The sequence below is a fragment of the Capra hircus genome, chromosome 27 (genome assembly GCF_001704415.2).
Source record: "Capra hircus breed San Clemente chromosome 27, ASM170441v1, whole genome shotgun sequence".
Taxonomy (NCBI): domain Eukaryota; kingdom Metazoa; phylum Chordata; class Mammalia; order Artiodactyla; family Bovidae; genus Capra; species Capra hircus.
Genome location: NC_030834.1, coordinates 19750687 through 19822775, shown reverse-complemented (window position 1 = coordinate 19822775; position 72089 = coordinate 19750687).

The window sequence follows — 72089 nt, the reverse complement described above, 5'->3', positions numbered from 1 at the left end:
GGGGGGCAAACGCTGGGCTTTAGAACCATTCCTTCCAGCAGCAGCACAGCTGGAGAACGTTCAGGTGGCTGTGATGGCAAACTCATGATCCCCAGCCCCAGCAGGGCCTTCTACAGGGCTGCAGGTGAGCTTGGCTGGCTTCCCCTCTCGCTTGCTTCAGCACTTGCTCTGACCCTTCATTGCAGTGAGTGTTAGTGACACTACCATCACTGGTATTAGCATGACTCTACTCATCAACTTAAACTCCTACAACAACTCTCACTCTTTAAACTGGACTCAACCTTTCTTCTTAATTTTCATCTCAAGGGATTTGCTGCCCATCTTCTTCATTGCAGGCTTATTTCTTAAATTGCTCTAATTCTTAGCCCTCGTGAGCAACTCAGGTTTCCTGTGTCATCAATTACCCCTTCATCTAGATATGAAAAAAGTAAAATCTATACTGATTGATGCCAGCCTATTACAATGTGGTTAAATGTATCTCACCTTCAAAACAATAAGTAGAACTTCCCTGGCAGTCCAGTGGTTAAGACTCTGTGTCTCCACTGTAGGAGGCACTGGTCGGAGAGCTAAGATCCTGTAAGACTTGTGGTGCAGCCAGGAAGAAAGAAAGAAAGAAAGAAAAATTAAATAAACAAAAAGTCTCCCCTGATGTGGAAGCCCTGTTAGCTATTACCGACCTTAGCCATCCATCACGGAGGCATACCATGGAGTAGTTTTGCTCCCACCCCTCACCCCCGTCTTAACTGTTGCAATCAGGCCTCCGCTCCCATTGCTTCACTGAAACCAGGCAATGAAGGTCATTCGTGAGTGTTCATTGCCAAATCCAGTGGCGCATGCTTGGGTAATTGCTTGGCTTTTCTGCAACATTCACCACCTCCTCTCTTTGGAAACCCCACACGTCTTTGGCTTCCATGACCCTCTCTCCTCTTGTTCCATTTTTCCTCCTTGTGGCTGGACTGTCTTCACCCTCCCCTGGCTCCAGCCTTGAGCTTTCCTCACACTGCTCCCTCCCTCTGGCTTTCTCATTCGGTCAGTGTGACTCCATCTGTATTTGCCTGCAGGTGAAACCTCTATTGGATTGAATGATGTGTCCCCCCATTTGTGCCCACCCAGAACTTAAGAATGGGACAATACATGGAAATAAGGGTTTGGAAAGTGTCATTAGTTGAGACAAAGGCATACTGGACTGGGGTGAGAGAATAAGATTTTGTTGTTTAAAGCCACCCTGTTGGTGGCACTTTGTTACAGCAGCCACAGGAATCTAATACATTGGTTCCCTCTGGACTTGCAGTAGACCTCCCTGGGGTCAGGGGCTGGACTCAGGCAGGGCAACCCAGTCCTCCCTTATAGCTCATCCATTCACTTTGTTGTCTCTAGATATTTCCAGTTTTAGATGAAAGATCTCCCATTTGACTGGGACAGTAGCTTTGTCCAGAAGAGAAAGTGAAAGTCACTCAGTCATGTCCAACTCTTTGAGATCCCATGGACTATTCAGTCAATGGAATTCTCCAGGTCAAAATACTGGAGTAGGTAGCCTTTCCCTTCTCCAGGGGATCTTCCCAACCCAGGAATTGAACCCAGGTCTCCCGCTTTGCAGGGGGACTCTTTACCAGCTGAACCACAAGGGAAGCCCAAGAATACTGAAGTGGGTAGCTTATCCCTTCTCCGGCAGACCTTCCCGACCCAGGAATTGAGCCAGTGTCCTGCATTACAGGCAGATTCTTTACCAACTGAGCTATCAGGGGAGGCCCCGCAGAAGAGAAAGATAGCTCTTAAATCTTGACTTACCACTTAACTGCTGTGTGTCCCCAGGCAAGAACTCCTTTTGTCAGCTCGGTTTTTCCATCTGTTCAGTGGAAGATGTTAGTTTCTTCCTGGGTTTTAAGATTCAGTGAACTGATGGGACAAGTTTTTAGTGGAAAGTCAAACTTGTAAGTTTTCCTTTCTTTGGAAGACAGAAACAAACAAGAAATGGTTGGACTTCTTTTCCTTCTATTCCTTAACTTGACATCATCAGCCTCAAGCGTCAGTTGGTTCTTTTCACTCAAGCAACTTTAGAAAAACCCTTTCTGAGTCTGGCACCTTTAAGTGAGTCCTTCCTCTGGGCTAACACTTCAAAGCATCTTCCTGGTCCATGACCTTGAGGTTTATTCTAGATCAGCTGCCCTGCCATTGTCATTTTCTCCTATCTCCCAGCAATTACTCCATTTTCATAAGAATTCTGAGGTTGTCAGAGAGCCTTTGTTTTTATAGCAACACTTTTCTTTAGACGCTTGCTAGTCCCTTCCAGCTTTCCACGCCTGGTGATTTACTACCCTTAGAGCCTCCTGTGTTACTACCCTTAGAGCCTCCTGTAGTAGAGCCTCCTACTACCCTTAGTTGCTCAGTGTTTTCTGACTGTTTGTGACCCCATGGACTGTAGCCTGTCAGGCTCCTCTGTCCATGGGATTTCCCAGGCAAAAACACTGGAGTGGGTTGCCATGCCCTCCTCCAGGGGATCTTCCCAACCCAGGAATCGAACTCTCATATTCTGTGTCTCCTGCATTTTTACCTGCTGAGCTATCAGTAAATCCTCCTCAGTTCAGTTGCTCAGTTGTGTCTGACTCTGCGACCCCATGAATTGCAGCACGCCAGGCCTCCCTGTCCATCACCAACTCCTGGAATCTACTCAAACTCATGTCCATCAGGTCAGTGATGCCATCCAGCCATCTCATCCTCTGTCATCCCCTTCTCCTCCTGCCCCTAATCCCTCCCAGCATCAGGGTCTTTTCCAATGAGTCAACTCTTCACATGAGGTGGCCAAAGTACTGGAGTTTCAGCTTTAGCATCAGTCCTTCCAAAGAACACCCAGGACTGATCTCCTTCAGAATGGACTGGTTGGATCTCCTTGCAGTCCAAAGGACTCTCAAGAGTCTTCTCCAACACCACAGTTCAAAAGCATCAATTCTTCAGCACTCAGCTTTCTTCACAGTCCAACTCTCACATCCATACATGGCCACTGGAAAAACCATAGCCTTGACTAGACGGACCTTTGTCAGCAAAGTAATGTCTCTGCTTTTTAACAGGCTATCTAGGTTGGCCATAACTTTCCTTCCAAGGAGTAAGCGTCTTTTAATTTCATGGCTGCAGTCACCATCTGCAGTGATTTTGGAGCCCCCAAAATAAAGTCTGTCATTGTTTCCACTGTTTCCCCATCTATTTCCCATGGAGTGATGGGACCAGAGGCCATGATCTTAGTTCTCTGAATGTTGAGCTTTAAGCCAACTTTTTCACTCTCCTCTTTCACTTTCATCAAGAGGCTTTTTAGTTCCTCCTCACTTTCTGCTGTAAAGGTGGTGTCATCTGCATATCTGAGGATATTGATATTTCTCCTGGCAATCTTGATTCCAGCTTGTGCTTCTTCCAGCCCAGCGTTTTTAGCTCTTTATTCTCCCAGAGCTGAATGACAGCAGCCATAACAAAGACGATGATGATGACCCTTGTGTAGCATGTCCCATCTGCCAGCATGTTTAAGAGCTTTACATACGTGAACTCACTTCATAGTTAATCTTTTGTACTTCTTTTATTGTCTTGTTTCATGTTAAACATTTTTTAGTGCACCATTTTGGTTCTTCAGTCAATTTTGCAGACATTTTTAAAGGATTATTTTCCCAGTGATTGCTCGTACATCTTAACTCAGTACTAACTACTTCAGGCTATTTTTGACATAATTTTGGTAAAATAGAGTAACTTTGTTTAGTATCTCCCTTCCGCACATCGTGCTATTATTGTTGCATGTTGTATGTTTACAATAAATCCATCAATAGAGTGTTATAGTTATCACTCTATGCAATCTTGTTTTTTAAATAAAAAAAAACCCTTTTTTAACATTCATTATATTTATGTTTACCTACATATTTACTATTTCTGGGGTTCTTCATATCTTCTTGTGGATTCATGTTACTGCTTTGGGTCATTTTGTTTTAATTGGAAGGACAGCTAGCAAACCATTCTTTCAGTTTTTGTTTTTTGAGAAACATTTTTGTTTTGCCTTCATTTTTCTAATTGCTGTGTATAAAATTCGTGGTTGGCAGTTTTTTATTCCAGCTCGTTATGTATGTTGCCCCACTCCTTTTGTCTTCCCTGGTTTGTGGTGAGACATCAGCCATTAGTTGCATTGTTGTTTCCTTCGTATATGGTGAATCATTTTATTCTTGTTTCTGTTATGATTTTCTTGTTTTCTTTGGTTTTTAGCAGTTTGACTGTGATGTATGTGGGTGTGGATCTCTTCATGTTCAACCTACTTGGGATACATTAGGCTCTTTGGATCTATAGATTCATTTTAAAAAATCAAATTTGGTAAAATTTCAACCACTGTTTTTTAAAATTCTCATTTATTTGTTTGTTTACGTTTGTCTGTGCTGGATCTGTTGCTGCTCAGGCTTTTCTCTAGTTGCGGGACAGGGGCATCTCATCACAGTGGCTTCTCTTGTGGCAGGAGAGAACTTCTTTTGGGCATCTCTTCTTTGCGGGTCTAGAGCCCAGGCTCACGGTTGTAGCACACAGCCTTAGTGGCATGTGGGATTTTCCTGGATCAAGGACTGAATCCATGTCTTCTGCACTGGTAGGTGAATTCTTTACCACTGAGCCACTGGGAAGCCCCATTATTTCTTAACTATTCTTTCTGGATCATTATGTTTATGTTGGTTTGCTTGGCATTTTCCTGCAGGTCTCTGAGACTGTTTTTCTTCAATCTTTTTTCCCTCTGTTCTTCAGATTGGAAAACTTCTGCCAAATTCTCTTCAAATTGACTGATACTTCTGAAACTCGTATCTTCATTTAAGTCCAACCTACTGAGCACAAAAGGGCTTAGGTAATTGTCTAAGGCAAACCCTCACTTAAAGGGCAAAACAGCAAATATTTTAGGCTTGCAGGTCATATGGTATCTGTCGTAGCTACTCTGCTCTGCCATTTCGGCTCAAAGCTGTACAGACTATGTAAATCATTGGCTGCCAATGTGTGCCAATCAAACCACTATTTACAAGAACAGTAAATAATGTAACAGTAAATAACAGACCATGGCTGGTCTGCGGACTGTAGTCTGCTGATCTATGATCTCTGGTCTAAGTTTTGCAGTTATTAATAGCAACAGGCCTACCTGGGATTCAGATGTATGTCTTCTTTCTTCAAAGTCTGTGCTTTTTCCAGTATCTCACATTGCCTCCCAGTAATGGACTGTTTTGGTCTTTTTAGTGATGAGGTCGTCCTAGAAGCACCACAAATACTAGTCAGAACACACCATGTGTTTTTGCATCACTTGCTTCATTCCAGCATTTAAAATGCCTATTGTAATAGGAAAGTCTTCCCCCCGCCTCTTTTTCTTACTCTTCTTTCTTTCCTTCCATCCTTTTAGTTCTTATTCCATCCTTTGCTTCTTCCTGCCACTCTTTCTTTCCTTCCTCCCTTCTCTCTCTCTCTTCCTATTATTCACCTTTGTAGACTGACCGTACCTTTTTCTAATTCCGTTTCATTCTCCACTGTACTGTTTTCATTTTGCCGACGAAAATTGCTGATAACGTAATGTGTTACAACAGTCACATAGAAAAATAGTAACTAGGAAAGAAAATAGGAATGTAAGTGCTGTTTCTAGCAGGATTACCACCCATAAGTTATGAATAGAGTAGAGGTCATCTGTTTTTCTCCGGCGATGTTTGGTTTTTTTTTTTAATTGCTTTGAAAAGTCTTCTGGGGAGCAGGAAGCAGGGAAGCATGCAGATTTCAATTTCTTCTTCCTTTTCTATGGATGATTTCTTTCTAAAACTATTTCCTCCCTCAACCTGGTGTTTGCATTCACAACCTGAAATGGGCTGCTCCAGTCAGTCTTGGGTTGTAGCAGTTGTTCCCAAGGCTTCTTGGGAAAAACTTCCACCTCTAGAATTAAAGACCTATGTGCATGCTGCTGCGTGCTCAGTCACTTCATTTGTGTCTGACTCTTGCGACCCCATGGACTGTAGCCCATCATGCTCCTCTGTCCAAGGGATTCTCTAGGTGAGAATACTGGAGTGGGTTGCCATGCCCTCCTCCAGGGGATCTTCCTGACCCAAGGATCGAACCCTCGTCTCTTGCATCTTCTGCGTTGTAGGTGGATTCTTTACCCATTGAGCCGCCTGGTAAGCCCAAAGACCTATGTACGTGCCCCAAAAGGTGAGTTGGTTCCTGGAATCATGCCTGTCATAGGCCTTCTGCAGCCATGGAACTTGTATACATGCTGCAGAATGTTTTTGATAAAATGTGATGAAATAATCAACTAAAAGTAGCGCAAATAGAGCCTGTGCTCTAGAGGAACTCCACCTGCTGAGCCCACGTGCCACAACTGCTGAAGTCCATGTGCCATTAAAACCGATGCCCTGCAATAAGAGAAGCCACTGCAATGAGAAGCCCATGCACCCAACTAGAGAGGAGCCCCCGCTCGCCGCAACTAGAGAAAGCTCTCAAGGAAGACCCAGTGCAGCCCAAAATAAAAATTTTTTTAAAAAAAGAACATCTCCACTCTTCTTCCCATCCTCGACTCCCCAGTGGTCCCTGGTGAGACACCTTTCATTTTAAGATTCATTTTTATCACTCCAAAGAGTTGGCAACATGTTCATCTATTTGCAGAGGGTTTTCTTTTGTTTATACCCAGTTATAGCAACTTAAAATAAGTTCTGTGGTCAGACTCTTAGTATTTGTTTACTCATTCAGTTCTGACTCAGTGTCCAATATATGCCAGGCACTGTCAGCCACTGGGATTACAGGATGAATCAGAAAAATGCCTACTCTCAGGGACCACAGGCTTGGGGTTTGGGCATGCTAGATTTTCTTTCTGGCGCCATCTCTCTGCAATTTAAAAACTTTATTTATTTTTTCCTATGCTCTGGGTGATTATAGTCCTCAGTTAACACTCCAGGAAGTTGCCATTATTCGGTTAGAATTAGCTCTTAAGATGGAGAATGTTTGCTATCCTTGTCCAACCTCTTTATTTTTCAGTTGGAGAAACTGAGGCTCTTGCTGAACAAGTCTACCCTCTTCCGAATCTTCAGCAGTGGGTATTGGAAATGACTTGTCAAATTGCAAATGGCTTGCCAAACTGCAAATGACTTGCCATGACTTGGCTCGCAATGTTCACTATAGTGGGTGTGAGCAGCCCTAAAACACGTGTGGTCTGAAATCACATTCAGATTCACTGGTGGGAAATCACATTTCACATTAGAAAGTTTGCTAACAGTTTCTGCTTTGCCCAGCAGCCCAATCCTGGAATCTGAGGTTCTTTCACCAGACAAGGAACTAAGCTGAGCTTGGACTTGGGTGAGAAGAGCAAGTGACATTGATGAGAAAGGAATGTCCTTTCCCTGCTTCTTCCCTGGAAAAAAAGCACTTTCTCTTATCTTGGTGTTCAGAGAAGAACATAAAATGGTACCATCAAGGTCCCTTATGCATCTTTGCACAGGAACTTCTAGGACTACCCTCATAGCTCAGTCGGTAAAGAATCTGCCTACAATGAAGGAGACCTGGGTTCGATCCCTGGGTCAGGAAGATCCTCTGGAGAAGGAAATGGCAACCCACTCCAGTATTCTCACCTGGAGAATCCCATGGACAGAGGAGCCTGACAGGCTACAGTCCATTGGGATTGCAAGAGTCGGACACGACTTAGCAACTAAACCACCACCACCACAGGAAGTTCTAGCCGTTGAAGAAGGATGGGCTTTGCCTCAGACAAAAGGGAAAATAACAAGGCAGCTTGAACTCATAGGTTGTTGACTGTCAGTGGATGTAATATACTATTGTGAAAAAAAAAAAAAAATGTTCAACCCAGTGTGGGTCATGCTGGGAACTATGTGCACAGATTTCATTAGAAAAAGAGATTTGTTGCTTAGGTTTGGATGTGGGCCATCTGTTCTATTTTTCTTGAATTTAAAGTCACTTTCCCTGTGGAATTGTATTTTGAACTTTTTTGGGGAAAGCAGGGCACTTTATTTATATGTTAGTCCCTTTGGCTAAGCATGGGACTGATAAGATCAACTCTAAAATGCCCTTTGATTGATAACTTTTATCTTACCCACACGGGATGACTTTTTCATGTAAGATGTGACTGAGATAAAATTTAAATTGATCATCTGATACCTGCCATCATAGACTGGCAGCTCTGACCTGAGGCTTGTGATCTGTGAAGGAAGCTGAGTCAAACGACCTACACAGAGCTGATAAGATGACCCCAGACTGTTGACTATCACTTTCCTGTCTGATTTCTTTCATTAGTGAAGGTAGATTGCATTTTCCCACAGACCGATTCTCACTGAGATTCATGTCCAAGAGATATTTATCATAGTACTATTTATAATTCCAAATAGTTTGAAAATGACGTAAATGTGCGTTGTTTGGAAATAGGTCAATAAATTATGGTTTAAACATACTATTAAAAACATTATTCTAGGAGGATATTTACAGACATGGGAAAATATTTACATTATGATAGTAAGTGAAAAAAAAACCTAAGTGTATAATGGTATGGCTTCAGTTTTTTAATTACATAAACATAATTACATGCACAGGTATATAAATATGTATATTTATGTTGTCATTTATTCAGTAAGCATGGATCAAGTGCACTTTATGTATCAGACACGGTGCTAAGGGCTGAAGGTACAGAGTTGAATGAGATTAATTCAGTTCCTGCCACAGACTTTATAGTTTAGTATGTATAGGGAAAAGCATCAATAACAAACATATCAAATATTCATAATTTTTTTCTGGGTGGTGGGTAAGTTAAACTTTCTTTTTTCTGAGTTTCTGTATCTTCTAGATTTTCCACTACAAGAAAATGCCTCATATAGATAGAAAAAGGCAGCAACTAATATTTTAAAAGGTGAGTGGAGCTGAAAACCTGTTCCCTGGCAGGAGGCTTTCTCCCTGAAACTGGAGATTCAGCTCCACAAACTGCAGGAGCCTTGGCCCAGGGACCAGGAGACTGTCACTAACCTGCTACATGGATTAGTGACTTTCCTCTCCTGTTCTAAGTTTCTTTTCCTATATGATGATAGTCGGATCCAGGTAATGGCTAAGATCTTGCCAGGTCTTAGAGTGTGGAACAGTATTTTCAGAGACGTTATATGGGGAGGCAAATTTCCATAGATGCAAATCTACTGTTCTTATAATTGTCCTAATTCATAATTTGCTTGTGCCTTCTTATCTCATGCACAAGTGTCATCTTCAGTTTACGGGCAAATCATCTTTTGGGCATTCTAGACCTTCCTTCTCCATCCTTTTGCCTTTTTTAGACCTGTAAGAAATGCGAGAGAAAAAGATATCACAGTCTCTCTTGGTCAGCTTCTCTCTCTGCTCTAAAAGCAAATGATTTCCCATCAGTTATTGACTATTTAGCCTAGTCCTATGGCAGATGTCGGAGAAGGCAATGGCAACCCACTCCAATATTCTTGCCTGGAGAATCCCCATGGACAGAGGAGCCTGGCAGGCTACAGTCCACGGGGTCGCAAAGAGTCGGACACGACTGGAGCGACTGAGTACATGCTAGATGTAACAGGATACAAAGTGGGAGTGAGGCATGATTTGCTCAAAACAACTTGATGCCTTGATGCAGAGAGGCAGTGAAAGCTTATGAAAATGTTTGCGAATGGGACAGCGGCATACCCCAGGCTGGCTCCCGTTGTTCCATCTGAATACACTGTAGGTATTCACAGGAGGGAGATGGGAAAATGGCTTGAGTGGGACTAGTCAGGAGAAGATTCAGAGTAGACAAGGTGTGACCTTATGGGATGGGCATGATTTAAATAAGGACAATGACAAGGGATAGCATTTCTAGCAGGAAGAACACACTGAACAGGGAAGAAGAGGCCCTGGATGTTAGGGTGGTAAACTTTAGCAGATAAAAATACAAGATGCCCAGGTAAACTTGAATTTCAGGCAATGAAGGCATTTTTAATATAATTTTGTCTCATATTTGGCACATATAACATCGGGCAGATACTTATACTAGAAATTATTGATTATTTATCCGAAATCCAAATGTATCAAGGTGTCCTGTTTTTAATCTGGCAACTCTGATTGGTGTTTGCTCATGTGAGTGGACACCAACATCCTGGTGAACTCACTTGATCCAAGCAGATGATTTGAATTTCTATCCCACTGTCTAGGATATTTAGAGAGTCCTGTTTTGAACTGTGGTGTTGGAGAAGACTCTTGAGAGTCCCTTGGACTGCAAGGAGATCCAACCAGTCCATTCTAGAGGAGATCACCCTGGGTGTTCTTTGGAAGAAATGACACTAAAGCAGAAACTCTAGTACTTGGCCACCTCATGTGGAGAGTTGACTCATTGGAAAAGACCCTGATGCTGGGAGGGATTGGGGGCAGGAGGAAAAGGGGACAACAGAGGATGAGATGGCTGGATGGCATCACCGACTCGATGGACATGAGTTTGAGTGAACTCTGGGAGTTGGTGATGGACAGGGAGGCCTGGCGTGCTGCAATTCATGGAGTCACAAAGAGTCAGACACGACTGAGCGACTGAACTGAACTGAACTGTACTAGCTCTGGGATTACAGCTCTACTGAGTTACACTGAGTGAGTAATTCATGGACTCTGTATCTTTATTGTATCACTTGTAAAATAAAGATTTCTGTATTAATGTGTTAATGTGTATTCTAGGGCATTATAGTGTGAGAACATTTGATGTTAAATAAAAAAGGGAGCCAGACCCCTCCTGTCATGTCTCATACAGGAAAAACCAATCCTGCTCTTTCTGATTCCCGGCCCGTGGGACTCACTGCTGCTTGCTGATATTTCGTCTCCTCTCCCTTGTCTGGGTACCGCTTTCTCCTGTGTCTCAGAACAATGTCTGCATCCTCCCTGTGTGATGGGACTGCCTTTCCTTCACATTGTCATCCTGCTTTCCTCAAATCCCTTCCCAAATATAACAGACCCTCTAATTCCTCGTGAGTAGTTGCCAGAGGGGAAGAGAAAATATTGAATCCTCAATTCTGTTTCCCTCCCCCGCAAAGAGTATGACCATCACAAAACTCAGAACCAGGGAAGGCGGCTCCATCAGCTCCTTCTTAACAGGAGGGGGTCAGGCTGGTTTTCATGAGTGGGGAATCATTGCTTCTCCAAATGGGAGAGCCATATATGCTTATCTCAGAAAACTACAGGTAATAGCACTTGTGTTTGGTTTTGTTTAATTTGTGGACAAAGACTTAACAAACAAGTGCGAAAGTAAACCCTCTTTTGCAACCCACAACTCATTGTTCAGTATGAGTTTTGATACAGATAAGAAGGAACATGATCCATAAAATGGGTGTGTATTGATGAGCATAAAGACTGCTTCCAGGGCTGTAAAGCTTCTGAATTACCAGCTGTATTGATCCTAGTACTCAGTTTTCATGTTGACATAAAACAAAGATGGGCTTCTTTTTTTAGGCTTTTATCTTCGGAATACAGTGTCTGGATTTTGCAAAGATACATCTAATGCTTTAGGTATTGGCACATCCCAATGATCTCTGTCAAGTTTTAGGGTGTGATAACTTGGGAATTAATATGATTTGAACTTGGTAAGTTTTTAGAGAAACTAGACAGATCCCATCTCCTGACCCTAAACAGGATCCTATAGTAAACTGCTTGAGGAAATTGGATCTGGAAGATTACAGGTGGCATACTTTGAAGTGAACTCCAGTGAAGATCTAAGAGGCCCAACTAAAACAACTGTGGCATCACAGGTGTGGATTGAGCAGAACTTTTTGAAAGGGCTATCTTGAAGATGGCAACTATGGAGGAGCTATGGTGACTGGCAGTGCAAAGAATCAGGAAGTGTGAAAATTTTAAAAATTTATTGACTTAAATAACTTGGCCTATGTTATGAATAAAAAGAAACCTTTGTGCAGAAAGTCAGCAAACAAAAAAAGAAAAAGAAAAAGAAAACTACAGGTAAAAACCATGGCTTTTTCCAGATTCTGAAGCACCTGTGTGGTGTTGACACATGATTGTTCTTATACAATTATGAAGGATTCCCTTGTTGCTCAATCGGTAAAGAAACTGCTGGCAGTGCAGGAGAACCAGGTTCGATACCTGGGTCAGGAAGATCCCCCAGGAGAAGGAAATGGCAACCCACTCCAGTATCCTTGTCTGGAAAATACCAAGGACAGAGGAGGCTGGTGGGCTGCAGTCCATGGGGCTGCAAAGAGTTGGGCATGACTGAGTGACTAACTAGCTAGTGGAGGTAATGGAATTCCAGTTGAGCTATTTCAAATCCTAAAAGATGATGCTGTGAGAGTGCTGCACTCAAAATGTCAGCAAATTTGGAAAACTCAGCAGTGGCCACAGGACTGGAAAAGGTCAGTTTTCATTCCAATCCCAAAGAAAAGGAAATACTAAAGAATGCTCAAACTACCGCACAATTGCACTCATCTCACACGCTAGTAAAGTAATGCTCAAAATTCTCCAAGCCAGGCTTCAGCAATATGTGAACCATGAACTTCCAGATGTTCAAGCTGGTTTTAGAAAAGGCAGAGGAACCAGAGATCAAATTGCCAACATCCGCTGGATCATCGAAAAAGCAAAAGAGTTCCAGAAAAACATCTATTTTTGCTTTATCAGTTCAGTTCAGTTCAGTCGCTCAGTTGTGTCTGACTCTTTGCGACCCCATGAATCACAGCACACCAGGCCTCCCTGTCCATCACCAACTTTCGGAGTTCACTCAAACTCACGTCCATTGAGTCGGTGATGCCATCCAGCCATCTCATCCTCTGTCATCCCCTTCTCCTCCTGCCTTCAATCTTTCCCAGCATCAGGGTCTTTTCCAATGAGTCAACTCTCCGCATGAGGTAGCCAAAGTACTAGTTTCAGCTTCAGCATCATTCCTTCCAAAGAAATCCCAGGGATGATCTCCTCTAGAATGGACTGGTTGGATCTCCTTGCAGTCCAAGGGATTCTCAAGACTCTTCTCCAATACCACAGTTCAAAAGCATCAATTCTTCAGCACTCAGCTTTCTTTATAGTCCAACTTTCACATCCATACATGGCCACTAGAAAAACCATAGCCTTGACTAGACGGACCTTGGTTGGCAAAGTAATGTCTCTGCTTTTGAATACGCTATCTAGGTTGGTCATAACTTTTCTTCCAAGGAGTAAGCATCTTTTAATTTCATGGCTGCAGTCACCATCTGCAGTGATTTTGGAGCCAAAAAAAATAAAGTCTGACACTGTTTCCACTGTTTCCCTATCTATTTGCCATGAAGTGATGGGACCAGATGCCATGATCTTAGTTTTCTGAATGTTGAGCTTTAAGCCAACTTTTTCACTCTCCTCTTTCACTTTCATCAAGATTTGACTATGCCAAAGCCTTTGACTGTGTGGATCACAATAAACTGTGGAAAATTCTGAAAGAGATGGGATTACCAGACCACCTGACCTGCCTCTTGAGAAACCTATATGCAGGTCAGGAAGCAACAGTTAGAACTGGACATGGAACAGCCGACTGGTTCAAATAGAAAAAGGAGTACGTCAAGGCTGTATATTGTCACCCTGCTTATTTAACTTCTATGCAGAGTGCATCATGAGAAATGGTGGGCTGGAAGAAGCACAAGCTGGACTCAAGATTGCCGGGAGAAATATCAATAACCTCGGATATGCAGATGACACCACTCTTATGGCAGAAAGTGAAGAGGAACTAAAAAGCCTCTTGGTGAAGGTGAAAGTGAACGAGGAGAGTGAAAAAGTTGGCTTAAAGCTCAACATTCAGAAAACTAAGATCATGGCATCTGGTCCCATCACTTCATGGCAAATAGATGGGGAAATGGTGGAAACAGTGACAGACTTTAATTTTTGGGGCTCCAAAATCACTGCAGATGGTGACTGCAGCCATGAAATTAATAGACGCTTACTCCTTGGAAGGAAAGTTATGACCAACATAGATAGCATATTCAAAAGCAGAGACATTACTTTGCTGACTAAGGTCCGTCTAGTCAAGGCTATGGTTTTTCCAGTGGCCACGTATGGATGTGAGAGTTGGACTATAAAGAAAGCTTAGTGCCGAAGAATTGATACTTTTGAACTGTGGTGTTGGAGAAGACTCTTGAGAGTCCTTTGGGCTGCAAGGAGATCCAACCAGTCCATTCTAGAGGAGATCAGTCCTGGGCGTTCATTGGATGGTCTGATGTTGAAGCTGAAACTCCAATACTTTGGCCACGTGATGCGAAGGACTGGCTCATTTGAAAAGACCCTGATGCTGGGAAAGTTGAAGGCAGGAGGAGAAGGGGACGACAGAGGATGAGATGGTAGGATGGCATCACCAACTCAATGGACATGGGTTTGGGTGGACTCCAGGAGTTGGTGTTGGACAGGGAGGCCTGGCGTGCTGGAGCTCATGGGGTCGCAAAGAGTCGGACACAACTGAGAGACTGAACTGAGCTGAGTGACTAACACTTTCACTTTCACAGTGAAGGATTTAGAAAAGTGTTCCCTGGGATTCCTGGGTGGCTGGGTGGTAAAGAATCTGCCTGCCAATGCAGGAGTCATGAGTTCAATCCTTAGACCAGGAAGATTCCACAGGCCATGGTGCAACTAAGCCTGTGTGTCACAACTGTTGTGCTCCAGGGCCCACGAACCGCAGCTACTGAAGCCTGCTCGGCAACAAGAGAAACTATCGCGATGAGAAGCCCGCACACCATGATTAGAGAGTAGCCCCCGCTCGCCGCAACTAGAGAAAAGTCCATGCGATAAGGAAGACTCAGCTCAACTGAGAAAGAAAAGTGTTCCAATTTGTGCTCATTTATTAAGTGCTCATCTTACTAAGTGAATTCCTGTTATTGCAGAAGACTGGACCTTCAGAAGAGATAATTTGCTCCTATTTATTTCCTCACCCACTAGAACTCTGGAGTTTTTCCCCAAGCACTTCTGGTCTCAGGTGCCTTGAGTGGCCCAGAGGGATCACCAAAGCCATAAGGAGCAGACGCAGCAGACACAGAATGGTTACTTTGATGTGAGTTGTTGAAAATCAGCTCTGGATCCAAGCAGATCATGTGTTTATTGCCTGCTTCTGGCCTGGGTTACTTTATACCCCATCACAACCTGCAGCCTTTTCAGGTCACAAGCTCTTTTAAGTGGGCTCATGAGGGTCTAACTTGCTTAATTCTGTGCCCATTCTTGGAGAGACTTTAGGGCTGATGCTGGAGTTCAGTTTGGTCCCCAGAAGTGAGCATATCCTTCTCGCTTTGCTTTGACACGAGCTTGTATCCAGCCTGAAAAGTACCTTCCCGTAGCCATGGTACAGCGTATTCTGGGGAGCATCGGATAGTCTGTGTGTTTTGATTCTAGGAAAGACATTAGAGTCAATCTCTGGGATCCAGGTGACTCCCAAGAAGAGAACTCACCCCACCCCCACCCCCCCGACCCTCAGAAGCCCCACCTTCCTAGACAGCCTCACTTTTCACCTACCTGGTCTCTGGATCCCACATGCCTACGTATGTAATAGGGTAGCTGCCTGAAGGAATATAGGCTTTCAGGCTTTTGAGTCAGGCCCCAGACTTGGCAGGGCAGCGGGAGCTGATCTGGCAAAGGTCACGCTACTTCCTTTGTCTGTACTGAGGCCACGTAGAAGAATTAGGAACATAAATTCTGAAAGATTAGACTGGATCAGAACAAGGCAGCTGTTGTTTTGCTAGGGTTTAGAGAACATTACAAAGGTCATTGGATCCACTTCTGTTTTATTTAGAGGCTTCCCTCTGTCTTGGTCAGCGTGGGCTGCTTATAACAAAATGACATAGACTAGGGGTACCGAGTGCCAGAAACCTAAACAGACATTTATTTCCCAAGTTCTGGGGGCTGAGAAGTCCAAGATCAGGGTATCAGCATGGCCGGGTTCTCGAGGGCTCTATTTTGGACTTGTGGACGGCTGCCTTCTTGCTGCGTCCTCACATGATGGAAAGAGAAAGAACAGGTTCTCTGACATCCTATCTTATAAGGATAGTAATTCCATCTGGAGAAGCCCAAGCTCATGACCCCATCTAAACCTAATCACGAATGCCATCACAATGGAGATTAAGGCTTCAAAATACAAATGGGGAGTGGGCACCAACAAGTAGTCCGTAACACTCCCTGTCTGATTTGAACACTACTTCTGTTGTCTTTTCCCTGCTGTGTGCGCCAAGATGTGTCCCACGAGGTAGGGAGAGGCTGTTCCCAGGCCTGGAAGGAGAGTGGACAGCTGGTGCACTTCTGAAGAGTCAGCTGAAAAGTGAATAGAGTAATAGAGGTGGTTACAGAGACCTGGTCTCCCACTACTCATCCAGAAGATCTCAAGCCTGGGAGCATATCTGACGTAGCAAACATGCCTTTGGTGCTAACCTTTTCCCTCCAGTCTCCACTGAACAGGACATTTCTAGAAAATGATGGAGTAAGTTTTTAGCATCTCCTTTCCCTTTTCTATTTACTGATTAAGTTTCGGTTGACTAAATAAATGCATTCACTTTTCCAGGAGCTCCTTCAATATTGACTGAAAATCCTGAACAGAACTGAAACTGTCATGGAGTCACCATGTCCCTCTATTTCATGATCTCCCTGGTACTGGTCTCTTCCAGTCTTGCTGTCTCAATCTAGGTCAGACACCCAAGGATGGATACCTTCTCTCATTAAGCAGAGTCCACGGCACTCTCCCTCTGTCATTCAATGTTAGAATAGTCCCTAGTCTAGAAAGGTCCTTAGAGACATTTAGTCTGTTTCTTTTAAAGATGGTTTTCCCCAGACTACATACAGATGAAGAGATAGATGAATTAGAAGCAAGCCTCTTGACTCTTTCCAAAGCACTAATGAACCTTGGTGATGATGCTCCAGGGAAGTCTCAAGGTGCAGGGGAAGGAGACGCCTTGCGTGGGCTGTGGAAGCCAGGAACCTCACACTCTGAGCAGAACTGTCTGAAACATTGTCTGTGTTTCCCAGTAGCTTTATGAAGCATATGCTTCAGACTTTACTTTCATAGGAAGACAGCTGAGGATCAGAGGTTTGTGGAAGGGTGGTGAGCAACTTTCCTCCTCCAGAAAGCTCCCTGCCACTAACTCCGTGCCATGTCGCTGCTGCCTCGGCCCCCGCCTCCCAGAGCCTTGTCCACTGACTGACGGTTGCTCTCTGGCGTATGGAAGCCACCGGTGCCTTTGAGCAGGTGAATTTGCAGCTGAGTTAAGTTCCTTTCTTCTCAGAAAAGGAGACAAGAGGGGAAGAAATAATATTGCAGAGTCAGGCATGAGGGAATTCTCCGGTTCACTGGACTCTTAAAGGCAAAAGCACAGTAGAGAGTCAATGTAAGGACAGGATTACCCTTCTCAGATGTCAGTGAGGCGTGAGACCACGGGGGTCTTGTGTGTGTGTGTTCATTAAAGCAGATGGCAACAGAAAAGGGAGTTTCATTTCAGGCCCTGGTGGCCAGGAACCTGTTTGCTTTCTTCTTCTATTTTTTTTTTTTAAATTTTGGCTGCACGTGGGATCTTAGCTTCCAGGGATTGAACCCGTGTCCCCTGCATTGGAAGCACGGAGGCTTAGCCACTGGACTTGCGGAGAAGTCCTTACTTACTTTCTTTTTTGCCAGAAAGGAAAACGTCCGTTCTTCCTTTCAGAGGAGGCACAGGAGGAGAAAAGCCATGGATTCTACCTTAAAGAAAGTGATATTATTTCAAGGTACAAACTTGCAACAGGAAGCAAATAAGCCATAGAGATCTAATGCACAGTGTAACGAATGTAGACTATATTGTACTATAATTATAAAATATGATATTGCTACAATGGCAATTACACAATATTCAAATATTTCAAAGTGATGTATTGCACACTTTAAATTTATACAATATTTTTTGTCAAATTTCTTCAATTAAAAAAAAAAAAGAATCTGTAGTAGAGTTCCACTGGGATTACCTGAACTTGTCCTACCTGCATCAACTTAGACTGACAATGTCAAGTAAGATAGTGCGTATCCCCTGGGGAGGTAACAAGGCAATATTTGCAAGCTACCTATTCTGGACCCAGATATTGGCAACCATGAAATCCCAAACTTTATTCTGGTGTTTGAATGCTGAAACGCCGCTGCAAAGTCGCTTCAGTCGTGTCTGACTCTGTGCGACCCCATGGATAGCAGCCCACCAGGCTCCACCGTCCCTGGGATTCTCCAGGCAAGAACACTGGAGTGGGTTGCCATTTCCTTCTCCAATGCACGAAAGTGAAAAGTGAAAGTGAAGTTGCTCAGTCGTGTCCAACTCTTAGCGACCCCATGGGCTGCAGCCTCCCAGGCTCCTCTGTCCATGGGATTTTCCAGGCAAGAGTACTGGAGTGGGTTGCCATTCCCTTCTTCGGCCGCACCCTGTAAATAAGACCAAAATGTCAGGACCCTATCTAAGCTCTCTCTGTGTGGTTTTAAGATAGTCTTTGTATCCAGGAGCAGTCTGAGATTGGATACGGGACTTTGTTTGTGAATAGTGGCTGGTTCCACCCTGTTCGGGTTCGAGGGGCCCAGCTCTTGTAGGAGTTGGGGGCACTGGGCTCGGTGGAGGGTCTTTCTTTCCTGAGCTCTAGGTGTGCAAGTCATTCGTGGACAAATGTTTACTGTTCTCTAGGAAAATTCAACCCTGTATGGGGCTCAGGGAAGATTTATTTATTTAAAAAGAATTTCCTATAAAATCCTAAAATCCTTTTGTTGCATAGAAAGCCTTCCTAAATCCTCCACATTTTTAAAAGCTTTAATTGTGTGATTGTGTTTGGAAACCACCTCAGGAAAGCCTCTGCAGATCTGGATAAAGGATTATTATAAGGGTTTTCACTTTGACGGTATGTATTAAAAGGCCAAGATAGGAGGGCTAATTGAACTACTGCACTTGAGGAGTTAACCTCAAGGGATGACCACGGCAACAATAATAGTAAACTTCAGCAGCACAGCTAACATTCATTTAGCCAATCAAGGGGCCTCCCTGGTGGCTCAGATGGTAAAGAATCCGCCTGAAATGCAGCAGACCGGTGTTTGATCCCTGGATCAGAAAGATCCCCTGGAGAAGGGAATGGCTACCTGCTCCAGTATTCTTGCCTGGAGAATTCCATGGACAGAGGAGCCTGGCGGGCTATAGTCCATGGGGTCACAAAGAGTCGGATACAACTGAAGCGACTTAGCAGTAGCAGCATAGCATGTGCCGACCATTGTGCTAAATGCTTGATAAGCCTTATTTCACTTAAATTTTGAGACCTATCAAGTGGTTATCTAGGCAAAGGGGCAGTCAAGGAGTCTCCTGTTTCAGATATTTTTTAGCATTTCGGCAACACAGCTGAGCAACTAACTCTTTCTTTCCAAATGGAGGAATTTTACGTCATGTGCTAGAGTGCAGTAGATATGTAAGCCTCTTCACCACTTTTTTTCCCAAAGGAAGAAACTATTCGACTCTCTGGAAAGGCCATTGAAAATTCATTTGGCTTCGGTATACAACAGAGTGTTCCGTGCTTCCCCCTCCGGAGAAGGACAAATGGGCATTGGAGGGCTGATCGTGCATCCAATCATTTCCTGAACAAGTTTTATCGTGGGTCCACAGTGTGAGGAGCTGGTTCCGTTGCTGCCGTGTTGCTGCTGATACATCTAGTTGAGAGATGTTCTTGGAGAACAAATCGAGTTCTACAACATCCATCTAGGGTCAAGGGAAACAATGCTTGATGGGAAGTAATGGAAAAGGCTAAAAGATATGGAAAAGAATATGACTAGTGCATAAAGAGGAACGAAACTGGGTCATTTGTAGCGATGCGGATGAACCTAGAGTCTGTCCTACAGAGTGAAGTAATTCAGAAAGAGTTGTATTTTAATACACGTGTATGGAATCTAGAAAAATGGTAACCGACAAACCTATTTGCAGGGCAGGAATAGAGACAGAGACGTGGAGATGGACTTGTGCACACAGGAGAGGGTGGGATGAATTGAGAGGAGCACTGGCGTGTATACGCTACTGTGTGTGAAACAGACAGCTCGTGCGAGGCTGCTGTAGAGCACACGGAGCTCAGCTCAATGCTCCGTGAGGACCGCGAGGGGTGGGATGGGAGCGGGGTAGGAGGGAGGCTCAAGAGGGAGAGGATATATGTATACTTACAGCTGATTCATGTTGTACAGCAGAAATTAACGCAACATTGTAAAGCAATTATTCCTCAATTTAAAAAAATAAATAATTAAAAAAATTTTTTAAAGAGTATGGCCAATAGACTCAGAGTTTCTCCTACCATTAAGAATCTATTGCTAGGAATCTGCTGCTCCCAGGCTCCAAAGTATGGTGTCCTTCTTAGGTGATGTCTCGTAAGCATGTGTGGAGACACAGCAGAGTCTCATCACGGACATCCCACTTGACGCTCCTGGACACCTTCACTGCTTTTCCACGATTGATTTCTCTTTCCATCCTGGGGTTTGCGTTTTCCCTTCATGTCAGTCCCAGATAAAGCTCCGTCCTCAGTTTCGCTGGTTAATAAACAAGATCCACACTGGCTGGTTTGCTTGAGTCGTACCTTGGACATCAGACTGTAGCCCAGGTAAGAGTTTCTCATTCTCCATTGAGACATTTCCCTGAATTAGTTTCTCCCTGGGGTCATCGTCTCTGACCATTCTTTTAATTGTTACTGTTCTTTTTTTTTTTTTTTTAATACTACACTATTTAGGCTCTTCTGTTGAATGTATATTCAGCTCAGTTCAGTTCAGTTGCTCAGTCGTGTCCGACTCTTTGCGACCCCATGAATCGCAGCACGCCAGGCCTCCCTGTCCATCACCAACTCCCGCAGTTCACTCAGACTCACTTCCATTGAGTCCGTGATGCCATCCAGCCATCTCATCCTCTGTCATCCCCTTTTCCTCCTGCCCCCGATCCCTCCCAGGATCAGAGTCTTTTCCAGTGAGTCAACTCTTCGCATCAGGTGGCCAAAGTACTGGAGTTTCAGCTTCAGCATCATTCCTTCCAAAGAAATCCCAGGGCTGATCTCCTTCAGAATGGACTGGTTGGATCTCCTTGCAATCCAAGGGACTCTCAAGAGTCTTCTCCAACACCACAGTTTAAAAGCATCAATTCCTCGGCGCTCAGCCTTCTTCACAGTCCAACTTTCACATCCATACATGACCACTGGAAAAACCATAGCCTTGACTAGACGGAGCTTAGTCGGCAAAGTAATATCTCTGCTTTTGAATATGCTATCTAGGTTGGTCATAACTTTTCTGCCAAGGAGTAAGCATCTTTTAATTTCATGGCTGCAGTCACCATCTGCAGTGATTTTGGAGTTCAAAAAAATAAAGTCTGGCACTGTTTCCACTGTTTCCACTGTTTCCCCAACTATTTCCCATGAAGTGATGGGACCGGATGCCATGATATTCGTTTTCTGACTGTTGAGCTTTAGGCCAACTTTTTCACTCTCCACTTTCACTTTCAAGAGGCTTTTTAGTTCCTCTTCACTTTCTGCCATAAGGGTGGTGTCATCTGCATATCTGGGGATATTGATATTTCTCCCGGCAATCTTGATTCCAGCTTGTGTTTCTTCCAGTCCAGCATTTCTCATGATGTACTCTGCATAGAAGTTAAATAAGCAGGGTGACAAAATACAGCCTTGACGTACTCCTTTTCCTATTTGGAACCAGTTTGTTGTTCCGTGTCCAGTTCTAACTGTTGCTTCCTGACCTGCATACAGATTTCTCAAGAGGCAGGTCTGGCAGTCTGGTATTCCCATCTCTTTCAGAATTTTCCACAGTTTATTGTGATCCACACAGTCAAAGGCTTTGGTATAGTCAATGAGGCAGAAATAGATGTTTTTTTGGAACGCTCTTGCTTTTTTGATGATCCAGCGGATGTTGGCAATTTGATCTCTGGTTCCTCTGCCTTTTCCAAAACCAGCTTGAACATCAGGAAGTTCACAGTTCACGTATTGCTGAAGCCTGGCTTGGAGAATTTTGAGCATTACTTTACTAGCATGTGAGATGAGTGCAATTGTGCGGTAGTTTGAGCATTCTTTGGCATTGCCTTTCTTTGCAATTGGAATGAAAAGTGACCTTTTCCAGTCCTGTGGCCACTGCTGAGTTTTTCAAATTTGCTGGCATATTGAGTGCAGCACTTTCACAGCATCATCTTTCAGGATTTGAAACAGCTCAACTGGAATTCCATCACCTCCACTAGCTTTGTTTGTAGTGATGCTTTCCAAGGCCCACTTGACTTCACATTCCAGGATGTCTGGCTCTAGATTAGTGATCACATCATCATGATTATCTGGGTCGTGAAGATCTTTTTTGTACAGTTCTTCTGTGTATTCTTGCCACCTCTTCTTAATATCTTCTGCTTCTGTTAGGTCCAGACCATTTCTGTCCTTTATCGAGCCCATCTTTGCATGAAATGTTCCCTTGGTATCTCTAACCTTCTTGAAGAGATCTCTAGTCTTTCCCATTCTGTTGTTTTCCTCTATTTCTTTGCATTGATCGCTGAAGAAGGCTTTCTTATCTCTTCTTGCTATTCTCTGGAACTCTGCATTCAGATGCTTATATCTTTCCTTTTCTCCTTTGCTTTTCGCCTCTCTTCTTTTCACAGCTATTTGTAAGGCCTCCCCAGACAGCCATTTTGCTTTTCTGCATTTCTTTTCCATGCGGATGGTCTTGATCCCTGTCTCCTGTACAATGTCACGAACCTCATTCCATAGTTCATCAGGCACTCTATCTATCAGATCTAGGCCCTTAAATCTATTCTCACTTCCACTGTATAATCATAAGGGATTTGATTGAGGTCATACCCGAATGGTCTAGCGGTTTTCCCCACTTTCTTCAATTTAAGTCTGAATTTGGTAATAAGGAGTTCATGATCTGAGCCACAGTCAGCTCCTGGTCTTGCTTTTGTTGACTGTATAGAGCTTCTCCATCTTTGGCTGCAAAGAATATAATCAATCTGATTTCAGTGTTGACCATCTGGTGATGTCCATGTGTAGAGTCTTCTCTTGTGTTGTTGGAAGAGGGTGTTTGCTATGACCAGTGCATTTTCTTAGCAAAACTCTATTAGTCTTTGCCCTGCTTCATTCCGCATTCCAAGGCCAAATTTCCCTGTTACTCCAGGTGTTTCTTGACTTCCTACTTTTGCATTGCAGTCCCCTATATGAAAAGGACATCTTTTTGGGGTGTTAGTTCTAAAAGGTCTTGTAGGTCTTCATAAAACCATTCAACTTCAGCTTCTTCAGCATTACTGGTTGGGGTATAGACTTGGATAACTGTGATATTGAATGGTTTGCCTTGGAGATGAACAGAGATCATTCTGTCATTTTTGAGATTGCATCCAAGTACTGCATTTCGGACTCTTTTGTATATTATAGCTTTTAAAATGGCATCACTTTATACTTTGGTCTACCATAGTTTTCTGAAAAGTTCCTTAGAAGAAAAAACTTTATGCCATTTGAGGTTATTCAGGAAGTAAGACATCATAACCTAAGCAGACTTCAACTTATTGTGCTTTACTTTATTTCATTTTGCATATACTGCATTTTCTACAAATTGAAGTTTCGTGGCAACCTTGCATCGAGCACGTGCCATTTTTCCCACAGTATTATTTTTAAATTAAGATGAGTTCATTTTTTTTTTTTTAGACAGAGTGCTATTCCACACTTAATGACTGCAGTAGGTGGTATATGTAACTTTCATATGCTCTGGGAAACCAAAATATTCACGTGACTAACTTGCTCACAATACTCACTTTATTGTGATGGAATTGCCTGGAAATGAACCCGTAGTATCTTCAAGGGATGCCTGTACTATTTTATTTATTTAGTGATAGAGCTGGGTTGTCAAAAATAGCACCTTATCATCTGATATCTTAGTCAGATTCTCTAGGTAAAAGAGCCTAACGCACACTTCAGTGGTAATATCAGTCACAAGGTGGAATCCCAGGGCAACCAGAAGGAAGGACAGAAGACTGGAGCCGAGAAGGTGCCTCATGGACAAGGCTGCTACTTTGTGAAGGACATAGCTAATTGCTTGGCTCTCTGGAATGGTTCTAGACAGGCTCCACAGAAGCATCACGCTCAGAATCGTCCACTGGTGAGCGGAACAGAGAGGCCATTTATCTGTTGGCTCTCTTCTGTCTTTTGTTTCCTTAGGTCAAGTTTCGTCCGCTGGGAAGTGGAGCCCTATGCTTGCAGGTTGCACATCCCGGCTCCAGGGAAAGTTAGAGCTCACATCTGGTGGTTTGGAGCTTCAGCCAAATCCGGTGGCAGAGAGAGCATCAGGAGATGGACAGGGTCAGCCTCAGATGGACCAATTGAAGCTGAGGAGCCTGAGAATTCCATGTGGTCTCCTAATGTGGTTCTTGGGTCCTGCCCAGTCAGGAAGGTGGGAGATGGCCTGGGTGAGGCAGGAAAAAATACTTGTTACCGGTGCTGCTGACAAGGTTCTAGGAGGTGGAACTGGCTTTGTCTTCTGGACCCTTTAGAGCAGGAGCCAGCAAACTTTGTCTGAAAGAGCCAGATGGTGAATATTTCAGGCTTTGGGGATTGTGTGGCAAGGGAAACAATGAAAGCTATCAGGTAGGTACTTCTGTAACCATTGAAAATGCTACTGTTTTAAAAACATAAAAATTATCCTTAGCTGGCAGACCTTAAAAAGTAGACAGCTGACCAAATTTGGCCTGAGGGCTGATCTCTGTTTTAGAGAACAGGTGAAAAGGTATCCAACGAGGAGACTAACTCAGCTTCCAGTAAAGTCTCCCATGGTTTCAGGCACTAAACAGAATTATTTTCTTCTAGGGCTGTTGAAGAAAACACCTATGAGAGTAGAGACCCCTTGGGGTGGCCTGATGGGCCAGTATGGTTTGGATTTGACTATAGGGCTATTTATTTATGTATTTATTTTAGTTTAAAAATATTTATTGATTTTTCACTGCACTGGGTCTTTACTGTGGTGCACAGGCTTCTCATTGTGATGGCTTCTCTTGTTGCAGACTGCAGGCTAGAGCGCGGGCTTCAGTAGTTGCAGCTTATGGGTCCTAGAGCTTGGCACTTCAGTAGTTGAGGTGCTTAGGCTTAGTTGCTTCATGATATGTGAGATCTTCCCAAATTAGCAATCGAACCCTGCATTGGTAGGCAAACTGTTAACCAGGAGACCACCAGGGAAGTCCTTTATTTTAGCTCTGATGGGTGTGTGCAGTGGCTCACACTGGCTTAAGAAAGCTGATCTTGCCCATCTCTTCCCAACTTCACATTCAGAGGTGTCATAGCAGTATCTTGAACTTGGCCATAGTGAGACTATTTATACTATGGGAATCAGCAGATGCTACAAAGGGCTTCCTTGGGAGTGGGAAGAATAAGCATTTGCAAATATTAGCCAGCACACCACTGAGTATTTGCCTGATTGTTGCGGAAGCACAGTCCTTACTACTTACTGTAGCAAGTGAAGGCGACAGGAATCGGGTAGTTATCCCTGACATGTCATGGCCATGGGAAATGCTCCCATTGTTCTTCCAGCAGTCTGTGCACTTGGGTTTAAAACTCATGCTTTTGAAATGGAGACACAGACATAGAGAACAAACGTATGGACCCAGGGGGAAAGGGAGGGGGTTGGATGAATTGAGAGATTGGGAATGACATATATACACCATTGATACTATGTATAAAATAGACATATAGTAGATAATGAGAACCACTGTATAGCTCAGGGAACTCTACTCGATGCTCTGTGGTGACCTAAATGGGAAGGAAATCCATAAAAGAGGGTACGTGTGTACAATAGCTGACTTACTTTGCTGTACAGTAGAAACTAACACAACAAAGCAACTATACTCCAATAAATATTTAATTTAAAAAACAAAACATGCTTTTATGTTGTGTGGTCATGATAGGGATAATGATGAGTTTCTGTATGTGGGACAAATTAATAGTGTGCTTTGGGGGTATTACTATTGAAATTATAGTTTTTAAATTATGGTATTTTGGACCTTGCCTATTTTTTAATTAAAAGATAATTTTTTGTACAGAATTTTGCTGTTTCTGTCAAAACTCAACATGAATCAGCCATAGGTATACATATGTCCCCTCCTTCTTGGATCTCCCTCCCATCTCCCTCCCCATTGCACGCTTCTAGGTTGGTACAGAGACCCTGTTTGAGTTCTCTGAGCCATACAGCAAATACCCATTAGCTATCTATTTTACATATGGTAATGTAATTTCCATGTTACTCTGTTTATACATCTCACCATCTCTTCCCCGCCCCACTGCCTGCCCTGTGTCCATAAGTCTGTTCTCTATGGACCTTGCCTATTTTATTTTAAAGGATCAAGTTTGAATTAAAATGGGAATGGTTCAGGTACAGCCAGAGAGCAGTCATGTCAAAGACACAATACAGCATCTCCCGTGATGGTGTCGGGAGAGGTGGGGTGAGATTAAGGTAGAGCTGGCTGGACCAGGCTGCCTTCCTCCTCCATCTCCCTTGCCATCTGTCAGCTCCCAGCACTCTCTAGTATTTAAACAAATTTCCAATCGCCATCTCTTAAAATAAAGCTTAATATATTCACATCTGGTGGTTTCCTGCTCCAGTTATGCTTAGTTTCGGCCTTCACTTAAAAAAAAAAAAACTATTCTGTGATTGCTTTGTGGTGCTTTGGAAGCGTTTCTGGACTAAGGATTTGTGACTCTCTTTGATTGCATTGTGATTGCATTTGCAAGTGACAGGATACAGAGGAAATTTGAAGGCTGTTTGCACCATGCTTCTGTGAGTACTAGCCCCTATGGTAGATTAATCTCAGATTATCATCTGAGAGACATTTTTAAAGTACAGGTTGTCTAGCTCTGCCCTAGACCAATGAGAGGGGCAGAATCCCTGGACATTTATTTTTTTAATTTAATTTTTAAAAAGATTTTTTTTTTATGTGGACCATTTTAAAAGTACTTATTGAATTTGTTACACTATTGGTTCTGTTGTTTTTCACTGCTTTGGTTTTGTGGCTACAAAGCATGTGGGATCTTAGCTTCCGGACCAGGGATCGAACCCTCACCGGCTGCACTGGAAGGTGAAGTCTTAACCATTCACTGGACTGCCTGGGAAGTCCCCTGGGCATTTTTTTTTTTTTTAATTTTTACTTTACAATACTGTATTGGTTTTGCCATACATTGACATGAATCCGCCACGGGTGTACATGAGTTCCCAATCCTGACCCCCCTCCCACCTCTCACCCCATATCATCTCTCTGGATCATCCCCGTGCACCAGCCCCAAGCATCCTGCATCCTGTATCGAACATAGACTGGCCATTCGTTTCTTACACGATAGTATACATGTTTCAATGCCATTCTCCCAAATCATCCCACCCTCTCCCTCTCCCTCAGAGTCCAAAAGTCCGTTCTATACATCTGTGTCTCTTTTGCTGTCTCACGTACAGGGTTATCCTTACCATCTTTCTAAATTCCATATATATGTGTTAGTATACTGTATTGGTGTTTTTCTTTCTGGTTTACTTCACTCTGTATGATTGGCTCCAGTTTCATCCATCTCATTAGAACTGATTCAAATGTATTCTTTTTAATGGCTGAGTAGTATTCCATTGTGTATATATACCACAGCTTTCTTATCCATTCATCTGCTGATGGACATCTAGGTTGTTTCCGTGTCTTGGCTATTATAAACAGTGCTGCAATGAACATTGGGGTACACGTGTCTCTTTCAATTCTGGTTTCCTCGGTGTATATGCCCAGCAGTGGGATTGCTGGGTCATAAGGCAGTTCTATCTGCAATTTTTTAAGGAATCGCCACACTGTTCTCCATAGTGGCTGCACTAGTTTGCATTCCCACCAACAGTGTAAGAGGGTTCCCTTTTCTCCACACCCTCTCCAGCATTTATTGCTTGCAGACTTTTGGATCACAGCCATTCTGACTGGTGTGTAATGGTACCTCATTGTGGTCTTGATTTGCATTTCTCTGATAATGAGTGATGTTGAACATCTTTTCATGTGTTTGTTAGCCGTCCGTATGTCTTCTTTGGAGAAATGTCTATTTAGTTCTTTGGCCCATTTTTTGATTGGGTCGTTTATTTTTCTGGAATTGAGCTTCAGGAGTTGCCTGTATATTTTTGAGATTAGTTGTCATTTGCTTCATTTGCTATTATTTTCTCCCATTCAGAAGGCTGTCTTTTCACCTTGCTTATAGTTTCCTTTGTTGTACAGAAGCTTTTAATTTTAATTAGATCCCATCTGTTTATTTTTGCTAGACACGGGTCCTGGTTACTGTCCCCGACAAGCTAAGAGTCGAGGTAAGTAACGCACTTGGGCATTTATTTTTAAAAGTTCTCCCAGATGATCCTAATGAGCTACCAGGATGGTTAACTACGAACACTGCTGCTGCTAAGTCGCTTCAGTCGTGTCCGACTCTGTGTGACCCCATAGACGGCAGCTCACCAGGCTCCCCCATCCCTGGGATTCTCCAGGAAAGAATACTGGAGTGGGTTGCCATTTCCTTCTCCAATGCATGAAAGTGGAAAGTGAAAAGTGAAAGTGAAGTTGCTCAGTCGCGTCTGACTCCTAGCGACCCCATGGACTACAACCTACCAGGCTCGTCCGTCCATGGGATTTTCCAGGCAAGGGTACTGGAGTGGGGTGCCATCACCTTCTCTGACTATGAACACTAGTGATTTTTAAAAGTCTTATCAGAAATTCAGTTGAGCATTTCTCTCTGGAAGGATCCTTTCTTCTGTGCTGGCCACTGAGGTTCTTATTCTGAGTATTAACAATGTTGAAACACCTGCACTGACTGTCTAAACATCAAGAAAAATAATTTCAGTCCTTAAAGGGACCATGGAGTAAAGTGTTTGAATCAGGACTGTCATGCACATTCCTAAAGATTAGAGCAAGGGGGCTTCCTACTGGAAATATTAAGTCACACTGAATCCTCTCATTCTCACCAATGAGGAAAGAATGTCAGTTTTGGAATCAAGGTTTAGTTGGCTTTGAGTCCTGGCTCTACCAACTTTGTTGGCAAAACCTTAGGTTCTACAACTATAAAATGAACATAAAATATTTTTATTTCAGGATTATAATAATTTTTAAAACTATGGATCATGCCTGGTGTATCATAGTTGCTAAATATATGCTAGATCTTCTCCTCCTGGGTATAATGAAAAGCCTAGCATTTCTGTGTGGTTCTGACACTCTGGAGCTGTTCTTTCTTCTCAGGGAGCTGGTCACCAAACTAATGAGTAAAGCTCTTGCCCCTCCTGGATTCTGTTTCAATTTTTTTTCCAGTTTTCCCATTGGGTATTTTTTTAAGATTATTATTATTTTAAAAAATGATTTACTTGGCTGCACTGGGTCCTGGTTTCTGAGTGCAGGCTTTCTGTAGTTGCAGTGAGTGGGGTCTACTCTCTACTTGCGATGCTTGGCCTTCACTTGTTGCAGAGCGTGGGCTCTAAGGCGTGCGGGCTTCAGTAGTTGCAACACATGGGCTTATTTGCCCCACAGCATGTGGGGTCTTCTTGGACCAGGGATCGAACCTGTGTCCTCTGCATTGGCAGGTGGATTCTTAACCACTGGACTACCAGGGAAGCCCCCTCTTTGGTAGTTTTTCCCCAAGCAAAGATGGAAGCAAAATAGTTTTGTCCTTCTGGACAGTAACCCCTTCTGGTATGGCCAGATAATGGGATAAAATCCTTCAGTTTAAAGCAGTCTAAAGTTTCAGGGACAGACTGCCTGGATGGTTTTCCCTGCTCTCTGTACAAAAAGACAATCTGGGATTTCCGTGCTAGCCAGGAACTGCCTCCCATCTCCTCTGATCTTCACAAAACCCTTTCCTCCCTCACCTGTCTGCCTCACCTGGGAGAAGGATCAGCTCCCGCCTCTCCCTGCCTGGCTTCAGCAACACAGCTTCTTCTACTTGCTCTTCGGAACTCTGGGGCTTTTTTTCCAGCACAGAAGCCTTTTGAACAAAGCTCCTCCTTTGCAAAAACTCTCACCTAGGAGGTGTTACAAACCTCTGCAGCTGAATGAAGAATGGCTTGGTCTCTTGAGAAGACCTGTTCTCTTTCCTTTGACAGAGTAGAAAATCCCTCTGAGGAAGAGAGGAGGAGCTTCCATTGATGAATGCATTTTTCTCCTTGCATGAATTTACATTCATGAATGATAATGGCAGACCTCTTCTCTCTGGATCTTATTTTTAAAAGCTGCTACCTGGTATTATTCACATACCCCGCCACCCTAGAGGAAAATGTGCCTTTGTTAAAACAGGATGCTTGGGACAATGTTGTTGTAGGACAGATGGAAATTTTGCAAGATGAGAGGAATTTACCAGATGGGGAAGTGGGGACTGGGTGGGTGGGTGGGTAAAAACACCTTCTGATGGGAACATGTTGCATCTGCTACTGCTGATACTGCTAAGTCGCTTCAGTCGTGTCCGACTCTGTGCGACCCCATAGACGGAAGCCCACCAGGCTCCTCCATCCCTGGGATTCTCCAGGCAAGAACACTGGAGTGGGGTGCCATTGCTTTCTCCGAACATGTTGCATAGGACCTTAAAAATGTGGATGAAATCAACAAATGAAGAAGAAGCAAAAGGCAGAGCTCAGTATGGCAGGGGGCCTTGAATTGATGGTGGGGGACCAATGGTTTGGAATGAGACTAAGAATAAGTTATATTAGAAAGGGCAAGTGTGCGATGGGGGTGATGAGGGAGGGAGGCTTCAGAGGGAAGGGATATACGTATACTTATGGCTGATTCATGTTGTCGACAGCAGAAACCAACACAACTTTGTAAAGTAATTATACTCTTATTAAAAAATAAAAATAAAAGAGAAAGGAGATGTATGTCCAACTGAGACTGATGGGCCAGATAGCAGCAGAGCCAAATGAATGAAGTGGTTCCAGATGAGGAACTATGCAAAGATCTAAGATGGAAGAGAACTTGTCTTTTCCTGAAAACGAAAAATGCTTGTGACACATTGGAGTGAATTTCCAAAGGAAGGGAAGTGAGAGGGGGAGAGATTGAGAGACAGAGACAGGGAGACGGAATTTTATAGATGCAATATTTCATTTTAAAAAGCCTAAAAATAATTAAATTCAGTGTTTGGGAAAATTTGGAAGAGGGATATAAAGAGATATTTACTGATGCTAACTTACTTAGCAGATAACATGCATACTGTTTATAATACAATAGCCAGGAAATACATCTTCTCTGTAAAGTTATAGGAAGAGCAGAGCCATCAGGGAAAATCAGATGAGTAACAGTCAAATACAGTAGAAGAAGTCCGACTTAGGGGTAGATCAGACTTGTTTAGTTCAATTCAATCGCTCAGTCGTGTCCAACTCTTTGCAACCCCATGGACTGCAGCACGCCAGGCCTCCCTGTCCATCACCAACTCCCAGAGTTTACTCAAACTCACGTCCATTGAGTCAGTGATGCCATCCAACCATCTCATCCTCTGTTGTCCCCTTCTCCTCCTGCCTTCAATATTTCCCAGCATCAGGATCTTTTCAAATGAGTCAGCTCTTCACATGAGGTGGCCAAAGTATTGGAGTTTCAGCTTCAGCATCAGTCCTTCCAATTAATGTTCAGGACTGATTTCCTTTAGGATGGACTGGTTGGATTTCCTTGCAATCCAAGGGACTCTCAAGAGTCTTCTCCAACACCACAGTTCAAAAGCATCAATTCTTGGCGCTCAGCTTTCTTTATGGTCCAACTCTCACATCCATACATGACTACTGGAAAAAACCACAGTTTTGACTATACAGACATTTGCTGGCAAAGTAATGTCTCTGCTTTTTAATACGCTATCTAGGTTGGTCATAACTTTTCTTCCAAGGAGCAAGTGTCTTTTAATTTCATGGCTGCAGTCACCATCTGTGGTGATTTTGGAGCCCAAAAAAATAAAGTCTGTCACTGTTTCCACCGTTTCCCCATCTATTTGCCGTGAAGTGATGGGACCAGATGCCATGATCTTAGTTTTCTGAATGTTGAGTTTACAACCTAAAAACTGAGACTGATGTTCTATTGGGTGGACTTGCTGAGGATTTAAACCTGGGATGCAGCTTCTCAGGTAGCTCTGAGGATCTGTTCTTCAGAGGTAAGGGAGGAGCCAGGGGATATAAGAGTTCAAACCAAAAAACCCAGGGAATCGAACTTCAAAATATTACTGCCAATTAAAGAAAACCAGGCATCCTGAGCTAATGAATTCAGCGCTTTTCTGTGTAAGGGAAGAAGCAATGGCCTTGCCTCAAAATCATCCCTTTGATGTGCACCTTCACTATCTGGGGCCGAATCCTGCTTTTTTTCATCGTGTATCCCCTCTGGGTGCACAGCTGGAGCAGCTGCAGTAGTTGATGGTTTCATGGCTGCAACGTCCTTTGTTTACTAATATGGTGGGGGTATTTTTATCCGCTTTTCCATTTCAGCTCTCCTGGAATTTCTTTACCCTAATTTATTTGGTTTTTCAACATCCAGTTCAACATGTAGGCTAATGGGGATTCAATTTTTTACATGAAATCTCTTGTTTTTTTAAAAAAAAGGTGTTTTTCCTGGTGAATGTGAGAGTTTTGCTTCCTGAGCTGTCAGGACTATAAACACTTCTTTTCAACAATGACTCAGAGTTGAAAGGGGTGGGGCGGGAATCAAGCAAATAGTGTGAAACCCATGGGCACTTTTAAAGACAACACAAAATGATTCAGTGATGGGCAACCTGCTTAGTGTTAGCTGACTTCTTTTGACATCTTCGTCTGTTGCATTCATATGTCTGACTGTGAAAATATTTGAGCATGAACTACTGTACGAGAATGCTCAGCAATGCGGTCATATGACTTCTTGAGGGTCCCACCAGTTCTCATAGAGTAAAAATCTCCTGAGTGCTCCATTCTGCTTTGATTTCATTGGTGATAAACAGTGAGCTTTCTGACCCCAAGTTGATGTTGTACTTTGTTTCTTCACTATCAATCTATTACTTTGCATTTATTTTCTGGTGTTTTCAAGATATTTTCATGTGTGCTGATGTAGAGGGTGCAATCCCTCACTTTATATCCCTTTAATTTTGGTTTACTTGTATGGTAGGCAGAACAATGGCCCTTGTATTGTGTGCTGTGCTAAATCGCTTCAGTCGTGTCCAACTCTTTTCGACCCCATCTTCCCAACCCAATAATTGAACCCTGGTCTCTTACATTTCCTGCATTGGCAGGCAGGTTCTTTACCACCCTGCCTTTACAACCACCAGTGCCACGTGGTAGGCAGAACAACTGTCCCTGAAAGAGGCTAAACATACTAACCCCCAGAATCTGTGACCATTTCATTACGCGGCAAAGGGGAATTAAAGTTGTATGGGATTAAGGTTGTTAATCATCTGACCTTAAAACAGAGAGATTATCCTGGAGGATCTGCATGGGCACTGTGTCAACATGAGGTCCTACAAGTGGAGAGGGACCCAGAAGAGCACGTCAGAGTGACTGCATGTGAGAAACTCTCAATCTGTCTTTGCTGGCTTTGAAGATGGAGTGAAGGGGCCATGAGCCAAGGACTGTGGGTGGTTTCTAGAAGCTGGAAAAGGTGGGGAAAGTGATTCTCCCCTGGAGCCTCCAGAAGGAACACAGACGTACTGACACCGTGATTTCAGCCTGGTAAGACCTGTATCAGATCTCCAACCTCCAGAACCGTCGGATAATGCATTGTATTGCTTCAGCCACTAAGTCAGTGGTTATATGTCACAGCAGCCATGGGCATCTAGTACACCTTGCATCACTCAAAACACTAGGTTGGTCAGTAGTGCAACAGCAGATAGGCCATGGGTCTGAAAATGAGCCCCTGCAAGGATACGGGCTTGTGGCTTCCACAGGACTCTCGTTGTCTGGGCAGCTGTTCCTAAGAGGTAAGGGAGGAAGACCATGCCCCAGGGGAGCTGTCTGGAGAAGTCTGAGCCACACCCCGGTGGAACCTTCCTCATCCCTAAACAGCCTCCTCATGAACCTTCCTCATCCCTCCACAGCATCTCCCCGCTGCTTATTGTCACGGGTTCACTTCCTGTTTTGGTCCTTTATTTACCAGAAGTGTCTCTCACTTTCTGAGAACAAGTCCACTTGACCATGCAGAGAGAAGCTGTTCAGGAAACACGTATAAAGGTTTCGTTTTGAAAATCTTTATATATGAGGTGACGTTGGAAACCTCACAGACCCCCCCCAGTTTAGTAATGGTTTACAGAACTGGTTTGCATGAAATGTCCCAGTGAATGGTACACTGGCCTTTTCAGAAATTAGTTTTTTAAATACCTATTCTAGTTTTCACTCTAAAGGATCAAAGATGGCTTTTGAATAATTTTAGCCTCTTGGTTGAAAGCCTGCTTAGGTTTTGAAGGTGTATTTTTATTCCCGGGAACGCCTTTGATAGAACCATCCCCGTTGAGGATCTTGTATCAACAACTTGAGGTTTATTGGAAATGTTGAATTTCTGCCTTAGGGTTTCTGAAGTGCAATGAATCAGATGTTTGAATTGTCTGTTCTAAGTTATTAATTACAAAGCTAGAGAGAGCCGTGGTTAATGGCACTCCTAGGATCATATAAATCTGTGAAAACAGGGCTCTCAACTTACCCAGTCATATGACCTCAGACAGTGCCAAACATCTTCATATGGTCCACAGAGAAGCCTCAGAGATGCTCTCCCACGTGGACGAGCCAGTGGGTCTTTTAGGATGTCAGAGCTTTCTGGGAGCTGTTGATCAATGTTAGATTGCCGGGAAAGTCAAATTTGAGATGAAGTTTACACAGGAAGTAGAAGCTTAAAATGTAAATCCTGGAGCATATGTAGGAAGGAGAGAGAGAATTACACAAGCAATCACATCACAGTCTGCCATCACGTCACAATGCTGCCACAGAAGAAATATAGACTGCTTCTCTTCTCTGTGTCTTCCAGTTTCTCTCCCTCTTTCCTTCTGCTCAGTTTTTCTTTTCTCTGTAGAGACCAAGAGCTGTTGCTGATCTGTTTCATTTCCCCCCCTCGCCCCCATCCCAGGGCTCTGCTTTGTAGGTGCACTCAGTGTATATCTAGTCTCCTCATCTCAGCTGTTTAGTTTTTTTTTTTTATAGAAAATATTTTGTTTTCTACTTTATGTTTTTAAAGTTATGTGAGTTGGATTTTTTTCAAACTTATTTCTCTGATTTCTTTTTTAATTGAAGTGTAGTTGCTGCACGATATTATATAAGTTCCAGGTGTACAGTATAGTGAGTCACAGTTTTTAAAGGTTATATTCCATTTATAGTTATTATAAAATATTGGTTATATTTTGTGTTCTATTTTAGATTTGGCATGGAATATTTTATTTTGGGGGCTCCCCTGGTGGCTCAGTGGTAAAGAATCCGACTGCCAATGCAGGAAACATGGGTTTGCTCTCTGAGTCAGGAAGATTCCCTGGAGAAGGAAATGGTAACCCACTCCAGTATTTTTGCCTGGGAAATCCCATGGACAGAGAAGCCTGGAGGGCTACAGTCCCCAGGGTCACAAACGAGTCGGACATGACTTAGCGACTAAACAACAGCAACAGCTTTATTTTTTACCTCCAGCTTTATCAAAGTGTAATTGACAAATAACCTTTGATGTATTTAAAGTGTACATGATAAGTTAATATACATATATGTTATCAAACATAGGCCGCATTAAAGTTAATCAGCACATCCCCATCACTTCACATAGCTTTTTTTTTTTTTTGACTACTTGGTATTTTAGAACTTCTGAAAACTCTGAAGTAAGTCTTTCACTGAGAACTATCCCAGGTTGACAGGCAGGGAAAGATTTAAGGGCCAGTGTTTCAGGCTCACCTCCAGTGCCAACCCTCATCTATTTGAACACCCAGGGAAGTACTTCTCCAAGGATGGTGAAGAACTCCAGCGATGAAAAGAAAGCCCCTTTCTGCTGTATATATGTCATTGCAAAAAAAAAAAAAAAGACCCAATGAAAAAGGAAGGCTTGGAGCTTAAGGAAAATCCTATTGCCAGTGGAAGGTGTATTTTTTTCTTATTGCTTTAAGCAGTAAGTAGCCGGCGTCAGCAGCCGGGCAGCTAGCATCCGGGAGCCTTGGGTATTGGACAGGATGTTGGCCTGCCAGCTTCATGGAGGGAAGGAACAATGGGTATTTAATTTGCTTTTTATAGCAAAGCCCATTTGGGAAGAATGAAGGCAGGAGGATCTCAGAAGGGCTTCCTTTCCCTGAGGGCTGGCCCATCTGCTGGGGGAGAGGAGGGCCGGCTGTAGGCAGGAAGCCACTACCCTCAGCATCGCCTTTGCCAGGATGCTGGCCCACGTGGCCACTGAGCAAATGACAGGCTCTGAGTGCAGGGAGGTTAGTTAGGGGCCCTTTCTGAGCATAAGACAACTGACTTCTGTCCTGGGATTACCAGGACATATGTTCCGTGAACATCCTAAGTATATCCTTTCTCTAACAAAGCCTCTTTTGTTGGGGGGGTGAAGGCTCACTGAAACTCACCCTGCAGGTGATGCAACATTCAAGACAAATTAATCAGACTTTGTCCAAGTATCACATCTTAATGCCTCTGAAAGTAGAAAACAGACCAAATTATATGCCTTTAGGTCATTAATACGGATATCATTTTCTGCATATAATGAATGTAATTATTATAACTATTCTTTTATTTTGATGTTACGAATTCTCTCTTGATACTGGCAGAGGTTTACCAACCAGCTCCGAGGCACTACGCTTTTAGAGTTTGTAAGCCTATCTTTCATCATCTTAATCTTTCTTGCTGCTTGCACATCGTTTTGGAGTCTAACTGAAAAAATAATTCCTTTTTGTCCTTTTTTTTTTTTCTTCTTCCCTCTTGTTTCTACTGAAATTAATAAATTGCTTTGTTATATTTATCTGTAAAGTCAGAATAAATAGGCTCTGGGAAGAACCTAATGAGATTCTTATGAACTTAACTGATAGCTCTGTTGACTATTCTCAGACCTGTTTTTGTTTTATTCTTGTAACAAGGTTCCTGCCTGTCTCACAGTAACCTCCAGATAAAGAAGGTATTTTAGACTCTGAGAGGGTGCGCCAGAGGTCTTGCCTGAATGGCTCTGGCTAGTTTGAGGGTTTAAGGGCTCAGGCAAAATCTGGGTAAGAGAAGGCCCTTTCTGCTTGGAGCTTGGTCCCTAAACTCAGTGAAGTTTGACATTCCGGATGTGGGTTGTTTTTACACGTGACCTTTCCCTCCTCAAAGCTGAGAACGATCCAGTTAAGATGCCTATTTTTGCTTCATATTTTCACTTATATGCTCTGCTCCTACCCAGGTGAGTCGCTCTGCAAGATAACAATTCTTTCAGTACCTTAGAAGACATCATTTGGGGATTTGGTGAGGGACCACACTCCTGCTGATAAAGAAGAGATAACTGAAAATATTTGTCATCTGAGTCTCGCTATTTTTCTGAGTCACATGTGTTCTGATGTGGTGGTGGGAGTAAAGAAGACTCTGATGAGTGCTCTAGACAGAAGGATGGAAAATTCTTAGATCATTCAGTTTACCCTTCAAGACTCATAGAGAATGGGGCTGGCTTCGTCTTTTGGTTCATCTTTTGGGCTGACTTCGTCTTTTGGTTCATCTTTTGGGCTGACTTCGTCTTCCCGTGCTTCCTTCTCAAGAGACACGAACTGGTCGATGAAGATCTCAGTGTTACAGCCATTAAAAAGAATGAAATAATGTCATTTGCAGCAACAGGGATGGACCTAGAGATGGTCATACTGAGTGAAATAAGTCAGACAGAGAAGGAGAAATATCATACGACACCCCTTCTATCTGGAATCTAAAAAGAAACGATACAAGTGAACTTATTTACGAAACAGAAAGACTCACAGACTTAGAATGAGCTCATGGTCATCGATGGGGTGTCGGGAGAGGGTGGTGGGAAGGACTGGGAGAAGGGATTGTTAGGGAGTTTGGGGTCAATATGTACACTCTGCTATATTTAGAATGGATAACCAATAAGGACCCACTGTAACACACGGAATGCTTCTCAATGTTATGCAGCAGCCTAGATGAGAAGGGAGTTTGGAGGAGAATGGATATACATATTGCTGAGTCTCTCTACTGTCCACCTGAAACTATCACACCATTGTTAATCAACTATACTCCAATACAAAATAAAAAGTTTTTTTTTTAATCTTGATATTAGAGAAATATTTCCAAAGAATCATGCCAAACAGCTACTGTTTTTTAGTCCCTAAATCATGTCCAGCTCTTTTGTGACCCCCATGGACTGTAGCCCGCCAGGCTCCTCTGTACATGGGATTCTCCAGGCAAGAATACTGGAGTGGATTGCCATTTCTTTCTCCAGGGGATCTTCCCAACCCAGGGATCGAACCCTTGGCAGACATAGTCTTTACCACTGTGCCACCAGGGAAGCCCTGCCGGTCCGATTTAACTGGTGAGATGAGTGTACTCCCACCCAGGCTGCCAGACATTGACTTTAGTTCAAACTCTCTGTGGAATCTGGAGCAAGTCACTTAAAAATATTCTTGTGCCTCAAGTTTTCTTCTTTATCAGTGGTGTCCAATAGAAACAAATGTGAACTACACATGTAATCTTAAATGTTCTCAGCTCAGTTCAGTTCAGTCGCTCAGTCGTGTCCGACTCTTTGCAACCCCATGAATCGCAGCACGCCAGGCCTCCCTGTCCATCACCATCTCCCAGAGTTCACTCAGACTCACATCCATCGAGTCAGTGATGCCATCCAGCCATCTCATCCTCTGTCATCCCCTTCTCCTCCTGCTCCCAATCCCTCCCAGCATCAGAGTCTTTTCCAGTGAGTCAACTCTTCACATGAGGTGGCCAAAGTACTGGAGCTTCAGCTTTAGCATCATTCCTTTCAAAGAAATCCCAGGGCTGATCTCCTTCAGAATGGACTGGTTGGATCTCCTTGCAGTCCAAGGGACTCTCAAGAGTCTTCTCCAACACCACAGTTCAAAAGCATCAATTCTTCGGCGCTCAGCCTTCTTCACAGTCCAACTCTCACATCCATACATGACCACAGGAAAAACCATAGCCTTGACTAGACGGACCTAGGAGTCCCATTAAAAGAATAAAGAGAAATGAATAAAATTTGTTGAATATATTTTATTGAACTAATATATCTGAAATAGCATCACTTCAAGGTAAAATCAATATAAAAATTAATGAGACATTTTACATTCTTATCATTCATAACGAGTCTTTAAAAATCTGTTGTGTATTTTATACTTACAAAACATCTTAATTCGGACTAGCCACATTTCCAGTGCTTACAAGCCACATGTGGCTGGCAGACAGAGCAGTTCTGTATTTTGGAAGATGTCTATTGCTTTTTTTTTTTTTTTTTTTTGGTTTCAGAAAACGTCTTTTAATTGTTCACAATAACACAAAATAACATCACATTATGGTACTATTGAGTCATGAGGGTGATTCTACAGTTGATGAACAGATGTACTGTTCTCAAAATGAAGAATCAATGTCTGTTGCTTTTTTTAAAATATACTTTATTTATTTGACTGTGCTGGGTCTTCCTTTCAGCATGCAAGATCTTTGTCCTGATAGTTCATGGTTCTCTGATGCCCTTTGAGCTTTATGAAATAGATTCTAGTGGGTGTGGCATGACCTGAATGAGTTTCAATCTGTGCCTTAACTCCCAATAGCCATATGTGCGTGCACAGTCACTCAGTTGTGTCTGACTCTTTCTAGTCCTTTGGACTGTAGCCTGCCAGGCTCCTCTGTTCATGGGCTTTTTCAGGCGAGAATTACTGGACTGGGTTTCTATTTTCCTCCTCCAGGGGATCTTCTTGCCCCAGGGATCAAACCTGTGTCTTGTGCATCGCAGGTGAATTCTTTATCCAATAAACCATCTGGGAAGCCCAGTAACCGCATCAGTGAGTACACATTCTGTAGCCTTTCGGAGCCTCAGTCTCCTTGTCAGGAGATTGGGGACTGTACCTTGCACTTTGGTGGAAATCTTAGATAGTGTTTGTAAAGCGCCTGGTGAGTTCCTGGGAGGTGTGTGTGGTTCGCTGGTCAGGCTTTCCAACTCTTTACGACTCCATGGACTGCAGCCCACCAGGCTCCTCTGTTCATGGAATTTTCCAGGCAAGAATACTGGAGTGGGTTGCCATTATTGTCCTCCAGGGGGTCTTCCCAACCCAGGGATCAAACCCGTGTCTTCTGCGTCGGCAGGTAGGTTCTTTACCACTGGGCCACCCGGGAAGCCCTCCCTGGTAGGTAGGTGATGAGAAAATTGTCAGCACACAACATCAGTAGTGTCTGTCTCTGCGGAACTGCGGGTCTACAAGTTAAGGGCCTACGTGACGATCTGAGGGGATGTGAGGGGGGCCGCCACCCTGCGAGTTCACACACAAGGGTCAACCATTTTAATTTCAGTTTTGAAATTGTCAGGATTTTTTTTTTCAAACTGCCACTCTTGGGACTTCCCTCGTGGTCCAGTGGCTAAGACTCCATGGCTCCTAACGCAGGGAGTCCAGGTTCCATCCCTGGTCAGGGAACTAGATCCCACAGGCCGCAACTAAGGCCTGGCTCAGCCAAATAATTAAATAATAAATAAATACTAACATAATAAATAAACAAATGTCACTCTTTGTCAGGAGAGATTGATTAGCAGGCGTTCGTTGCCTTTTATTCACTCAACAAGCATCTCGTGAATTCCTAAAGTAGTGACAGAGTCTTTCACAAAGTTCTATGAGAAATACCTGAGGAACCTGCTGACGATAAAGGTTCTGAGATGCCTCTCAAGACAAGACAGTTTAGTTGGAGAGGGATGGGGCCTGGGGATCTGCATTCTCACAGCTCTCTGGGGACGCCAATGTAGCCCATCCTCCGACCAAAGATGGCGGCACAGCCGGTCCCATTCCTGCCTGGAAGGATGTTTGAAACAGTCCTGGCCACCCTCGGGTACAGCCTTTCCCACTGGGTGGTCTCACCTGGGCCAGGTAGCACTCAGGGGTCAGCCAGGTGGGAGAGAAGGCAGGAGAGAAAATCTGTCTTAAATAGATGGGCTGAAGTCAGATGCCTTACAGCGGAACCAGCCAGTTCATTCTTAATAAAGTAAAACTCTCAAGTAATAAAAGAGGACTGTTTCAGGGTCCTGAAATAAGCAGTCACTGCCAAGATGGGCTAATGGTATGTTCTGACCTCCAGGCCCCTAGTTACCATTGGCATAAATAGCTGACTGGGATAAAGCTGCCAGAAGTGGTTTTCTTTCTCATCAAAGACCCCTGTGACAAAAGTTGCTAGCACGCTTGTGGCTCTAACAGGCCCAGGGACTATCAGTCATTTCTCGGCTTCCCACCCACACAGCTTCGTGTGGTGGGCCCGAAGGCACCCCCTCCTTTCCTCGGAGTGAAGTCCCCCAGAGAGTCAGAGAGAGGATGTGACCCCACGCAGAAGTCTGGGCTCAGGCCTTGGCACCTGTCTGGTTCTGTGAATGCTGTGTGTCTGCGCCTCCGCTGCTGCTGGACCACGTGCGGGTCTGGGTTATGACATTTGCTGCCCAGGTTTTTAAAAAATTTTTTCCAACAGCATCTGCAGGAGTCTCTGCACATGGTGTTCTCTGGAAGCTGAGCTAAGGCGCGTGGGCGGAAACAGCCTCAGGTCTCTCTGCTTTTCTTTCTGCCTAAAACACTCACTGCACACACCACAAGTTTTTTTTTTTTTTAGAGGTTAGACAAATTTGCATCCTCCTTCTTCAAGCCAGAGGAAGTGTTGGAGGAAGTTGTGTATTAAAAGAACCGGGTGGGGGCTTAGGTTAGGAAGAGAGTCGCTTCTTGGCAGCTTTCCTTGTGGCCAGAAGTCCCAGTAACCTTGAAGCTATTAACCCTTGAGGACACGGATCAGTGGTGAACTAACTTGGATTAGGTCCAAGTGGAGTGGATCCACTTCATTATTTAGCTCCGAAAGCCGGGTCTCTTTCTCTTTTTACATCTGAGCTTTAGACTCATCAGCTGCAGTTCGTCCAGCAATTCAGCTCCAACTCCCTGGAGACACCAGCAAATCACAGGACAGCTGCTCTTAATACTGAGAACATCAAGAAAATCCACCCAGTGCGCAGGGGGTGTTGACACAAAGCCCTAGCCTTGTCATTGTAAGGGGACCAGAGGAGGGATGAGGTCCTCAGCTGGCCCTTTCATTTTTGCCTTCGGATCATGGATAATGAGCTTGTCTTTGATGCCTTAATTGGTTCTGAACTTTCTTCTTCCCTTCATAAAACCAGTGAAATGATAAATATTTAAGAGCTAGCCAAACCTCAAGTTAGGCTGTCTGTAGAACAGAGCCACTGCAAAAAAAGCAATTAAGTTATTGGCATGAACCAACAGGACATTGGAGGGTATGGCATGGCAAAGCCATGACTAACTAAGTGGAAGGAAAGGACTTTTGAAAACACTGTTACCTGTGCTAAGAAACCTCAAGTGTAGACCTGGACCAGTTGTGATCAAACTTGAACATAAACCTGTGTGTGTCATCAAATGTCGGGAGGACTTGCTGGCCCCTGTGATTCAGCTAAATGTACTGCCTCTGTGTTACTTGGGCTACCTTTCTCAACCTCAAATACGTCTCTGGAGTATTCAAATACTCAAATAAAGAGTACTCAAATAAAGAAATGAATTTGGGGTAAATATCAGATTCATGGTGGATCTCTAAGATATTTTTGTTAAGACATTGGAAAGATTTAAGGCAATGCTTCATGAAAATTTTCAGGTGGACAAAAGCCTTTGGAAGGGTCCTAGGGTCAGGTTTTACAGGTCCAATTCATTTAAGAAATTGAACTTCTAAAAACTTGAAGGTGTTGTCCCACACCAGCCACATCAGGAGTCTGAAGTAGAGAAGAACTCATCTCAAAAAGCCTTGTGGATGTGGCCTTTATCTGGTATGGACTGATAAACTGACCTATATACAATGTGAATTACACCAGCTTGAACCAAAAGGGGTAGGGAGCACAAAATGAAAAGCTGTCTTTGAGTCCTCAAGTTTGTATTTGTAGGGAACAGGTTAGGAAAAACCACTCAGCTGCAGAGGCTTACTGTTTTTTTTTGGAAAAAAGGATGATCAACAGGGAAGAACTAAGTATCCAGAAGGCTGAGCCAAAAGCCACAGTGAACAATTCCCAGGCAGTAGTTCTGAGCCCTAATCAAGGAGCCCGCAGCATATACCTGGCTGGATTTCACAGATTCCAGAGAATGCTGTGTGCCTCCAATTCTCATCATCTTAAAAAATTATTTTTTATTTATTCGGCTGTACCCAGTCTTCGTTGCAGCACGTGGGGTCTCCTTTGCCTCATGCAGACCCTCAGTTGCGGCATAAGGATCTAGCTCCCCTGACCAGGGATTGAGCCTGGGCCCTCTACATTGGAAGCCCTGAGTCTTAACCACTGGACTGCCTGGGAAGTCCCTCTCCTCTTCTTGAATGAGAGTCTATAGTGGTTATCCCAGGTCTATCCCACTATTGCACGTTGGTTGTGTAGTTGGTGGTGATGGAGGAAGCAGAAAATTTGTCTTTTTAGTACATGGGTCTTCATGGGTCTTTGGGCAGAAATAAACAGTGTTAAGGATATGTTCTCAAAGAACTGAGCCTCCTCTGCACCTGGATTGGATTTAGAAAATAAAGCCCTGGACTCCCAGGTGGATGCCATCATGGAGTAAGATTTGGGGACTTTAACGGAGGAGTTGAGTATATTTTTTAAGTGGGACAGATATGAATTGTTATGGCCAGGGAACAATGCATCATGATAGATCATATTTAAAGACATCCACTACAGTATGACCCATTCCACATGCTTTTTTTTTAAATTAAAAATTTATTTATTTGTAAAGACATTTTATTTTTTGGCTGTGTGGGTCTTCACTGCTGCACGCAGGCTTTTTTCATTGCAGTGTGCAGGCTTCTCATTATAGTAGCTTCTCTTGTTGTCGAGCACAGGCTCTAGAGTGTGCAGCCTTCAGCAGCTGTGCTCCGAGGCATGTGGGATCTTCCGGGACCAGGGATCGAACTGCTGTCCCTTGCATGGCAAGGCGGATTCTTAATCACTGGACCACCAGGGAAGCCCTCCGCATGCTTTTGCTGTGTAACTTTGACATTCCTCCCATGCAGGGGTAGGGTCTGTGTCTCTGTTCCTCAGACCTTTGTAGGCCTTTATGACTGTCTGTACCTATAGGGTATGGTGGAAGTGACAGTATGTGACTTCTGAGGTCATAAAAGTGCCAGGGTCTCTTGAGTCACTTGCTCTTGGAACCCATCTACCACGCTGCCACTACATCAAGTAATCTAGGCCGAAGTCCACATGGAGAGGAACTGAGGCCCCCAGCCCTCCGCTGTGACCTCTATCTGACCACCAATGTTCCATGTGTCTTGGAAGTGATCCTTCAATCCCCAGTTGAGTCACCTCAGTTGATACTGTGTGATGCAGACATGAACCTTTCTTTAAGTCCTGCTCAAATTATACACTCAAAAGATGAGCAAATGATTGCTCTTTTAATCCGCTAGGTTTTGGAGGGTTTGCTCCCAGAAGTACGTAACTAGAGCAACAGGGGCTGATTGGCGGTACTATGAAGTACCATGAGAATAGTGGGCCGCAGGTGGGTCAGGTAGGATCCCAGGCATCCTGTGACCTTGTTATCCTCGACCTATAGATTCTGGGAAGAGGACTCCCAAAAGTGAAGAAAAAGTGAAGTTGCTCAGTCATGTCAGACTCTTTACAACCCTATGGACTGTAGCCTGCCAGGCTCCTCCTCTGTCCACGGGATTTTCCAGGCAAGAATACTGGAGTGGGTTGCCATTTTCTTCTCCAGGGGATCTTCCTGACCCAGGGATCGAACTCAGGTCTCCCACATTGCAGACAGATGCTTTACCATCTGAGCCACCAGGGAATCGCAGAGGACTCCCAAAGCACAGGCCAGAATGCACAGGAGTTGTGGAATTGTGTAAGAGGCCACTAAGGCAAAATAAGGTGAAAGTGTATTCCCCGTACTTACAAGGGTCAATAGCTTTTTTTTAACACACTTGAAGACTGAATCGAGTTGAAAGAGGAAATGTGCTTGGATTCACTTGAAATGAAGCTGCTGGGATGAAATCAATGTAAAAACAAGACTTGAGGAATGGAAGCTGTGGAGGGAAGGGATCAATCTTGAGTAGAGATTTGTGTTGCAACGTGGAATGAAACAATGGTGGTCGTAAGCCCTGTCTGTCAGCCCTGACTATGGAGGAGGCAAAGGATTGGACTGATTCTGACCCCTGGGGGGTTACTGGAGGCTGGAAGAGTGGAGACACCAAGAAGAAAAAGGCCCCTGGAGCAGAGAGGCAGAGATACAGATGGATACACTTTCATCCAGTGGCTGGATATTCAGGAGCACGGGAGACAAAGACCCATAAGAAGGGGCCTAAGGAATAGGACCCTTCTGTCGGCTCTAGGGACTCGCCGTACACAGTGCTGCATCCTGTTCCCCTCTTCCCAAAGCTGAAGGCCGCAGAGCTCAGTGATCTGAGTTCCAACCCCAGCCTGTAGGGCACAGTGTCTGTTGGGTCCTCTGCCCCATCCCTGTCCTCTTTGTGCCCTCACAGGCAGGCCCAGACAGAAGAGAGACCGATTCCTCTTACTGTGCTGTGAGCTCCCTGGGGGCAGGCATGGTGTCTTATTCACACTGCAGATGCTGCAAAGCGGTTTGTTGATTGAATGCACGAATGCATGCCTATGGGGCTGAGAGCAGCTCCAGATGGCACGGGGGAGCAAGAGGGCAGGTGGAGGAGGCGGGGGCAGTGGGTGTGCAGGCCTGGGGTACTGGGGAGGGGTGATGCTGGAAGGCCCTGCTTCAGGAAATCCAAGGCCTTGTCTAAGTTCTTCTAGTGTGAAAGTCGCTCAGTCGTGTCCGACTCTTTGCAACCTCCATGGACTGTAGCCCGCCAGGCTCCTCTGTCCATGGAATTCTCCAGGCAAGAATACCGGAGTGGGTAGCCGTTTCCTTCTCCAAGGCACCTTCCCAACCCGGGGATCAAACCCAGGTCTCTCGCTTTGCAGGCGGGCTCTTTACTGTCTGAGTCACCAGGGAAGCCCAATACTGGAGTGGGTAGCCTAACCCTCCTCCAGGGGATCTTCCTCACCCAGGAAACCCAGGAATCGAACCGGCATCTGCTGCATTGCGGGTGGATTCTCTACCAGCTGAGCTACCAAGGAAGCCCACGTTCTTCTAAGTCAGATGCTCATAGGCAGGAGATCTAACTGGCCATTTATTGTTTATCTGGGACTGTGCAAGGGCTTCGCTGCTGCGCTGGTTTTTCTCTAGTTGTGGGGCAGGCGCTGCTCTCTGGTTGCGGTGCACAGGCGTCTCATGGCAGGGGTTTCCCTTGTCGCAGAGCGCAGGCTCGAGGCGAGGGGCTTCAGCAGCTGTGGTGTGTGGGTTCCAGAGCACAGGCTCAGCAGTTGTGGCTCCAGGGCTTAGCTGCTCCACGGCATGTGGGATCTTCCCGGACCACGGATCGAACCCATGTCTCCTGCGTTAGCAGGCGGATTCTTTACCACCGAGCCACCAGGGAAGCCCCAGACTAGTCTTAGTCAATGTCCCTTTTCCTGCTCTGACAGAGGGGCCTCTGAGTCTGGAAAGGGGCTGGCAGAAGAGGAGGAGAGGAAGGAAGGAACCCGAATGACTTCCCACCTGGGGAGTGAAAGGAGCTGGGTCTGCGCCCTGCAGAGCTGTCTTCCTCCCCATTCTGGGGCTGCCCCTTCCTCGTTGCCAATCCAGGCTCCTGCCTTTCAGCCCGGGCCTGTTGCAGTGCACACCCCATTCTGGTTACCCACAGGCTGTGATGGTGGAAACGCCCCAGATGTCACTGTAAAATCAGGATATTTGCAAGCGCAAAAAGGACCCGGGCCACGTTTTAATACTTCATCTCCTTCGTTTTACAACCAGAGAAGCAGGGATCAAAAGGCTAAGCAGCTTATCAGAGGTGGTGGGGCCAGGGCTAGAAGGCACGTGTCGCCCTGCTGTCCCCATCCTTCGAGTCAGCAGGGCTCCAGAGAGCGCTGCCCTCCTCCCCGCTGGGTCTTTGCACATCCTCCCCGAGGTGGAAGGAAGTGGGTTTCTGCCCTCTTCACTCTTCGCTCATCTCCATCCTCCCCTGCTGTGGGGAGGGAGGCTTTTAACATAATCACGCATCAAAGTTTTGCTATGAGATACCATCCTGACAACAAAAAAGACTCGTTTGTAGAGTGGAGATCCTTCTCCGTATAATGTGGGGATATGGGGCCTTGTGGGTTAAATTGTCTCCCCCTGCCCCCAAATACATATATGCACTGTGTGCTAAGTCACTTCAGTTGTGTCTGACTCTTTGCGACCCCCTGGACTGTAGCCCGCCAGGCTCCTCTGTGCATGGGTTTCTCCAGGCAAGAATACCAGAGTGGGTTGCCATGCCCTCCTCCAGGGTATCTTCCCGACCCAAGGATTGAACCCTCATCTCTTTTGTCTCCTGCATCGGCAGGCGGGTTCTTCACCACCAGCGCCCCCATACTGAAGTCCTAACCCTGTGAATGGGATGTTCTTTGGTAGAGCGTAGAGGGTAGGCAGGGCCCTTAATCCTCTATGACTCTTGTGCTTGTAAGAAGACAGAAGACACAGAATAAACACACACGGGAGAACACTTTGTGAAGATGGAGGCAGAGATGGGAGTTATGCTGCCAGAAGCCAAGGATGCCTGGGGCCGCTGGAAGCTGGAAAGCATAAGAAGGACCCTCCTCCTAGAGATTTCTGCTGACACCTTGATGTTGAACTTGTATTCTCTAGAATTGTGAGAAACTAACGATCCTATGTTCTAAGCCAGGGGTCCCCAACCTCCGGAACGTGATGCCCGATGATCTGAGGTGGGGCTGATGTAATAATAATAGAATGTAATGCACTCGAATCATCCTGAAACCATCCCCCAGCCCCTGCTCAGTGGAAAAATTGTCTTCCATGAAACCTGTCCCTGGTGCCAGAAAGGTTGGGGACTGCTGTTTTAAGCCACCAGGCTTGTTGTACTTGGTTACAGCAGCCTCGTGTGTGTGTGCGCGTGTGTGTGTGTGTGTGTGTGAGTCACTCAATTGTGTCTGACTCTTTGCGACCCCATGGACTGTAGCCCAAGGAATTCTCCAGGCAAGAATACTGAAACGGGTTGTCATTTCCTCCTCCAAGGGATCTTCCCAAGCCAGGGATTAAACCCAGGTCTTCTGCATTGCAGGCGGATTCTTTCCTGTCTGAGCTACCAGGGAAGCCTTACTGCAGCCTTCGGAAAATACAAATGAGACTTGTTAGCTGGAACCCAGGAAGCTGAGATGGGAGAAGCCAGGATCTGGAGTTGGAGCCAGGAAAGGAAGTGGGGAGGGGAGCTCACATGAGGCTTACCTGGTGCTGCCTGGAGGTGAGCAAGGGGAACAGCAAAGCAACATGTGGGCCACTTTCTAGCTGATCAGAAACCAAGCCCATTTCCTTTCTAGCCACTGGGAGCCTGATGAGGGGAGCAAAGAATTAATGCCTAGAAATGAAATCTCTGATGCCGCCTCTGGTTGGCCTCACTCCCTTTGAACTTGCACCTCTTCATTCCGCAGACAATGACTGCACGCTGCGATTTCGCCTGTGATGGGACCTAAAGACCTCAGGGAATGAGCCTCATCTCACAGCGGTCTTTCTCTGGGCTCCTGTCAGCGCCGGGGCTGTGCATGGCATGTACTGGCCCCTCAATCTGTATTGACTAGTTGGGTGATTTGGTATCACAGCAGTAGTGCAGCCTAGGGTGGTGTGGGTTTGTTTAATTTTAAGTATTTCTGGCAACTCTATTTAGAGTGTAGCAATCTCTTTATACTTCCAGGCAGATGATAAGTCACATGACAAGCGGATGCCCATCTACTTGGTGACCTCAGACTGGTGCGGTCGCTAAGCTTTGCGAGTCTCCCAGTTTGGGCTCCTCTTGTTTGTATGTTCAGGGTGTGTCTGATTTTAGAAGATGCTCATTTGCCTTTTCTCTTCCCTGTTTCAACTCCCCACCCCAATTACCTGGTAACTCATCTTTCTTTAGAGGCTATTTATTTTGCAGAATTTTCAAAGAGCAGGATGATATTCAGAGGTAAGCATGGAGAAGCCTTACTCCCTCGGTCCGCATCTTCTCTCTGGGCCACAGGGATGGATAATTGCCATTAGAGTCTTATGTTTCTAACCCTCTTAGATAACAACACATAAAGGCATTTGTTCTTAAATCTGCTCTATATTTCTTCTGCAAAAGAGAGCAAGAATATTTACTACTTGACAACTTGATTTTTTTTGGGCAAATAGTACTTTACTGAAGTGTAACATACACAGTCAAACGCACAAAATGTAAGTGGACAGGTGAATGAATTTTTTTTCCTTCTTAAAGTTTGCTTTTTCTTGTGTGACTTTTAAAAGCAGTCTTAATGAGGTACAATTGGCAGAGAATAATAAACTGCATACATGTGCATGTATATCTATCCTTGAACCATCACTACTGTCAAGATAGCGAGCATCTGCATTGCCCTCCAAAGTTGCCTCCTGCCTTTGTTTGTTTTTATTAGCTACTAAATTAAAACAAGTGGCTTCTGGCTTTCCTGGTGGCTCTGATGGTAAAGAGTTCACCCTCAATGCAGGAGACCTGGGTTCGATCCCTGGGTCGGGAAGATCCCCTGGAGAAGGAAATGGCAACCCACTCCAGTATTCTTCCCTGGAGAATTCCATGGACAGAGGAGCTACAGTGCGTGGGATCACAAAGAGCTGGCATGACTAAGAGACTAACTTTCACTTTCAAGTTAAAACAGACTACGGAGTTGGGCTGAGCACATCTGACGTCATGCTGATTTACATCCTTGTGGATATTTCTTTGAGGTTCTTGCAGTTTCTTGGGGCTTCCCTGGTGACTCAGGGGTAAAGAATCTGCCTGCAGTGCAGGAGCCACAGGAGATATGGGTTTGATCCTTGGGTCAGGAAGATCCCCTGGAGGAGGGCATGGCAACCCACTCCAATATTCTTGCCTGGAGAATCCCATGGACAGAGAAGCCTGGTGGGCTACAGTCCACAGGGTTGCAAAGAGTCAGACATGGCTGAAGCCACCTAGCATGCGTGTACAGTTTCTACCTACCAGAAGGCAGGTAACACAGCATAAGTTAATAGCATAACACAGCCGCTACCATGTCTTATTAATCATCTAAATTTCTAACAATTAAACATTTGAACTCAAGGGACTTTGGGAAGATTAATTTGAAGGTATTTGTATTTGTAGCAACGAGCTTATTTTTGTCAGCCTGTAAACCTCCTAGTGCCAGAGCTTCTGATTCTGAGCAGGTTGACTCAAAGGATTAAGGATTCTTGGAAAAAAGGAACAGAAGTTCCATGGAATTTCAGGATTTCCTTTGTTTATAAACCATAATTCTGGGAGGAAGGAAGTAAACACTCATTAAGCATCTTGTAAGTGTCAAGCACTTCACATAAAATAAATAATTTAATCCTCAAAATAACTACAACGGAGAAGGGATTATCACCATTTTTACAGAAGAGGAAATAAGATCTGAGAGTCTGAGCAAGTGGTTCAAGGTGACAGGAGCTGGAGTTGAAACCCAGAGCTGTTTTATTTTTGAGTCTATGCTATTTGCATCCTATTTATATAGCACCTTCTGTACCTCACATCTAGGCAAATGTGAACAATTTATATATCCATAGATATAGCTACCTACAGATTGGGCTTCCCTGGTGGCTCAGACAGTAAAGAATCCTCCTGCAATGTGGGAGACCTGGGTTTGATCCCTGGGTTGGGAAGATCCTCTGGAAGAGGGAATGGCAACCCACTCCAGTATTCTTACCTGGAGAATCCCCATGGACAGAGCAGCCTGGCGGGCTGCAGTTCATGGTGTCAAAAAGAGTCGGACACGACTGAGTAGCTAAGCATGGATATAGATCTGCAGATATATCTATCTATATACATACACAGATACATCTATATACACACATACATACATACATACATACCTGTTGGGATGTGCTGTCGTTACCTGTTAGACTCTGCCAAAGCCCTTGGAAAAAAGTTAGTCTACGGAACATGCAGGCAAATTGGTGACATAGATAAGCGGATTTTGTAGTTTATATAAAGTGATATATATTGAGTTGATCCCAAGTGTTCTAATTACAAGTACTGAGAAGTTTTCTTATGGCCTAAGAACTGTGTGCTGCATTTTAATGGAAACAAAATACGGATGAGACAGAACGTCTGCTAGCAAAGATGGTATCATGTTGTTGGTGAGGTGAGGCATTCAGAGGGAGACGGGGTGTCATGACTGTGCGGGCGGCATGGTTCTAGGGAGGTCCCAGCTGCGGGGAGGAGAACTAGAGGATGGGAAGCTGGATGTCTAATTGGGAGGGGTCTCTGGAGGGGTCTCCAGAGCTTTAAAAAACCAGGCAGTGAAGTTTTGACGACTTGCTTGAGTTTGCATGGAGGGCTATAATAATAAAGTACAATCGAGTGTGAGGCATCCTGCCCAGTAACACAGTTGGCCTTGCCTCTCTGTGGGTTTAGCAGCTCAGGATTTAGCCAACTGTGAATCAAAAATATTCGAAAAAAATTCCAGAAAATTCCCAAAAGGCAAACCTAAAATTTCAGTGCTGCCATCTATTTACATAGCATTTACATTGTATTAGGAATTAGAAGTAATCCAGAGAGGACTTAAAGTGTACATGGAGGAGGTGCATAGGCTTAATGCAAATACTGGGCCACTTTATACATGGGACTTGAGCAGGTACAGATTTGGGAATCTACGGGCTGTCCTGGAACTGATCCCATTCGATACAGAGCCTGTACATCTTACCAACCTCTGTATTCATTAAAAGCTGAAATCTTTCCCTCACAAGAACCAGCCTCAATTAGCTGTAAGCAAAAAGAAAAAAAAAGGACACAGCATCAGAGTCCTACAAGAGACAGACAAGACATTCAAAAGGGGTAACAGAAGGGCGTTCCGTGGAGGAGGGCCCCTTGACAAAGGTGGAGCAGGCTCAGAGAAAACAAGAGGGGATGGCAAAGCACCAGGACCAGCAAAGCAGGAAGCCACTGCCACCCCCAAGCTTGAGGGGCAAGGGGAAGAAAACGGGTGCCAGAACCAGTGTGCGGAGCTTCAGGTCCAGGAATACATACCTCTTTCTCCCTGTCCCCACATCCTCTGGTCAGATGCTGGTTTCTCCTATTAACCCAAACCAAAAGAAAGCTTAGGCTCCTGAGAACTATGCGGGCGCAGTCCCCAGAGGTCAGCAGCCTGGGGTACAGGACAGGGTGGAAAGGCACAGCGCGTGGACTTGGAAGGAAAAATGGAGAAGGTCAGTGCAAAACCTGGGCGAGGGCGATCTGGGAAGGCTTTTCTGGGCAGTACATCAAAGGAGCTATTCCAGGTGCCCTAGAATCTCAGAGTTTTAAATCCACTCCCTTTTGTAATCCAACAGCTTTGTCCTGGTTCTTAACAGCAGCTCTATAAACCCAGGACCTTATTCTTTTTGGAGTCATCATTTCCTGCAGAACCCAGATATAAGTGCCAGCTGTTTAGCTCAAGCCCTAGCTGAGGAGGCGGTAATGGGGGCTATTCTTAGTGAGCACATTGTCATGGGTTAGTGACTTGGAGTTCAAGGTAGTGGGTGCCCAGATAACTCTGAATGATGGTGGTGTTTGTCAGTTGGAAAGAGGTCTTCCTCATTAACTCATTATCTTGCTGGAGAGGCAGTAGCATTTTGGCTCCAGCTTTTCAATGATAGTGGCTCTATTTCCGACTTGCTTGGAAACTATTATTAACTATTATTCCAAACAATACGCTTGCATATTTGACAATCCGGAAACCAAATTTAGCCAGGCAAATTACAGACAACTGCTCTCTTATAATGTCACTGTGATGTCCTAATTTTTTAAAAAATGGAAGATTAACAGAGCCAGCTTTAAACGCTTAAGACAATATTTTATGTTAGAAACCATTTCCCCCCAAAGATACTTAGATCTCTGAAATGTTCCCAGAGCTCTCTGGAAGATAACTAATGTTTCTTTCAAAGGAAGGGGAAGTTGCAGAACATCACATATATGCAAAACGTCTTCAAAGCTGGATGTGCCATCAACTTATAAGGAATTATGATGAAACTAAGGAAAACTTAAGAGGTAATTTAAATGATTTAAGCACTACCCTCTTCCCTCCTTCTCTAATACATCCCCCCAACCCAAGGCAAAGCTCGTAACATTAGACTGACCTTTAGCATACATGATTTTAATGAAAACCAAGGCGTTCCCTGCTCCTGAATACATCTCAAACCATTCTTTAAAGTAATGATCTCTTGTCAAATCCCTTACTCTGACATGTGAAGGAGGAACATCTAACATTTGAAAAATATTGTACAGGTTTGAATCACCTAAGTATATTATAGCTTTATTTTTGTAGATAAGAGAAACTAAAAACATTGTGAGCAACAAAGGAATCTGTTAATACAGCTGGATTTGGATGCCACGTATTTGGATTCCACTGTGTGACTATAGGCGAGTTGCTTAACCTCTCTGAATCTCAGTCTCCTCATTGTAAAGCAAGGATAACAGTACTGTTCACCATGCTTATTGTAAATGGCAAGTGAATTTGTGTGAGCATTAAGGCATTTTTCCTGAAGGTACTTGTTATATGGAATACAGTGCGAAAAAGCCAGCCACAATAATTCATGAGCCTTCTCAGAGTTCAGGTCTCTTACTGAGAATGCTATGTTGGCAGATGACCTATGAGACAAAGAAAATGTGGTCTTATATATGGAACCTGAAAAAAAGGGTCATGGTTTTTAACAAACCAATCTAGTGTAATTGAGCTTGAGGGGGCTACGCATCTATTTTCAAACTTGTCTGTCGGGGTACAACTAGCCTGCTTTGCCTGGGATTACCTGACCTGGTAGCTCAGCAACCATGACTATTGGGACAATGATGGCAGTATTTTGTACTCTTCCTGCAAAATGATGAATACGGCTGGTCCACTGTCCACACATGGAGAAATGATCCCTCTAGACGTGGGGAGGATGTTGATATGAAATTGTGACCTGGCACAGGTGATGATGTTTCAAGAATTAAATAACTTCCAACTGAAATAGCTTCAAAGGATCGAAGCTCTATAACAATCCAGGCTCTCTGTCTCAGTAGTCTTCAAACCTCTCTGCCCAACTTCAGAGATCTGCTAAACTTAAATCTTTGGAGAAAAGAGTAATCTGTCCTTTCTATTTTTCTGATTTTTAAAAATAAATCTTATGCAATGGGCAATCATTTTATAATGTATGCAATTTGTAAGCATCAAAATGTTTACCTTTAAAAATTTTTGCAAATAAAATACTTTTGAATATTTTTGGAAATTGAAACTTATTTTAGTATATTTCATATGTACTGTGATCATTGAAGCTAAATACAGCATAAAACAGAAGGAAGGGGGAGGAGAATAGAAGAAATTTTGGAAGTCTGCTGCAATATTTGCATTAAAGGGGCAATTAAAAGTAAATTGCCCAGATTTTGAAAGCTTCTTCCAAATTCTAACTCAACCACTTAACAGTTATGTGAACCCAGGACAATTTTACTCTGCCTCAGTTTCTTCAACAACAAAATGGGAACATAATATAAATATGTTATGAGATTTAATGCGTTAATATATATTATATGCTTAGAAAAGCAATAGCAGATAGTAAGCAGAATCTAAGTCTCATCATTATTATCACTCTTCCTAGACTCACTTGCTAGAGTATTCCTGAAGATTGGTGATTCAGCCTTTATTGTATTTATTTGTACTGCTTTTTATATTATCAAAGCTATATATAAAACTCAAATTGTATTTAAAGAGTAATCATGAAAATCAGGCTTCCCCATCTCTACAATTAACCCGTGATGTTGCCTCCAGAGGCAGTCACTTCTCATCTATTGTTTTAGCTGATTACTTTGGTATTTACTGGGCTTCCCTGGTAGCTCAGACAGTAAAGCATCTGCCCGCAATGCGGGAGACCTGGGTTCGATCCCTGGGTCGGGAAGATCCCCTGGAGAATGAAATGGCAACCCACTCCAGTACTCTTGCCTGGAAAATGCCATGGACAGAGGAGCCTTGTAAACTACAGTCCACAGGGTCACAAAGAGTCGGGCACGACTGAGCCCACTTCTTCTTCTTGGTATTTACTTCCTCCTTAAGTAAGGATATTACTTCTTGATTTATCATATACTGCTCTTTCTTGATTTATCAACTATAGACATTATCTATGAATTTCTATTGCAGTAGTCAAGTTTAGCTTTTGAACTCTTCCCTTTTTCTTTCTCCAATTCTACCAAATTATGCTTAAATCATATTTTGTATTTACTTTACTACGATTGTGTATATATTGTTGACCCCTGAGCCAAGTGATGTGCCAAAATTACATTTTATTTTGTTTTGGAAATTTTTGCCTTTATTGGAGATAATTAATTGCCTTACTGTTTCATTTCCTTATCTCTTTAATTCCTCTCCCCACCTTCCCCACCTGCCACCCCCCCACCACCCCCCACACACACATGATCATTCAGGTCACTCAGACATCTCCTGTTTCATTTCAAACTATCAACTCTCTTGATAAGCAGTTGATTCCATTGTACCCCAAAGACTCCCCTCTCTGAGCCCTTCATCCACTTCTTTCAGTCTGGGCGTGGCTGTACGTTAGGCTGGTTGCTCGGCTGCATCCCAGGTTTTCCTTACACCTGTCCTGTGTCCTCCATCTTCATACTATTTTACTTGATTACTTTTCTGAAACATAGCCTCTGGAAACATATTTAAAAAGTGTGTTTCGCAGGTAAAATACTTGACTCCCTGAATATCTGAAAATGTCTTTCCTCTGGCCTTACGCTTGATCCCTCATTTGGCTGGTTACAGAGTTCCAGGTTGAAAACAATTTCCTCCAGAATTTTGAAGTTAGTGTTGGTTTGATGTCTTCATGCTCCTAAGCGTTCTGATGCCTTTCTAGTTCATGCCTTTTGTATGTGACCGTTTTTGTTCTATCTAAATGCTCTAGTGTCTTCCTTTTTATGCTGGCGTGCTCTCTTCCTTGTTTATTTATGCATTGTGCTGAACACGTTGTGGCTATTTTCGGTCCAGAGTCTCATGTTATCGAGTTCTGGGAAGTTTTCTATTATTCTTTGACAATTTCCTCTGCTACATTTTCTTCATTCTTTTCTTAGAACCACTGTCAGTTGATGTCAGACTTCATAAATTGATTCTCTAAATTTCTTACTTCTAGTCTTCTAGTATTTTTCTTCTCTGTTCCTTTTGTTGCTCCTTTGGGGTTATTTCCTCCAATTTATCTGTCAATCTCTTTACCGAGCACTTAAAAAAATTCATGTTTTATTTATTTTTTAGTGAATAATACATGCTCATGTTAAAAATTCAAAATTATGAAAAAAAGAGAACACAGGTAGAAGTAAGCCTCTTTCTCGCCCTCATTCCTCCGACATCCAGTTCACCACGTTGGCAGGGATGTTTGGAACAGCTGAGGGTGGAGCTGCAAACAGGGTTGTTTTATAAAAGGTTGCATGCTGAGTGATGGAAGGAAGCCGCACTCAGCTCTCCTTCTTAAAGAATGCAGCCATCCAGGCATGTATTCTCCTAGACAGGAATTCGCTGGGTGGCTTTGCTTGAGAAAAGAGCCTTGGCTGTCAGCACCTTTGGGTCTTTTCTCCTGGGTTGGTAACTCTCCCTAATGTAGGACATTCTAACATTCTGTTGGAAAGTGTAAGACTGAAGCCTGGCTGCTAACATTCTCAGCAAGAGAGCTGGAATGCGGCTGGGGAGTGTTTGGGTGAACATTTCCATACTCCACTTGTAAATTTCTGCTTCATCATTCTGGTTTCAGCCTTGTGCCACCCACCACCCAGAACTGTGCCTAATCTTTCAATCCAGAGGACTCCCCCCCCCAACCCCCGCCACTTTTTTACCTTTTCTAGAGACTTACCCTGTTTTACCCTCTTTGGTCTTCTCTTGGGGTAGAGGAAGGGAAGTCATTGGGCTGAGCTGAATAAGGGAAGGGATCTTAATTTTGTTTGGGCTTTTTCTGTTCTTTACACTGAATTTCTATTGATCTCTTCTTGCTTACTGACGCTTTTCCTTGTTATCACCATCCTACTGTTACCTAGCCTCCCCCACGAAATGTTTTATTTCAGATACACTCCAGTTGACCCTTGAACAACATGGGGGTTGGTATCAACCAATCTGAACGAAACTTAAGAGTTGATCCTCCCATCACACAGTTCTTCATCCAGTGTTTCCCCATCAGGGATTCAACCAGCCCTAGATCGTGTAGGACTGCTGTATTTACTATTAAAAAGAAATCTGTGCACACTTGGACCTGCTCAGTTCAAACCCATGTTGTTCAATTGTAGTCAGTTTTAGAATTTAAGAACAAAAGCTTCCAATATGCTGAGATTTTCCACCTTTCATTCACGACGAGTATATTTCCTTCTACTTTATTCACCATAGTTATAATAGATATTTTAAAGTCCTTGTTTGCTACTGTAAACATCTGGGTCATGTCAAGGTCAGTTTCTGTTGATTACTTTTTCTCTTCAGTGTGAGTCACGTTTTCCTGTTTCTTTGGATGTTGAATCATTTTGGATTATATTCTAGACATTGGGAGTGTTGTGCTGTAGATAATCGGGAGGAATGCTGTCTTTTTCCATCGATTTGTCTTAGTAAGCCCTTGGTTGCATTCTAATTGAAAACTCTAAGTTTGGTTGGCAGATCAAATTTTCCTTTGGTTCATGTCCCTTTAGCTGCGCTGCTGGCAGTCCTCCCTGTGCCTGGGTAGCTTGACAGTCACTCAGACATTCAGAGTTTACACGCATAATCGATGGCTCCTCACCATGGACCTCTACCTTCCCAATATGGTGACTTCACTTTCCAGTGGCTGTGGTTGCCCTGAACTCTGCTCTCTGGTTCTTCAAGCTGTAGACACTGCAGATTCCTTATTGGTGTTTTAGCTGGGCCCCAAGATCAACTTCCTTGCATCTAAGGGGGAAAAATTTGGGGGGGAACTCACCTTGTCAACCTGTACCAGCCCCCTTTTCCAAATGTCAACTGCCCTCTCTAGAATCTGCCTGCTTTTGTTCACTGCACGCTGCCTTCAGATGGTTTTTGTTTTTGTTTTTTTATAAATGTTGCTCTGTGAGTTGGAGTGAAAGTCGCTCAGTTGTGTCCGACTCTTTGCGACCCCATGGATTGTAGTCTATGGAATTCTCCAGGCCAGAATACTGGAGTGGGTAGCCTTTCCCTTTCCAGGGGATCTTCCCACCCCACTAGTTATTATCTGGGATGGAACAGGTTTAGTTTGCACTTACTCTACTGTACCAGAGGTAAACTTCTTCTAACTTCTTTCTAAACAAACTTTTAAACAATTACATTTTCAGTCATTAACTCTACTTCTGAAGTAACTCAGTGCCACCATTCGGAGCTTTTTGGAGGTCCTTTGTGCAAGTGACAGTACCATTGCTACTATATTCACCCTGAAAAGCTCTTTCAGCGAGCATGAAATGACACATGAATAAAATGGGAGGAAATGGAACGCTGCGGCACAGATCCTTCTAAATCAGATGGAATCTCTGCTCTTCCAGTTAGCCTCAAAGTGGCAGAGGGTAGGTTTTCTTAGCTTCATATGAGCCAAAATAAGAATATTCTTTTAAGGCAGCACTTTAAAAAATGTGGCTAAGAACCTCAAACAGCAGAATCACTTGGAGTTCTTGTTAATATAATGCAGATTTCTGGGTCCTGCCTTAATCTTCCTAAATCAAAACATAGGTTGGAGACTAAGGATTTACAGACAGTCAGATGGCTCAGATGTAAAGAACCTGCCTGCGAATGCAAGAGACGTGGGTTCCATCCCTGGGTCAGAAGATACCTTGGAGAAGGAAGTGGCAACCCACTCCAGTATTCTTGCCTGGGAAATCCCATGGATGGAGGAGCCTGGTGGACTACAGTCCATAAGGTGGTAAAGAGTTGGACAGGACTTAGTGTCCAGACAAGAACCGTGGTCCATAAGTATTGCTTCTGTTATTGGCTTCAGATGGTAAAGAGTCAGCTTGCAATGCGGGAGACCAGGGTTCGATCCCTGAGTTGGGGAGATCCCCTGGAAAAGGAAATGGCAACCTACCTCAGTGCCTGGAAAATCCCATGGATGGAGGATCCTGGTGGGCTACAGTCCACAGGGTTGCAAAGAGTCGGATGCAACTGAGCAACTTCACTCACGCACTAGGCTGCTTAAGCAACAAAGAGCCCCCTGATGTGTATCTGATTCACTGTTACCATAAATGGAACTGGTGTAAGGAGTGAGACGCAGCTCGTGATTTTAAGTCAGTAAATTTGCTTCAGGATGACAAACAAATCTTTTGGAAGCATGTTGCGTGATAAGAAAGAGTTTTTTGTTGTTTTTTCTTTTCCCAGGGTCAGTTTGAAATAGGGATTTTGAATAAGATTTTAGCACCTACATTTGGAACTACTCTTAACATGCATACTCTGTAAACTCCTAACAGGAAATCACTACTATGTACAGCAAACAAGACCCCATTTGCTGTAAGAGGTCGCCGTTCTTTCTGGCTTTCTCTCACCGGCATTCAGGTAAGCAATATCAACTCTTTTGCTCTGTATGATGGTAACCCCACAGAAACCGTCACTTCAGGACCCTGCACACACACTGGAAAGCTTCGTGAAGTTGTTGCATTCATTTCTGGAAGTTAATTGTTACTCTTGCTGCTGCTGCGGCTAAGTCGCTTCAGTTGTGTCCGACTCTGTGCGACCCCATAGACAGCAGCCCACCAGGCTCCCCCGTCCCTGGGATTCTCCAGGCAAGAACACTGGAGTGGGTTGCCATTTCCTTCTCCAGTGCACAAAAGTGAAAAGTGAAAGTGAAGTCGCTCAGTCGTGTCTGACTCTTCGCGACCCCATGGACTACAGCCTACCAGGCTCCTCCGTCCATGGGATTTTCCAGGCAAGCGTACTGGAGGGGGGTGCCATTGCCTTCTCCAATTGTTATTCTTACCTTCCTATAAATTCAAGAGACCAGGCAAAGTAGTGTAGTAATTGGTTTTTTAGATCAGCTTCATTAGAAATTGGCTTCATTCTTCATTTCTGCTACTCTAGACTATTAACTTAGGTCTCAGTAAATTTGTTCTAGAGAAATTCGTGTACTTTTTAAAACACCCATTTTCTATCACGGTACAGATGGGGAAATTGAAAGACTGAAGAGGTAAGCATTGTGCTTATGTCTTGGTTATACACACCTTTTGAGGGGAGACCAAGACAGAAATAAAAGGAAGTCATCCTCTCTAATTCAAGGCTATATAACCTCTACTACTGGGCTCTTTGGGGCTTCCTCGGTCGCTCAGATGGTAAAGACTCTACCTGCAATGTGGGAGACCTGGAATTGATCCCTGTGTTGGGAAGATCCCCTGGAGAAGGGAATGGCAACCCACTCCAGCATTCTTGCCTGGAGAATTCCATGGACAGAGGAACCTGGCAGGCTATACAGTCCATGGGGTTGCAAAGAGTCAGATACAACTGAGTGACTAACACTTTCACTGGGCCCTTTATGAAGCTGTAAGTCAGTGCTTCATCCTCTTGGGTACCTGAGCCCTTAGGGGGTCTTTGAAGGAAATAAGAAGGATTTTTGAGTTGTTTTCATTAATTTCAAAAGGTCCAACAGAAATTGCATATTTCCCAAAATAAAACTGCATGAATTAAGTAGAATGTCATGGTATTTTTGCTTTTGATTAGCGTTAAATTAATTCAGTTTGATAACATTGATTATCATGCTAATTTGAAGCTGTGATTGCAGTTATATATGTCTCAGATGATTAAAATGTAAAAATAGGTTAATTATGTCTTAATAAATGCAGTTTGTTTGATAGAATTTTATAATACCTAAACTCATCAGAAAAAATATGATAAATTTTGGGCGCTTTCTGCACATATCTAGAAATAGGAAGAGTGTTTCTAGTACATATAACTCTAAAACATGTAACTCTAAAACACACCTCTTTCAAAATTCTTCTGGAATCCCAAGATTCCACATATTTGTTCTTTCTGGTCCCTTTAACATGCATAGTATGAGGACTTCCCTGGTGGTGAAGTGGATAAGAATATACCTGCTGATGCAGAAGGCACAGGTTCAATCCCTGGTTGGGGAAGATCCCATGTGCCCTGGGACAACTAAGCCCATGAGCCACAACTACTGAGCCTGTGCTCTATAGCCAGGAACTGCAGCTACTGCGCCCACAGACCTAGAGCCTGTGCTCCTCGACAAGGGAAGCCACTGAAACGAGAACCCTGTGGGCTACAACTAGGGAGTAGCCCCCACTTGCCGCAACTAGAGAAAGCCCTCACAAAACAACAAAGACCCAGCACAACCAAAAGGGGAAAAAACAAAAACAAAACACGCACAGTGTAAAGTCAAACCATCCTTTCTTATCGGAGAAGGCAACGGCACCCCACTCCAGTACTCTTGCCTGGAAAATCCCATGAGTGGAGGAGCCTGGTAGACTTTCAATGCTAGTTATGACTACAGTCCACTGACAGAGTCCATCACTGACATCGCTGGCTATTTAGCCTTACCTGTGTGTATAATTTCAACTTAATGGGTGGATGCCTGTGGAAGCTGGTAGAGCATTTAAAAGAAGGTTCTTGAAAGCAGCAACACAACCATTACACTGAGAAATGGAGAAGAGAGAAGTTTAATCTATCCTCCTGCTAAATCTCAATGGGTACTTTACCCAGGTGCTAACAATGCATGGCAGTTGACAATGGCAGCTCAGCTGGTTTGGAAAGTATGAATAGAAGGGTAACATATTTTCTGAACTCATGAATCATTGGGCTCCTTGAAAGACATGTCTTTGAGGAAGTACTCAACTTGCTTCCCTGAGCTAACCCCCCAGGGTGGGGTTTTCATAATCGCGTTGCCATCACTGTGGCTTTAGGCGTCACTTATGTGACTCACCTGGTTTGGGCTGCTTTAGACAACGGGTCCAGAGTTCAGTCTGCTGAAGGGGACTGACTGAGATCATTGTTTCTCAGGGCACGGCCTTTAAAGGTTAAATCGGTGGGGAAAGGCTCAGGAACATGTGACTTGCTATATTTAGGCTGCGTTCTTCGCTAGAAGACTCTGTTCCAGAGATCATTCTGGAATGCTTCTTGGTTCTAAGGAGAGGTTGGGCATCATCCCCTCACCCTGTACCCCATCCCCATGCTGATGTCCGTGAACTTGGAGGTAAGAACAGAATTTGCTAGCTCTCAGTTGCAGGGGTTATTCGTATGATCACCCCGTGTCTGTTGGAACACATTACACGCCACCAAGTGATGTGATGGAGACTTAATCTATTCAAGTTTCTCCTGTGTAAAGGAGGATGGGGCCGACGACCACTAAGCATCTCCCAGGCTCTGACCAACTCCGTGTGACTCTAAGCTTCTATGTAGAGCAGATCTCAGAATAAAGATTGCCCTTGTACAATACTCTTGACCAAGATGATGCCAGACAGGTGGCAATTTACATGTGTGGGAGACTCTCACTGCGGGTGGGGAAAGTGGGGTCCGACAAAGCATGTGCCTCAAAGTACTTATTTTAACCTTTAGAAAAACCTTTAAATGTTCCACTCATGTAAGGTGACTCTTTTCCTTTTGTTTCTTCGCGCTGGTGTAAAAAGTGATCAGCTAGGACACTTGTAAGCATCCGCACTGGAACTGTTGTTCCCAGGGACTTGAAGGGTTCACAAAGGTTTAGTTATGCTATTTTCTTTGTTCTCAGATGTGTCTTTAAAGTTCTTAACTTTCTGTTTGTCTTTCATCCTAAACGTACTCCCCTGCGCAAGACATGTAGGTCTGGCACCTGTGAGCCCACTAATATGTGTTTTAATGATTAATTATAATGAATAATTATTGATTAATTATTATAATTAATAATAAGCTGTCATCTATTTAGACTTTATGCCAGTCCCCATTGCTCTAAGCATATATTGTTTAATCCTCACGATAACCCCATGATTTACTCTTGTCCTGTCTTACAGACAGAAATGGAAATTTTTGAGAGGCTGAGTAATTTGCCTAAAGTCACATACATGTGGGAAAACAGGATTCAGGCTCACGTGCATTTGACTTGAGAGAGTCTATGTGGTTAATCACTATGCTGTATTGTTTCTCTTTCTTTGTTGAAAAGATGAATAATATGAGCTCTTTCACATTGAGGGGAGTATAGTATTAGCAGATCTCCTCTGCTTGAAGACTTCCTCTGTGATGGAGAAGAAGAGGCTTGGGGTTGGGAACTCTTTTACCAACTTTACCAGCAAAATAGACATTCGGTCCACAACCTAATAACATTTACAGAAGTTTAAAAATACTCACAAAGCAAAAGTCCACACTTTACAAGAGCACATTCAAGCAACATGACATGTATTAAGCCCCTTATAATGGTTTCTCTTGGGATACAGAATAGGAGTGGGAAGCAGGGCTAAAAGGCAATGAATAAATACCTAACAGGAGAGGGGACTCATGAAGGCCCAGTGATGGTGATATATGTGAGCTGAGAAATATAATGAACTTGACCTTTGCACTTGAGTATCTCCCCTCTTCCTTAGAAAGAATAAGAGCAGGACAAGGGAAAAATAGATCAAGTTAAGACAAAACCTGGAAGGGTAAGGCAGGCAGAAGTGACTGCCTCTTTCCTCACATTTAGAGGTTTTATTTGGTCCTAGAATGGAGGGGCTTTCCTGTAAACACAGCTACATATAGATCAGCCCCACCAGGCATTTAAGTTCTGCCAGAGGATAAAGGTTTGTGGCCTCACCATCCCTATACTGGGGCTTCCCAAGTGGTGCTAGTGGTAAGGAATCTGCCTGCCAATGCAGGAGACACAGATGTACGTTTGACCCTGGGCTTGGAAGATCCCCTAGAGGAGGAAGTGGCAACCCAGTCCAGTATTCTTGCCTGGGAAATCCCATGGACTAAGAAGCCTGGCAGACTACAGTCCATGGGGTTGCAAAGAGTGGGACACGACTGAGGCAACTTAACGCATGCGCGCGCGCACACACACACACACACACACACACACACACACACACACCCATTTCAGAACATGTGAACTAGAAAGCACAGTCAGAGCCACTCTGGAGATAAGAAAGCCGATGTTCAGGGAGGTTGAAGGACTAAACCAAGACGGCACAGCTGGTTTGGACCAAATCCCGAATGACAACCTAGCTCTCTTCCCACGGGCCCTCACCCCTTCCCCAGGCACATCTGCCTCAGCTGGGCTCTAGAAGCAGCCCCTTGCACGTTGACTTCTCTCTGTTTCTCTTGTTGAAGTAGCGATGGATTTGCCTGACCAATATCTCTCCCCTTCATTACCTGGACTCAGAAGAGTCTTTTTAAAAATATGTCAATTTTTCTTCCAGTTTTATTGAGATATAATTGACACACAGCCCTGTAGAGGTTTAAGGTGCACAGCATTATGACTTGACCTACATAGTCCATTAAATGATGATCACAGTAAGTCTAGTGAACACTCATCGCCTCGTATAGATACAGCATTAAAGAAACAGAAAAAAAAATATGTCTCCTTGAGATGAGAAATCTCAGGATTTAGTCTCTTAACACCTTTCATATATAATATGTGGCAGGGTAGATTTTATTGACCATGTTGTATATTACATCCCTAGGACTCATTCATCTTATAATTGGAACTTTGTACCTTTTGACCATATCTGTCCAGTATGCCCTCTCCCTAAGAAGAGCCTTGACTTTGGAAGGTGCTCAGTAAATATTGGTGACAGTGATCACTGATACTATAGAAGATGTTCTTCGACTCTCCAAACACTTGGGTAAGGAAGTAAACTCTATGCTACTTGTTCTAGATTGTTGTAGCTTCTTATTTTATTCTAGCTTCAGCTTGGGTGTTAACTAGCTGTACAAATGTGAACTGGCAGCCTTATCTTGGATTTAGTTTCCTCATTTGTCCAAAGGATGGAGTGGTTTTTAGAGCATTCTAGCCAAGGATTCTGTGGTTAGGGCTCTTCTGGGACTCCAGAACTATTTTCCACCAAGGCAGGCATGGGAGAGTGCATGCTCACAACGGATGCTCTGGGTAGCTCATTTCAGTGGCTCAGTCTTACAGGACTCCTGTGTCATCTATGAATGAGCAGCAAGATGCTCACCAAGAGCAACGTGCCTTGTAGAGATGGACAGGCCTTGCCTTCCAGGCATTGTCATCTTACTGGAGAAAAGGTAGTATAGATAAAAAAAGATAACAGTTAGAAGCATGAGGATGGGTGTGTGTGTCCCTTCAGCCATGTCCGACTCTGTGTGACCCTATGGAATGAAGCCAGCCAGGCTCCTCTGTCCACGGGATTCTCCAAGCAAGAACACTGCAGTGGGTTGCCATTTCGTTCTCCAGGGGGTCTTCCCAACCCAGGGATTGAACCCGGGTCTGCTGCATTGCAGGTGGATTCTTTACTATCTGATCTGCAGGGGGCGCTCCGCAGAAAGAGAGAGGCAGTGGAACTTCCCTCAGCAAAGCCAAGGGGTCCCGAGGAGAGGTGAGCCTGCTGTCCGCCAACCCAGCCCCTCGGCAAGCGAAAGACAATCAGACTCGACAGGGGTTCCGTCTAAGCAGTTCCGCTTTATTGCCACAAACTCTTGGTTTATATAGGCAAGCAAGGGGGTTTTGCGAGGGACTTTCTATAGTTGCACCAATCACGTTAAAGGTCAAATTATAATATGCCATAGTTGCACCAATCACGTTAAAGGTCAAGTCATGCGCTTCATTGTAACAGGAGTCTATGGTGATCAGGCACTGTCCACGTGCACGGAAATCAAGAGAGCCAATCAAAAGTTTTAACAAACAGCTTAGGCTGCGCCCTCATCTCTTCCGCCAGGCGCCATCTTAGCTCTAAACCGCAAAGCTAGCCCTCCTTTTTCAAGGTTTCCCATTTAGGGCCCCACACTGATCCACCAGGGAAGCCCAGATAGATGCGAACCAAGTGACAAACCAGACTGGGAGTCCAAGTGCCTGTGAGTGGCCAGGGAAAGCTTCTTAGAGAAAGAGGGATGCTGGGCGCTGAAGGGAAGTAGGATTCTGATAACAAAGGCAATGAAACGCAACAGTGCAGGTGAATGTCACAGACCAAAGACACAGTCAAGTCACCCAACGGTTGCTGGGACATCTGCAAAAAACTGTATCACTAGATCAAGAGACAAGGGGGCTCAGAACTCAGCTAGGGGGAGGTGACCAACCGAAGGCATTATTTACAGCAAATAGGAGGCATTTGAGTGTGTATCTGCAACTGAAAGGATGAGAAAGTGGATTAGAGAAGGCGTTTGGAGTTAGAGCCAAAAGCAGAGTGTGGCTGTGACAAGAGAATCTGCACAAGCTGGGCACATCCTGGGGGTGGACTGTAGCTACCTGACCATCTGAGATGGACACAAATTCACTGGGAGTTAAAACAAAGGCAGAATGAGGACATCCAACCTACTGAGAAGTGACACAAAACTGTTTGTAAATAACAGATGAGTGTTGGAGAATTAGGAGGTGAGCGGAGATCATAGCACGTCAGAATGATATTTAAAGATAGCTTAAAAATTAAACTTTTCTGAACAAGAAATAGGGAATCTAAGAGAAGATAATGTTACTAAGAGCTCTTCTGCCCACATTGAAAGCATATATGTAACATCTGAACAATTATATTTTGCATTTGAATAAGTTCATGTGGCTATTAGAGTCAATAAATAAACGTCTATGGTCTCAGATACAATTTAAGTCGGTGGGTTCCTGAAACTTGGAACAGTTTTCTCCCATACGGTTATTTTTATATATGTAAAGATTGATAGATGATAGATACATATCTGTATGTATGTACAGACACATAGATAAGTAGGTAGACGCTGCAATACTTTCACCACCTGATGTGAAGAGCCAACTCACTGGCAAACACCCTGATGCTGGGAAAGATTGAAAGCAGGAAAACAAAGGGTCGACAGAGGATGAGCTGGTTGGATGGAATCACTAACTCAATGGGCATGAATTTGAGGAAACTCCAAGAGACAGTGAAGGACAGGGAAGCCTGGAATGCTGCAGTCCATGGGGTCACAAAGAGTTAGACACAACTTAGCGACTGAACAACAACAATAAATATGACACTGAGTGGAAGCGGGATGATTAGATTTTTTTAACATCAGAAATTTTTATTTTTTAAATTTATTTAATTTATGTACTAATTGTTATAACCAGACCAATATTTCTTTCTCCTCTCAGAAGTTTCCTTTTTTAAAATAAAATACTATAATCATTACAGTAAAAATACAAGAGGAAGAATATTTGAACTCGTATTTGAACCTACAACTTTCTACCATCTTTCTGATTCATTTCTCCCTTTCTAAGATTGAGTTAATATGATCACTAAAAAAAATTTTTGTAGTGTTTTTTTTGCATTGAAGTATGGTTAAACACAAGATGGAGTCAAGATTGCTGGGAGAAATATCAATAACCTCAGATATGCAGGTGACACCATCCTTATGGCAAAAAGTGAAGAGGAACTAAAAAGCCTCTCGATGAAAGTGGAAGTGGAGAGTGAAAAAGTTGGCTTAAAGCTCAACAGTCAGAAAACAAAGATCATGGCATCTGGTCCCATCACTTCATGGGAAATAGATGGAAAAACAATGGAAACAGTGTCAGACTTTATTTTTTTAGGCTCCAAAATCACTGCAGATGGTGACTGCAGCCATGAAATTAAAAGACACTTACTCCTTGGAAGAAAAGTTATGACCAACCTAGATAGTATATTCAAAAGCAGAGACGTTACTTTGCCGACTAAGTTCCATCTAGTCAAGGCTATGGTTTTTCCAGTGGTCATGTATGGATGTGAGAGTTGGACTGTGAAGAAGGCTGAGCACCGAAGAATTGATGCTTTTGAACTGTGGTGTTGGAGAAGACGCTTGAGAGTCCCTTGGACTGCAAGGATATCCAACCAATCCATTCTGAAGGGGATCAGCCCTGGGATTTCTTTGGAAGGAATGATGCTAAAGCTGAAACTCCAGTACTTTGGCCACCTCATGTGAAGAGTTGGCTCATTGGAAAAGAGTCTGATGCTGGGAGGGATTGGGGGCAGGAGGAGAAGGGGATGACAGAGGATGAGATGGCTGGATGGCATCACGGACTCGATGGACGTGAATCTGAGTGAACTCCAGGAGTTGGTGATGGACAGGGAGGCCTGGCGTGCTGCGATTCATGGGGTCGCAAAGAGTCGGACACGACTGAGCGACTAAACTGAACTGAACTGATGGTTGATTTGGGCTTCCCAGGTGGCACAGAGGTAAAGAATCCACCTGCCAAGTAGAAGATGCAGATTTGATCCCTGGGTCAGGAAGATTCCCCTGGAGAAGGGCATGGCCACCCACTCCAGTATTCTTGCCTGGTAAACTCCATGGACAGAGGATCCTGGCAGGCTACATACAGTCCACGGGGTTGCCAAGGGTCAGACACGATCAAGTGATTGATCACACATGTTGATTTACAATATTACGTAAGTTTCAGATATACAGCATAATGATTCGCAATTTTTAAGGGTTATACTCTATATTTTTGTTGTATTCTATATTTTATAAAATATATATCATATTCTCTGTGCTATACAATATATCCTTGTAGTTTTTTAAAATTTTTTAAAGATTTTTTTTGATGTAAACTATTTTTAAAATCTTTATTGACTCTATTACAATACTGCTTCTGTCTTATGTTTTGGTTTTTTGGCCACAGACATGTGGAATCTTAGCTCCCTGACCAGGAATCAAACCCATACCCCCTGCTTAGAAGTTGAAGTCCCAACCACTGGACTGTCAGGGAAGTCCCTATTTTATGCATAATGGTTTGTTCTTCTTAATCCCCTACCCTGATTTTGCCCCTCCCCACTTCCCTCTCCCCACTGGTAACCACTAGTTTCTTCTCTGCAAGTCTGTTTCTGTCTTGTTATATTCACTAGTTTATTTATTTTCTAACTTTTCATTTTGTATTGGGGTATAGCTGATTAACAAACAACGTTGTGATAGTTTCAGGTGAACAGAGAAAGGACTCAGCCATACATATACATGTATCCATTGTCCCCCAACCCCTGGAAGGGGTTCCATCCAGGCTGCCACATAACATTGAGCAGAGTTTCACGTGCTGTTCAGTAGGTCCTTGTTGGTTATCCATTTAAAATATAGCAGTATATTCACTAGTTTGTTTTATTTTTTAGATTCCACATAGAAGTTGCTGCTGCTGCTAAGTCGCTTCAGTCGTGTCCGACTCTGTGCAACCCCATAGACGGCAGCCCACCAGGCTCCCCTGTCCCTGGGATTCTCCAGGCAAGAACACTGGAGTGGGTTGCCATTTCCTTCTCCAATGCATGAAAGGGAAAAGTGAAAGTGAAGTCACTCAGTCGTGTCTGACTCTTCGCAACCCCATGGACTGCAGCCTACCAGGCTCCTCCATCCATGGGATTTTCCAGGCAAGAGTACTGGAGTGGGGTGCCATTGCCTTCTCCACATAGAAGTTAAATCTCACAATACTTGTCTTTCTCTTTCTGACTTATTTCATAAGCATAAGATACCATCCAAGTAGGATAGTTAGAGTCTTAATAGAATTCAGGAATAATTGCCCATCTCTTTGTTGGGCATGTCTTCTGTTCAGCAGGTAGCTGCTTTTCCCGTCAATAGAGGGAAATGGCAGGAAGCAAATAGAATCAAAATTACTTGAATTTAAAAAAATTTACTTGAATTTCCTAAATATATATATTGTTCTGGAGAATATTATACTAATAACAATGGGACTCTCTTACATCTGTGATACAATAAGCAGCTTACAGCATAGTTCCCAATATATTTTATATTTAGAATCTCAGTACTGCTTTGTGATCATCAGGCTGATATTAACATCCTCATTTCTCATTTAAATATAGGAAAACTGAGGCTCAAAGAGTTTATTTGCCTTGCCTGGGAATTCACAGCCAGTGAGCTACAGAGCTGTGATTGAAATTGAAATCTTCTGACCCCTGGTCCGGTGTTTCTCACTTGCTGTCACACAAAAATAAGCAGGCTTGATTTTGATCCTGCATTTGTAATGCTCTTTTCTAGCAGCTTGTTCTGCTCCTCAGGTCTGGAGATGCTGCTGACCTCCAACAAAAACTTCTGTCAAAGGCCAAGGCTCGACCCTGGCTCTCCCAAACAAAGGTTTCGGTCCAGAGCACACCACCCCACTCACATGCTCTTATTTGCACAGAGAGGATTGGATTACAGGGTCATCTTTGTTCCTATCCACACTTCCGTGTTCATTTGGATACAGAGAAAACTGTGCTTGGGATTTGCAAAGTACAGCTGAGTATTTCCTTGTTTCATTACTGGCATTTTTTTTTTTTTAACCCTATGGTACACCTGTCCTTTAAAACTTGAGTATAGGAGTGGAATTGTGGGTGAGTCTGAAAAATGTTGCGGGTATAGATGGGCCCAGGCTAAGTGTTTCCAGAGGGAAAGATACTCTGATGATGTCACTTGATAAGCTTTGTTTATTGAGGCAGGAACAAAGCTCTTTCGAGGAGACAGAAGTAGAGATTGATTTTCATTTGATGGTAGAGACCCGGAGGTTTTTTAAAAAACTTTTTATTTTGAAATAGATATTTACAGGAAATTGCAAAGATAGTATGGAGAAGTCCTAAGTAACTTTTAAGAGTGTGCTTCAATAGTTACTTGTGGCATAAATATAACACATCAAAACCAAGAAATTGGCATTGGTATAGTGTGTGTATGCTAGATCTTCCTAGCACATGCCAGACTACACGTCTAATACACAAGGTATAGAATTGTTCCTTCAACCACAAAAGTCTCCCTTGTGCAAGCTCTTTATAGTTAAAACCCACCTACTTTCCCCAAACCACAAATGTTTTCCATCACTCTAATTTTGAAAATGTTAGATAAATAGAATTATACAGTATGTGACCTTTGGAGAAGGGCTTTTTTCACTCAGCTTAATATCCTTGAAATCCATCCAAGCGGTGGCGTGTTATCCATTGTCCATTTCTTTTTATTGCTGATATAGTATGCCACAGTATGGATGTTCCACAGTTTGTTTAATCACTTACCTGTTGGAGGACATCTTGGTTGTCCTATCTGGGGGGCTGTTATAAACAAAGAGGGTATGAACAATCATGTACACATTTTTGTGTGTATACACGTTTTCATACTTCTGGGGTAAATGCCCAAGCATGTGATTGTGGGATCATATGGTAAGTGTGCGTTTAGTTCTTAAAGAAAACTACCAAATTATTTTTCAGGGTGTCTGTACTACCTTATATTCCTACCAGCAATGTATGAAAGATCCTGAGTTATTTGTCTTCTCATCTCTCCCCTGCCCTTAGCCCAGCACCTAGAAAGGCCCTGCCCATAGAAGACACCTAGTACATGGTTGTCTGCATGAATGGCTGAGGACCCCAAGAACCTGCTGGTTCATCCCCATTCCAGGATTCCATTCCCAGTCATGACTGAGGACTTTAGGTAGCTTTGAATAATCCTGTCAGTCTGAATTTAGATATACCAATCCAAACTAAGCCATGGAAAGGGGTCTCCTATGAACCTGCTCCAATGGAGGCATAAAATAGTTCTATTGAGAAGCGGAGTCATTAATAGCTTTATTTTCCTCCCTTGCTCCTCTGCTCATAGGAAAAAGAGGAGGTCAAATACTTTCAACACCAAGCTCCCTCTCTAGGGTTTGGTACCTTGTACCTCTCTTGATCTGAGAAGGAACAGTGATGACCTTGCAGACTTGGCTGTACCCAAAGGAGCCATGTGGTGTGGACCAAGGTCAGCGTGCGGGACACCAGGAAGACAGCTGCCTCCATTCTCCCAGTCCACAGTCACCCTTTAGCCATAGAGCAGAGATGCTTGGAGCTACCCTGTGAGTTTTCCAGAATCCTGACTCCTCCATGGAGAACTCCTTTGAGGAGCGCTTCCCAAAGTATAATCCATGGTGTATTTACCAAGGCTAGATTTATGGCCCAGGATGTGATCTATGCTGGAGAAGTT